The 72,089-nt window shown below is 33.6% G+C and overlaps 2 protein-coding genes across 3 annotated transcripts; both read left to right on the top strand.

Annotated features, from left to right (window-relative positions):
* Positions 1–19,150: 19,150 nt before the first annotated feature.
* Positions 19,151–26,130, top strand: LOC108343111 (probable sucrose-phosphate synthase 3). Its single transcript, XM_017581179.2, has 12 exons — positions 19,151–19,963; positions 20,478–20,710; positions 21,257–21,320; positions 21,420–22,112; positions 22,368–22,502; positions 22,568–22,699; positions 22,782–22,958; positions 23,033–23,086; positions 23,187–23,249; positions 23,426–24,334; positions 24,642–24,769; positions 25,703–26,130. Exons 1-12 carry the CDS (start codon positions 19,685–19,687, stop codon positions 25,983–25,985), a joined length of 3,150 nt encoding a protein of 1,049 aa, XP_017436668.1. The 5' UTR covers positions 19,151–19,684; the 3' UTR covers positions 25,986–26,130.
* Positions 26,131–31,549: 5,419 nt separating this feature from the next.
* LOC108342952 (callose synthase 7) lies at positions 31,550–61,544 on the top strand. Of its 2 annotated transcripts, none has more exons than XM_017580896.2 (43): positions 31,550–32,173; positions 34,488–34,588; positions 34,885–34,997; positions 35,080–35,167; positions 35,262–35,372; positions 35,483–35,644; positions 36,454–36,540; positions 36,677–36,768; positions 37,120–37,243; positions 38,528–38,662; positions 38,765–38,841; positions 38,951–39,041; positions 40,332–40,460; positions 40,588–40,705; positions 40,848–41,179; positions 41,322–41,374; positions 41,982–42,042; positions 43,942–44,026; positions 44,120–44,169; positions 44,282–44,368; positions 44,659–44,763; positions 44,872–44,966; positions 45,054–45,135; positions 45,231–45,394; positions 45,490–45,613; positions 45,717–45,811; positions 45,914–46,010; positions 46,101–46,252; positions 47,782–47,891; positions 47,976–48,086; positions 48,177–48,245; positions 48,340–48,526; positions 48,619–48,730; positions 56,686–56,808; positions 56,902–57,020; positions 57,127–57,210; positions 57,531–57,643; positions 57,765–57,994; positions 59,090–59,887; positions 59,982–60,032; positions 60,288–60,473; positions 60,887–61,146; positions 61,248–61,544. In XM_017580896.2, exons 1-42 carry the CDS (start codon positions 31,963–31,965, stop codon positions 61,124–61,126), a joined length of 5,754 nt encoding a protein of 1,917 aa, XP_017436385.1. In that variant the 5' UTR covers positions 31,550–31,962; the 3' UTR covers positions 61,127–61,146; positions 61,248–61,544. The 2 variants fall into 2 exon arrangements, with proteins under 2 accessions (XP_017436385.1, XP_017436384.1); XM_017580895.2 differs by having other exon boundaries at positions 31,551–32,173; positions 60,887–61,141.
* Positions 61,545–72,089: the final 10,545 nt, after the last annotated feature.

The raw sequence follows: 72,089 nt of genomic DNA, 5'->3' as shown, positions 1-72,089 counted from the left end.
CCTTTAAAAAATGTGTCAATTACGTCCTCACTTAATAAAATTTGCATCAATGAAATCCCTTCCGTTAAATCTGTACAAATGGCATTAATTATTTTTCTCTTTCTTTAATTAACGTCGTTTGTACGGATTTAACGGAAGCGATTTCATTGATACAAATTTTATTAAGTGAGGACGTAATTCACGCATTTTTTAAAGGATGGACTAATTTGACATTTTCAAGCGAAACTGGGACAAAATAGGGTATTAAACCTATTTTATTATAATGGATTGAATGTATGCATCTGAACATGATATGAGTATTATGGGGAGATTTTGTAATGGTATAGTATGAGTTGAGGAATATGAGCATGATATGAGTCTCGTGGAGAGATTCTGTAATGACATGGTATTAGTGTATATGTTGATGTTCAGGGTCCTAGTGTTGGAGGTTATCCTGATACTCTAATAATCATCTAGATCTTAAGGAGTCCTTTTGGTGGCCTTGAATGAAGAAGGAAGTACGTAGTTTGTAGCGGCTTGTTTAACTTGTCAGAAGGAAAAAGTGGAACACCAGAGACCTGGAGGAATGCTACAACAATTAGACATACCAGAGTGGAAATGGGATAGCATTGTTATGGATTTTGTTACCCATTTACCACAAACAATGAGAGGTAATGATGCCATCTGGGTCATCATTGATCAATTGACAAAAAGTGCTAACTTCTTAGCAATGAATCTGAGAATGTCAATGACTAAGCTGACACAATTGTACATAAAAGAAATAGTGAGATTGCATAGTGTATCTTCTAGCATTGTGTTAGATAGAGACCCAAGATTTACTTCTAGATTCTGGCAAACCCTACAAGAAGCTTTGGGCAGCAAATTACGAATGAGTTTTGCGTATCATCCTCAAACTGATGGACAATCTGAAAGAACTATCCAGTCATTAGAAGACCTATTGAGAACTTGTGTATTAGATCATCTGGGTAGTTGGGATGAAATACTTCCTCTTGTGGAATTTACCTATAACAATAGTTTCCAAGCAAGCATACGTATGGCACCTTACGAGGCTTTGTATGGCAGACGATGTCGAACTCCGTTATGCTGGTATCAGGATGGTGAATCCATTTTAATAGGACCTAAGCTAATACAACAAAACACTAACAAAGTAAAATTGATACAGGAAAGAATGAAGGCTTCTCAGAGTAGACAAAAGTCATATGCAGATCAAAGGAGGAGGCCGTTAGAGTTTGCGGTTGGGAATCATGTCTTCCTACGAGTTACTTCAACCACGGGTGTGGGAAGAGCCCTTTGCTTGAGTAAACTTTCTCCTATGTTCATTGGTCCATACCAAATTTTTAGACGAATTGGGCTAGTCGCTTACGAGATTGCGTTACACCCTCAGTTGGCCAATCTCCATTCAGTTTTTCATGTTTCCCAACTAAGAAAGTATGTACCTGATCCTTCTCACATTTTAGAAATAGAGGAGATTAAAATTCGAGAGGATCTCTCAGTGGAAGTACAACCTGCTTGTATAAGATACACTAAAACAAAGGAACTTAGAGGAAAGATTATCAATTTAGTCATGGTGGTTTGGGATAAGAGAACAAGTGACTCTACATGGGAACTAGAAGAAGAAATGAAGCAATTATACCCTCAACTATTTTCTTGAAGTGTAGAATTTTTTAGGTCAAAAATTTTTGTTGTTGGGGAGAATGTAAGACGTATGAAAAATATTTACCTTAATAGTAACAATTTTATTACTAGTAGTAATAAATTTCTGTGAATGGAAAATATAATTAATAAGCTTATATAAACAAAACGTGATAAGTTAAACAAAAATATATAGTAGCTCAGATGGTAAACACCTTGTAACACTTGAGACATGGGTTCAAATCTAGTAAAATACATTTATCCAAAAATACATTTTTATAAAATAAATTAATTAATTAAAAAAGTAATAAAATAAAATAATAAATAAATAAATAAAGGGAATTGGAAATAAGAAGTGGGCAAGAGACTTTAAGTTTTCCGGGAACAACCTCTGATCAAGAAACTGTAAATAAGAAATTTGTTAAAAACTAATTAAGGAACATTTTGGCTAAGGAAAGACTTGGTACTTAAGTTGTCCATTTTAACACACCTCTCCTTCCTGGAAGTATACTCAATAGGTTTTTAACTTAAATCTTATTGAACAGATTAAGTACTATTAAACTATTATGCAATATACTCAATTGATATAAAACATGTGATGGATTCATCTTTTTGGAAGGATAAGAAGATGTCTAACCGGCTATGCCAGATTCTACTTCTTAGTTCCCTAGAACATTTATATTAAGGTTATATTTGTGATGGTAGGATAGAGGAATCTTAAAAAACCGAAGTTGGTACATCCCTAATCATAGAGCAGCCCTGGTCAAATCCAGTAAGTTGTGACTAGTCATATGTATTGGCGTATATGGTGAGTTTGATTCGTTAAACATTTGATTCTTCTTCGGTGACCATTTATAGTGATAATTTATTATTGTTAATTTATTTTGTGATATATTTATTTGGTATGATTTTTGTGATGATTGTATTTTATTATATTGGATTGAAATTATGCATCTGAACATGATATGAGTATTATGGGGAGATTTTGTAATGGTATAGTATGAGTTGAGGAATATGAGCATGATATGAGTCTCGTGGAGAGATTCTACAATGACATGGTATTAGTGTATATTGTAACATCCCAAAAATTCACACTTTAATAATTCAAAATTTAAATATTGTAATAATACATTTACAGTAACACCCCGTAATCTCACACTTAAATCTATACCTATGTTTTAAGCTTAGATTTAACTGCAATTATAACATTGAATCCTTCAAATTTGTTCTTCCATCTCTTTCTTCATTTGCACAAGATCACGCGACTATCATTCATCTGCTCCCGTATAACGAATTATACGATCATCGCATAGATAAGATTTTCCGACACAAACAAACAAGTAAGGGTGAGCTAACATGCAACACAACAATTATAAAACATGCATAATTGCTTTGATATAAACATAATATAAAATTTATGTCAGACATCCTCATATACCATCATATCACAATTCCTACTAGACACTCGCCCCACAATCCCCAATAAACACCACAATACCCAATAGACACTCATCCGGATGATACGTTGATGAGCGGTCACGGGAGGTTATGCACTTGTGATGACTTCTACTTTTTCTTACAAATACACTTCCAAAATACTTCATACCATTCACAAGGTTAGTCCCCTCACTATGTTCAAAAGCGACACATAGACCAGGACCTCCTGCTCCTCTCACCACATAATTCATCCTTCTCTACTTGAGACTGGACGATTATTAGAGTATCAGGATAACCTCCAACTACGGGACCCTCAACATCAACATATACACAAATACCATAACATTACAGAATCTCTCCATGAGACTCATACTATGATCATATTCCTCAACTCACATTATACCATTACAAAATCTCCCCATAATACCCTTATCATGTTTAGATGCATAAATTCAAGTAAAAAGAAATCATCACAGTAATTTTAACATATCTCATGCATTCACATACTTCCACGTAAATCATATCATACTATGCATAGCACACTTAATTCAACACCAAAACAACAACAACTGAAATTGGAACCGAACACTAAGAGCTTTGACCGAACGTTAAAGACCGAACGCTATTAGCCAAACATTATTTGGACGATTGCTATGAGGCTGAACACTAGGTCGAACTCTAAAACACCGGACGCTATTAGCCGAACATTATTAGGTCGAACATTGTTTGGACGAACGCCAAAAATCGAGCACCATAGATTAAACGCCATTCGGCCGAACGCTAAAACCGAACTCCATATTCAAATCGGATACTGTCTGGACGAACGTTCAGAGATCAATCATCACCAAAGACCGAACGCTGCCTATGGACACCAAACGTTATTAAACCGAACCCCAAAGGGCGAACGCCCAAAGATCAAGCCTAGTCGTAACACTACCTTTGACGAGTACTTCCTAAGGATTAACATCATCGAGATCGGTCGTTCCTACGAACGATCACTATGGGACAGAACACTATAGGGACGAACGCTAGGGTCGAAACTCATTTAACCGAATATTAAAAGAACAAACGTTAGAGTCTTGGCCAAACACCTAGATCATTTTGCCGCTCCCCTATAGTGTTGGCTGAACGTCTGGAGCATTGGCCGAATGATTACAACTTAACCGAATCGTATGAAATCAAAACCTGACCGAACGGTACTAAACTCATTCCGACCGTGCGGTACTAAATCAAATCCTGAGGGTACTAGTTTTATTCGAACGCTACAATTTCTAATACACCAGAAACGTTCAAGATTTAAACTTAATAATATCCAATTAAGACTGCACGCTCCAATCATTAATACACCAAAACCGAACGCTTGACCGAACGGTTACTAATACACCAGAACCGAACGCTAAAGATCCAAACTTAATAGTATCAACTTAAGGCCGAACGTTCAAGATTAAACTTACGAATATCAATGTAAAACCGAACACTCACTACGAAGGATCACTGTAGAATAACATCATCAATAGGTACTGGATCAACACCTATTCGAACGGTACTAAAATCAATACTTAACCAATCAGCAGAAACTAACTACCGAACGCTCATTTAATCGTTAATACCCCAAAATCGATCGTTCGAGATCCAAAACTTAAGAATAAGCAACTTAAGACCGAACGCTCATTAATCCACCAAAACCGAACTTTCAAGATTCAAACCTAAGAATCCATATTAAGGACGAACGACTGCAATCACTAATACCCAATACCGAACGCTCAAGATTACTTCTTGTAAATACCAATTTAGGGACGAACGCTCAAGGTTGAAACCTAAAATACCAAATTGATAACGAACGCTCACAATCTGTACAATGAGAATACTAAACTAAGTACGAACTCCTAACATCTCTAATTCACTGGATAATATTTTGACGAACGTCTAATATTTTACTAACTCAAGGACGAACGCTAACGCTCGTTATATGAGAATACAAAATCGAACGCTCATATTATTTTGGCCGACCACTAATTGGTCGAGCAAATTGGACGAGCGTCCAATTTTGACTCACCAAAATGGGACGAACGTCCAATTTTGACTCACCAAAATTGGACATACGCGCGTTCTGCAGAATCGCACCAGATTCCAGAAACCCCATTGTTTCACCCCTTTTTCCCAGATTTGCAACAATATAGTTCTACAATCACTCATACGGATTCATAGCAAAGAAGGATACTCTAAACACAAAATTATTCATCAAACAATCATAATATGGTCTCAAACATATTATTCCTACAATCTATAGAAACAAATCTAGCTCCCCTTACCTGGTTTTCTCCAAGCACACTATCCTACAGCCAAGAACTCTACCCCGATCGGAACGACGAAAACGTTCGGTTGAAATGAAGCCCTCTACTCCGCGGAGGCCATGGTAGCATCATAATTGAATTCCTATGCTTCAAGGTGCTGGAATTCTAGAGAGAAGCGAGAGAATTTTGGAGATGAAGTTTTAGAGAGAGAGAAAGAATGGGTTCCTTCCTTGTGAGCTGCTCTCCCTGGTGCCAAATCAAGAGACCCTCTCCTTTGCTCCCCTCCCGTAATAATTGCACTTCCAATAATACAAGAAGTGGGTGTCCCTACCACTTAAAAAATGAGGTCCTTACATATATGTTGATGTTGAGGGTCCTGTTGTTGGAGGTTATCCTGATACTCTAATAATCATCCTTCGTGGTCTATGTGCCGATTTTGGACATAGTGTTGAGGACTAACCTTGTGGATGGTATGGAGTATTTTGAAAGTGTATTTGTAAGGAGGAGTACAGGTCAACACAAGTGCATAACCTTCCGTGACCGCTCATCAATGTATCATCCGGATGAATGTCTATTGGGGATTGTGGTACGAGGGGATGAGTGTATGTGGTATGATAGGATGAATGTCTATTGGGGATTGTGGTACGAGGGGATGAGTGTATGTGGTATGATAAGATGGTTGTCTATTACGGATTGTGGTATGATGGGATGAGTGTTTATGGTGCGATTGTTGTATGATGGTATGAGGGTGTCTGACATAATTATTATATGATGTTTGTTGAGTGTATCAAAGTTATTATGCATGTTTTATAAATGATTTGTTGCATGTTAGCTCACCCTACTTGTTTGTGTTTGTGTTTGTACGATGATTGTATAATTCGTTATACGGAAGCAGATGAAGGAATGTTGTCCAATTCAGTGTCAATGAAGAAAGAGATAGAAGAATAAATTAGAAGAGTTCGAGTTATATTTATGACTTTGTAGTTGAAATCTGAGTTTAATATATATATATATATATATATATATATATATATATATCATGTATGAAATCATTTATATTCATTGTGAATGGTGGTGTAATATTATAATATATTAATTATGAATTATCAAGTATGAGATTATGAGATGTTACATTAAATGTAATGCTACAATATATCAATTATGAATTATCAAGTGTGAGATTATGGAATGTTAGAGCTATTGGAATCAAATCTAAGTATGAACAAAATAATTAATTGTTGTTGAACTTTTTTCACTTGTGATTTTCCAATTTATGAGTGAATTTCATTTTCTATGAGTTGTAAATGATTTAGTTCGATTAGATGAATGTGTTTAAACATGTTTTGTTCTTTGATTTTTGTGTTTTACTGAAAAATCTGAAAAACAACAACATAGGTAGTTAATTCATTTCAAAGAATTTTGTATCATCAATTAAAAAAAACACAAAATCATGAAATGGTAGGTAAAATTGTTAGTTATCGTTCTTCATGTACGTAATCTAGGTTTTCAAATTGTGATTTTCGTGTACACTCAATCATTTCACCTCGTTCCAGTTCCTATGTTTAATTGAGGTTAAGACAAAATATTTAACATCTCCGATCCATCCTTTACATCAACACTAGAAAAAAAAATATCTAACCACGTCTTACACTTCTCACATGCATTTTCATTATTTCTACATAATTTATTGATTTTGTTTTGTTTTTGTTTGAATTTCGATTTTTACAGTTTCCATTCACTTTTATATTAATATTCTAGTTATACTAGATGTTTAGTTCATGTTCTATTCATTTGTAGCATTTTATAGATTTTTAGGTGTAGTTTCTAGTTTTAGATATATGCATTGCATATATAGTAGTTTTAAGATTTTAATTTTATAAAGCAGTCCAAGTGGTTTACGAGTATTTGCATCTTCATATTATCTTTTCCCAGGATTGATACCAAAGGTTTATACTATATTTGAAGGAAAATTTTCATTTTGAATGAACATAATGCGGTTAATTTGAGTTTATAAAAAAGAAAGAGATGAGAGAATTTTTTTTGACATATTTATCAAGTCGTCTCAATTAAATTGGGATTATCTTTTCATTCACCATTTGATCATATATTAAAATTTTGAGAGCAAATTTATGGCATATTAGATTCTTTATTTTGACTCTTGAAATTATCAATTAAAAATATGTAGTCAGAGAAATTTGTCCTACACTATTACTTTATTTTAGGTTTTACAATAGATGTAATTATTTACTACATTTCTTAAACTATAAACTATGAATATATTTATGTTGTTTTAATAACTAGATTATCATCTATTTATACATTCCCAAAAGTTATTAATATTAGTTGTTTATTAATCATAAAAACTTCAAATGATAAGATGAACATAAAACAACTCTAACCAACGAACTATTGTATACCTCTAAAGCTGCATATCTAAACAATAAATTTAAGCATTTTATTTATCGCATCGTATTCCTTTAGTCAATAATCTTTAACATAATACAACAATTTAAATATAACTTTTATTATTTACATCACGATAAATTCTAATGAAAGTTCGAACTTCAAAAGCAAATTAAACATGAGACTTAAGAATAACAAAACAGAGTTTTAAAAACAAATCCCGTCCTTCTTAAATCTTGATGGGACTTCTATTTTTTTTTTATAACTTTCTGAGACGTGTTTTAATGATAAAATCGAAATGAAATTTTGAATTGAACAATACGACGAATGTAATAATTAACATTACAGTATATTATTTAAACTGATCGGAATACGTGACTAATTTATTCTATGTATCGATCAAATTAACAACACATAAACTCATGCCAATGAACTAAACTAGCCTTGAAAAAAATGAAGGAACAAACGAATTTTTGAATATGATCTAATGAACATGGTAGGAACTCAAAGGTGGCAACCACAGCAAAGGTAGAAAACACAAAGCGTGGAAACAATCACAACCCCTTCCACGACAGAGACAATCTTGTAAACGATGTTGTCGACGATGGTGGTGTGTATGTGGAGTCGTTTTCCTCGAAACGACGACGACAACCTTCGTGGGCACAACTCCTTGCTCAGCTTCTTAAACGACCAGCTTGTACCCTTCTTCTCCATCAAATGATTGTAAGTATCAACCAAAAGGGTCTGAAATTTTCTTTGGTTTGGTCGTTTTTGTTTAGTGTGTGTTTGTGGAGAGAGGGTGTGTGAAGTGCCTTTTATATGCGTAGAAAACAAAGAAATATGATGTTAGTGTCTTGGACGATGCTTCAACGACAAGGGTTTTGGCTGGCACTGCCCATGTTTTGCTGGCCAAAGATTACACGTAAAATTGCACTTTCCTTCTGGACTGGTCCTCTTTCAGATTCTTCAATCATACTATTATATATGTTATTGATGTTGTTGCTTGCAATTGTGTGACTTAAAATTTTGACACAAATATAAGAAAAATTGGTTTGTTTGTATGTTAATTATTTAATAACTTCAATTTTTTATTAAATTTTACTAATAATAAACTCACAAGGTTGGTCCTGACGAAACATTTTTTGTATCATGCTATTGATACATAGTATATATATATATATATATATATATATATATATATATATATATATATATATATATATATAAATTAATTAATTTCTGTTAGGTATCTAAGTAACTATTTTTTTGTTGAAATCTCTCTTTCTAGATTTTTGCTTTGGAAGCTTTATTTTTTAATTCAATATTAACTAAATGAATGACTTGTTAGTAAATCTAGAAGTGGTTTTTGACTACTTGTTGTTTTATTGTATATGTTAAAATATGTTGAATAGTTTTAATAAGGATAATGGTTAAGAAAATTGATTGATTTTTAACTGAAAAATTTATTAATGTATGTTAGCTATTATGCTAATGCATTTCTATAACATCATTTATAATATATATATATATATATATATATATATATATATATATATATATTCTTATCATCAATTTTTTAGTTAATATTTTAACTGTGTTACTATAAATAGTTAAACTGAGTCCAATTTAAAGTTTTTTCGTCTTAATTAGTAAAACAATTTTAATGTTTTAATAAATATGTTGTTTTCATATATTATAAATAAAAATATTTATATAATTTATTTAAGACAAATAATTAAGGGGAAAAATTACGTTCATCGAAAACCAAAACCATTAGTTAATTTGAATTTTTATATAAGATTAAACTTTAATGTGTTTTAAATGGGATTAATTGAGAAGTTGTTTATAACAAATTTTAATTAAAAAACAGTATAACAAATAAATACTGTGTAAAATTAATATATTTTTATTAAAACTGTTATTAAGACGCCACTCATGATTTCTAATGGATTATTGATTCTTCAATCACTACTTTACTACACCAACAGTTAACTAGACGCCAACAAGATCTTTAAAATTAAAGTACAAAGAAAGTCAAAACCATTTAAATTTCTGTGTCGTTTATAATTATGGGCAAAAAATATATAAAACCAATTAAATATAGTTAATTAACACGGTAAGTGTTTGGAAATAAATTCTATATTTTTAAATATTATAATTTTAGAAAACGTTATAAAAATTAACGATTTTGTAAGTAAATTACTAAAACACATGTTTAAATAATTAGGAAAATAAAAATTGGTTACAAATATAAATCTGCATGGTTAGTTAATTCCTCAGATGAAACACAAGATTGGGGATATTTAGGGATATCAAGTCAAAGAATAGGTTAGGGATATCAAGTAAAATGGATTACAAAGTTAAAGTTGAAGTTGAATTAATTTTTATTTTTCACATTAATAATTACTTTAATATCTTTCATGTAGTATGTAATTAATTCCATATATATTATTGTAAAATAAAAATAATAAATGTAATAATTATTTTATTAACATATAAACCAATTATGTTTCTTATAATGTTTAGAATTTAAAATGGATGAGTATTTAGTTTTTATAAGAAGTATGTGTTAGATTTATGAGGAAAGTTTACAAGATAGATACAATATCAATAAAATTTAAATTTAATTACATAATATATTGATATTATTTTTAATCAAAAAATATAATATAATGGATGAATGAGTTTTTATTTTTATTTTAAATTTTACTTTCGTGTCTCTATTTAGTCAAGAGTTAAACTCACTTTGAATAAAATTTAAAAGTATAAGTATTTGTAAGAAATATTCCTGAACATGCAGCTGTTATAAGGTACCTTTATTTCTAAGTGACATATGAAGATGCCATGAATTTTCCTTTATATGTGTTCTTTCTTTTTTAGAGTCTGAGTTCACATGAAAGAACCGTGTTTGCTAGTTTTCTTTTTCAGATTCTTTTCACTTTCGTTTTCATTATCATCAAGTGTTGCGCAAGAGCTGGACTTCATTCACTCATTCTTCTTCAATAAACAACCAAAAGGAGGGATATGGCTATATATTCCCTTCAAATTCTCCACCCAACTTTTACCACTACATCATAAAAAAAACCTCTTGTTCAATGAATATTTTACACACAAACCGATTTTTATAAATTTTTCAAGAAAAAAGAAAAAAACATATTAGAAAAAGAAGTTTTATTTTCTTCATATCACTAGTGCAATAAGGGCATATCGCCTCGGTCATTTTCACTTATAGACACCGGTTCTAGAACCGGTGTATATTCAAACGAGGTAAAAAGAATGGATTTTTTGACTCGGTTCTGAACCGAATCAAAAGGTTTCAGATTCTGACTCGGTTCACAGACAACCGAGGCACTAAAGTTTTTTAATTTTTTTATTCTCAACCGAGATCAGTGTTGTTACGTTTGTTTGTTCTTTGTATGGTTAAACTTCTTCCTCTTTTCTCCTCTTTTCTGCAATTTTTTTCATCCATGTCTTTGGACAAAATTATTTGACAATAAACTCAGATGTCTAAGAAGGAGAACAGGAAACAGAGAGAGCAGACGGGAGATCCAAACCAAAATCAGATATCCAAACCAAAATTAGATATCCAAACCAAAAACAAAAAATCAGAGATCCATTATCCACCTGCAAAGAAACAGAACCAAAAACCAAAAATCAAAAAGCAAAAAACGCAGTTCCGCCATTGCAGCCGCCGTGGGCTCTCGCCGCACCGTCGCGAGCTCCCTCGCCGTGCCGTCGAGATCTCTCTCGCCTCGCCGCGCCTTCGAGATCTCTCTCGCCTCGCCGCGCCGTCGAGATCTCTCTCGCCTCGTTGCGCAGTCGGAGCTCTCGCCTCGCCGCACCGTCGCGAGCCGTCTTGCCTGGCCGCACCGTCGCGAGATCTGTCCTCGTCGCACCGTCTCGTCTCGTCACCGTCACCGCCTCGTCTCGTCAGATCTCGTATCGTCTCGCCTCGCCGCACTGTCGCCGCACCGTCGCCGCACTGTCGCCGCACTGGAGAATGGGAGGGGTTGCAAGAGAGGAGGGAGAGGAGGGAGGGGTTGCAAGAGAGGAGGGAGGGGATGAGGGAAAGTGAAACGGTGAAATGAAAAATGGGAAATGAAACATTAAGGGTCTCTGCCACACTGAAAACTGAAAAGGTGCAACACGTTACGCCTCGGGTCTTTTATTAACCGAGGCCGTAACTGGAAAACGTGCAGGTCCTTGTGCCTCGGTCTTATATCAACCGAAGCAGTATCAGATCTTTATGCCTCGGTCCTTCATTAACCAGTGTCGTAAATGTTTTATGCCTCGGTTGTTTGTATACCCGAAGCATATAACTTCATTTTAATTTCCAAACTGCCACCGCGTCTTTAATGCTTCGGTTTCTACAAAACCGGGGCATATATCACGAGTTAAAAATGGATTTTTTTACTAGTGTATATATATATATTGATAAAAAAAATTATTCTAAATTTTATATATTTCATTATAAGTTGTTAAATAGACATATTACAAAACCCTAAATATGTCAAGAAATCAACAAGTTTAAGTCTACCTACTGTAAAAAACTGAATAATAAATATAGATAACATAAAAGACTGCAACATGCATTATAAAACATTATTGTGCTGTATAGTGTAGCATCCAAATTATTAGACTACAAGTAACTGATTCAATTTATTATATTAAATGAATTATTATTATGCTAACAATCATTTCCTTAAATTGATATATGCTTATTTCAATTTAAAGTTTCACATCAGTAATTCTCTAAACTTTTAAGAATGATTATCTTTTAAAAATTAATATATCAACATTCTGGCATGAACTAGTTCAATACTTTTTTTATTATAAAAATATTTTAAGAAATAAAATTTTACATCAATATATTTGTTTTTTATGTAAGACTGATATTGTTTACAATGTTAAGTTTTTTGTCAAAAAAAAATTGTACTGGCCTTTATTGTCACAAAATTTAATTTTAAGCATATAAGTATGTGATATATAACAACAAATACACACATGTATATATTACCATATATAACACATCATGGATTATTCCATTGTGAATGTTGAAATAGTGTCAATAAAATGTGAAAAATTTCAATCTCATCCTTAATATACAGTTTAACTGTCACAAAACACCTTTCAAAATACATATCAGTATTAAACATATCTCATAGACTAACACATGTCCTAGGCCAAACCAATTTATGTACCCATATATTTCCTTCCTTTAACTTCTTTCAACTTGATATTTTAATCTACATAACCAACTCATCAGCGAAATCGTGATATCTTTTACTTAATAAGTTAACATGCTTAATACTCTACATCATCAATAATTTTCACAAATTTATAACAATTCTAATTCTTATATAGAGAGAGAAATACAATATTTAAATAAACTTTTTTTCACTTGAATAAATTCACTTTCCAAAACTAGAAATTAATATTTTTGTCTTAAATGTCTTAATTGATTTTTTTTCAAGTGTTATACTCCTTTACCATCTACTCCTTAATTGTTTTCATAATATTTTATAGATTTCTTTCAACAAGTTTTGGAGCTTCCTTCATTACTTTGATCGCACTTGAATATCTTGATACTTGTGCGTGATCCTCTATGATTCTAAATTTATGTATATTGTCACAAAATCTCACTTGAACAATCATCATGTCACTTAATTAATATGTTTTTTAAACAAATTTACAAAGTTTTCAAACTCATAATTTTGACTATTGAAAAAATCTAAAGTTAAAAAAAATAGAAAAAATAATTTAAAAAATAAAAAGAACAAAGAAATATTATTTAAAATTATAATCTTTAAACTCAACATAAACATTACTATAACTTTTTTTAATGAAGTATATGTACTAAAATAAATATGGGTATTAATTTCCATCAAATGTTCATCTCTTCTTTCATCTACTTTTTGTTATTCTTCTCTTTTTCTTTCTTTAGTGTTGAAACTTAAACAAACACTTGAACACTTAATAATTTTATATATTTTTTAATTTGGTTTGGGAAAAACATTATTAGTGTGGTTACATCAAATAGTAGCTTAGTAGAATATAGATTTCCCAAATTGGCATCTAAATAATAACTTAAATCATAATAATTTATCTTAATCAGTATAATTATCATGGAACAACTAGCTAATTAACAAAAAAGGTCATATATCATATAGTATAAAATAATAATAATAATAATATAATAATAATAATAATAATAATAATAATAATATAATAAAGGGTTAGCATAAAAAAATATGTGTAGTGTCAACTTTTTTTGTTTTTGGTAAGAGATAATAAAGAGAAAGTCTTATAAAATCTTAGGCCACTAGAAAAACTTAACTAAATTCAGAAGAAAGTTAACTTATCATTTTAAAGATTTCAATATTTTTATTATTGAAAAGAACATTTAAGTTTATTAAAGTTTTAATTTATTCTTAGTTATTAAGAAGATAAAAATAAAAATTTAAATTATTTATATGTATAAATAAAACAAAAAAAAAAAGTGGGTGTTCCCCGTATCACTAAGTTTTGGATTTTAAAATAATTTTTTTAAGAATAATCTTTGTGTATGTAATTGGTGTGAGAAAAGAGAGAGATCTGAGATGACCCTCAGCTTCAAAAAAATTTTTCTGGCAAATCATCTCTTTAGAACCATTTTTGGAGAAGGACAAGAACATGAGGGAAGGAGAAAACCTCATATCTTAAAAGCCAAACATAAATGAAAGAGAATATTGATATTTATCCATACCCTACAAAATTTTATAAGCCTCAAAATGAGCAATAAAATTCCAAATGAATGATGAGTCTGCCTATTCTTATAGAGATGAGTCATCTTTGGCTTTAGCCGATGGAAAAGTGTGTTGTGGATATCTCATGAATATGACTAATTTAACAACATTAAGGCAAATATAATGAATATTTCTGGTTCAAAAACACAACCTAGTTAAAAGGGTTCAAAACTTTTAAGGAAAATATGACAAGAGATAATGTTTGGTTGATGGTGGTGTTCACAACTTTAACTTGTAGGAAAGGTCCATGTGTCACAAACAATGACATCAAGTCCCCACAAAGAGATCAACATAAGGACATTTAATCATTCAATTCACCTTTATATGCTTGATGGTGAGTTCTGTAATTAATATAAATATATATAATGATAAATGTGTAATAAACTAATACTCTATATAGTAGAATTTTCACTAACTCCTGGTTAAGTCTCCAAATTATTTTAACAATTGATTAATTACTATACGCAGTTTAATAATTATGTATATAAAATAGATTATAGATTATATTAGAAGGGTTTAATCACCATTCCGGACGATGAAATTATATATGTTTTTTAGCTAAAATAAAATTTATTTCATTCTGAGTTTTTTTAAAATATTTAAAAATAAAAGAAATTATATAGAAGAAGAAAGATAATTGGTGGTCTTCTTTCTTTCTTTTTTTTCTCTACATTTTTTAATTACAATGTGGAAACAAATTTTAGAAATTTGCGTTCTGTCTCATTAGATTTTGAATAAAGGCTTAAAGTGAATAATTCACTTTAATTAGATCGATATAAATTTTTTATTTTCTTCTCATTAAATACTTGCCGTTTTCTCATAAACAATTCTTGTTTTTTGACGATTAACTATCTGTTTGTGTATATGTGTATAAAACAAAATAAAAGTATAATTTAAAAGAAATAGGCTTTATTCTATATTATATCGAGAATTTTGAGTTTAGAATAATTTATCTCCATTTTTTTATCGGCAAAATTTATCCCCAAACGTTTAATCCAAGATAATTGTTCATCTTTTTAATTATACATATTCTCTTTATTGTGAACAAGTTGCATAGGATTGTATTTGATAGTTATTGAATAGTATGTTATTAATTAATAAACCCAACATCATCACTTACTAACATAGATTATGATATTGTCTTACGATTCGAAATTAAGTATAATTTTAACCAACCAATTTAAGGAATAATTTCAATTTGTATACTTTAATATTAGTAAATAAGATCCGTTACTTGTTAGGAACTATCTAAAATAAAATTCTTAGGAAGTATTACAAAAATTATAACCAACTTATTTCAATGAAAAAAAACATAATTTTCATAAGTTTTCTCGTTTATTTCACTAATTTTCTTAATATATATATATATATATGTATATATATATATTCAAAATATTATTATTTTTTATTAATTCTAATAATACTTACAATGAAATTTATACTAAATTATCAATGTCGTGCATGTGTTTTTCAGATAATTCAATTTGGTTTCTCAATAATTGAAATTTTGAATTAATCTCTTAATTTCAAATTTAGTATAACGTTATCATTTCTGCCAACATCATTTGAATTTATATTAACAAAGGTGTCCTACACCTAACTACATGTTATTGTCTTATTGTGTCACTAAAAAAAAGTTGACATTTTACACAATTGAATGAAGAATAACATTGTATTAATTAAAATTAAAAAATTGTATTCATTTCTAATACAAAACTATAAATTAAACTAAATAAAAGGCATGTCAATACTTAGTAAAAAAAATGGCATATCAAATTAGTAATTTATGCTTAAATTTACAATATAAATTTTCATATAACAAAAAAATTGGTATTGAAGAAACGTTTAATTGAAGTGTTTATTCCAATACACTATTACAAGTGAACTTTCTTACAATCAAATAAATGAATGTGACTAAACCTTTAAACACGTCAAAGTCAAACATTTTATATGTTGTTGATAATGATTACGTAGGTCCAACATGAAAACTTTATTTCTCATACAAAAGATCCTCATGTAATGATTGGAAGTATGATACATTATTCATGTGATAAAAAAATAAATTGTTAAAATTAAACTTAATACATTAAGATACACAAGTCTCACTCCAACTATAAATTCTTTTAATTTTTCTTATATATATAAACATCTTCTACATAGAACAATTTTGTTAGACCGTAATATATCTTCGAGAAAACTTTTTTTTTATATTGATTCATAAGTAAATATAATAAGAAAAGTTCTTCTACATAGAATTCGTCTTATTATATTTTCTTTTTCTTTTTTTTTTCTATCCAACGGCTAGAAAACTCTTATGAGGAAAGGAACAAAGATACTTCTCAAATATTCTGTACGTTTGCTACTTGCACATGGCAACAAGAAAGAACCTCCTCAGCAGAATATGGTCCATTCCCATTTTTTCATTTTTCTTCACTCTTCATGTACATGAATTTAAATAAGAGAAAAAAAAAACCCTTTTTATCTATTTTCGTTTTCTTTTTCAAATAAAACACTAATTTTATGTTGTTCTTTTTCTAGTATTTTCTCCATTTACATTTTTTTTGCTATTGACAAACCGCGATCACTGAATATTAGGGTAGATGACTTAAACATGCTTCTTAAATAAAGATGATTTCGATATATTTAGAGAAATAAACACCGTTTTTTCTTTCTCAATATAAAATAATATTTACTGACCTCCCTCTCTATGTAATATAATAGGAAAAGATAGAACTCATAAATGTTCTTTTAAAGACATAGATTGTTATCTCAAATTTTAAAAACGTACGAGGATGACCAATTTTCTTCGTATTGTTAGATTAAAATTAATGTACTTAATATATATATATATATATATATATATATATATATATATATGTATGTATGTATGTATTAAAGGCATATATAATAAATTATATTATTATTACTTCTACATAATACATGAATTCTTAATTACATGAATACCCAGGATTCTCTTTTTGGTCCACTTTTTTTTTAATTTTACCATTTTAATAAATATTTTTTAAATTAAAATAACTATTTTATCAATTTTACTTTTGCAAGTAATTTTTTCTTTAAATTTAACTTTTTCAATACTGGTATTTAAACTTAATTATTTTTAAATTATAAAAATACTTACAAATAAAAAATATTTATAATAAAATTGTCAAAAATATTTTAATTTTATGATTATAATAATAATAATATTTTTATCATGTTTTACTATCGTAAGAAAAATGTGAAAACACATATCCACCTATCTCATGTGTTTTCACTATTGTATTAATAAAACTGTTACGGTTTTAAAACGGTTATACTTATTGTTTTTCAAAAAATTATATTAAATATGTTCAAAAAAATAAATATATTATTCATTAGAAACACTCTTAATACATATATATCAATTTAATTACTTGTGTCATGGTGATTCTTTCTTTTTTACGCAAAAATAGTCTTATATAATAATTTACTTTCATTTTTCACCACTTAGTGTGTCTTATATGCCGAACCATATTATTATTAATCTCTCTTTTGTCATAATTAGTTTAATATTTCTACTTGAAGAAGTACAATATCATCTTTTATACCTATAAAGGACTATAACACACTCAAAAGCGACAATACACCCATTAAAAGGTCCCCATATATCGTATACATTTCATGATCATTATCAATAATTATAAATATAGGGTTATCAATTTCATTAATATGTCAATATTATGGTCAATATTAATATCATCTCCCTATTAGGCCACTTAAATAAAGAAAAACTTTCTCGTTTGCATAATATTATATTGTTTGAGTATATCAATTCTAAAGGAAAAAAAATCTGTGTGACATCCTTCTTATTTTATTTCCTCTCACAGCTTAATTATTCATCTATAAATAATAGTGAATTAATTAAGCATTTTCCTCACTTAAACTCTCACTCAATATTTGAATAACATGTTATAAATTTGAGCACGGACCAATCTCGTAGCTTCTAAAATTCTACATATACTTTCATCACTTATCAAGACTTTAATAACAACCTCTTCATTGATAAAATTGCTTCAATTTGTTTTACTCAAACTTCAAAATTATGATTTAAAATATATCCTTTATTGCTTTGACTTCCATGCTATAACACACAATATTAAATCATTTTAATATAATATTCTTAAAACAACACATTGCCCATGAGATAAGGAAATATTTTTCTTATAAGTTACTTTCCACCTTGTACTTAAATATTTAATTATCATGCCGAAAGTATTATCCATTACTATACTTAAACATAATTATTTGTTTTTATAAATAAAATAATTAATTTTCATTTGTACCACAAAAGAATTACTGTAACGAGAAAGCATAACAAACCTCTTCATAGATAGATAATAGATGACTAAAGACTAATGCATAATATTCTTAAAAAAAAGTTATACAAAAAGATATAATATGTTTAAATAATTCCTATTAATAACAATCATATTGATACATGAGACCCAATTTCTCTCTCTATTTTTTCTTCTCACTCTACACGTGTGCATGTCTCTGGCCCACCATTCCCTGCCACGTGGCTCCCTCACCTTTGCCATCTCCTTCTCCTCCACCCCTTCCTAACTTCTCACCATCTCTTCCCATCCAACCCTTCTCGTGATTCTCCCAACACAACCAAAGACTCTATCTTTGAACCCTTCTTCACCAATCACAACAACACACCCTTTTTCTCGTTCTACCTCATGCAACACCTCAACACACACAGAAACACACTTTTCTCTCTCAGCATCCAAATGAATGAATGACACAAACTCTCACATGACAACAACAGAAAAACACAACACCAACTCACCCCTTTAGGCCTTAACGTAGCAGACGACACATTTCTCATGTTTTTCACTTCTCATGCTTACTTAATATCCAAGAAACCATGTTGGACTTATAAGCACTGTACATATGTCATATATTCTTGTTTCAAGTTCCTTTCTCAGATTATTTTCTTCAAGCCACTTTCTTTTTCCTTCCTATACACATCTTCTTTAGGAGATAATTCGGTTGACACAATCTATACGTTGTTAGAAATATCAAAAAACCCCGGTTTTTGTTTTCTTGGTTTCTCATCATTTTCTTGAGAAAAACAGCGGGAAAGCGGTGATGGCGGGGAATGAATGGATTAATGGGTATTTGGAGGCCATACTTTCAACTGGGGCACCGACCATTGAGGAGCAAAAGCCTGCACCTGTGACTCTGAGAGATGGGGGGCATTTCAACCCCACCAAGTACTTTGTGGAAGAGGTGGTGACAAGTGTTGATGAATCTGATCTGTATCGGACTTGGATCAAGGTGGTTGCCACCAGGAACACCAGGGAGAGGAGTTCAAGGTTGGAGAACATGTGCTGGCGCATTTGGCACCTCACTCGCAAGAAAAAACAGGTTCTTCTTTAAGTTAGTTTGGTTTGAATGAAAAATAATTCATTTGAATTTGGATATATGAATTGTAAGGTTTATGTGATTTCGAAGAAGTATCATGAAAGAATAATCTATTGGTGAATCCAATGATGTGTTTTGCTTTTTGGGTTCCAATTTTGATGGCATGATCAATCAATGCGAATATCAAATTAAGAAATACGGTACCATTTTGCATGAAAATTTGTGTTTTTCTTGACTGATATTTGTGCACACTGCATTAAAGTGACATTTCCTATTTGTTTGGAAATACAAAACAATTTATTTATCTATGCTGTGCCCCACTAGCAATGATTGTTACTTTGTTTTCAGTTCAAGACAGAGAAGGGAGTTTTCTAACTAGGATAGTGTGAACTGTTTGTTTTAAGTGTTCAATTCACTATGCTTGGTCCTTCACCTAACATAGTTGAGGGAACTATCATGTACTATAGAGTTACTGTATGCAAGATCATAATAAGCAACACTAGTGTGCTTTGTGTAGTTGGAATGGGAGGAATCCCAGAGGGTGGCACACCGAAGATGGGAGAGAGAACAAGGTCGCAGAGAAGCAACAGAGGACATGTCTGAAGACTTGTCAGAAGGAGAAAAAGGCGATGCTATTGGAGAGATGATGCAAAGTGAGACTCCAAAGGAAAAATTTCAGCGTCAGATTTCCAACTTGGAAGTATGGTCCGATGACAAGAAGGAAAAGAAGCTCTATCTTGTCCTCTTAAGGTATACCAACAATTAACATTTGTGCTAACAAATAGACAATTTCTCAGTCATCTGAGTTACTCATTGATTGATCATACTGGAAGACAGATTCATATTTATTTCCATTATCAGTCATCGGGAAGATAGTTTACCTTTGCTTCAGATGCTTTGTGCTGCTTAATTCAGATGATAACAATGATAAGAGTTAAGCCAATGAGTCATTTCTGAAGTTCCTCCAGCTGTCATAAAACAATCATTATGGCCTTTTTTCCTGCACTTAATTTTTTTTCCTGGTTCTGCATAATGGAAAATGTTGTTGGGGACGATCAGAGGATCAATATCATTTGACAAATACAAAGGGGTAGGGGGTGTATTGGAATGGCATTGCCAAGCATTTACTATCAAGAATTTAGAGAGAAACCACATGCTTTCTATGAAGTTTAAGTATCTGTTTTGAAGATAGTCTCATTTTTCTAAACACTGCGGTTGAGAAATGTTTCAAGAAATTAACTCTAGAAGCATGTGTAAATACAATGGTTGCTATAACCTTATTCTTTTATTCCACAGCTTGCACGGACTGGTTCGAGGAGAAAACATGGAACTCGGTCGAGATTCTGATACTGGTGGACAGGTTCTTCACATTCTTACAGACCTAAATCTCAAACCTACTATGAATATCTTTGTCACTCCCTTTAAATTGTGATTAATGCTAGAAACAATGTATTTGCAGATTAAATATGTGGTAGAACTTGCTCGTGCACTTGCAAAAATGCCTGGAGTATATAGAGTTGATCTGTTTACACGCCAAATCTCATCCCCTGAAATTGACTGGAGCTATGGAGAGCCTACAGAAATGTTAACTGTGGGTGGAGATGATGATGATAACATTGGGGAGAGCAGTGGTGCATATATCATACGAATACCCTTTGGTCCACGCGATAAGTACCTCCAGAAAGAACTTCTTTGGCCTTACATTCAAGAATTTGTTGATGGAGCATTAGCTCACATTCTCAACATGTCAAAAGTGTTGGGTGAACAAGTTGGTGGGGGACAACCTGTGTGGCCATATGTAATTCATGGACATTATGCTGATGCTGGAGACAGTGCTGCAATTCTTTCAGGTGCCTTGAATGTACCAATGGTGCTGACAGGCCATTCACTCGGAAGAAACAAGCTTGAACAACTTCTTAAGCAGGGACGCCAATCAAAAGAAGATATCAATTCAACATACAAGATGATGAGGAGGATTGAGGCAGAAGAACTTTCTCTGGATGCAGCAGAACTTGTTATCACTAGTACAAAACAAGAAATTGAGGAGCAGTGGGGACTTTATGATGGATTTGATGTCAAGCTTGAGAAAGTACTGCGAGCTCGCGCTAGGCGTGGTGTGAACTGTCATGGTCGATTCATGCCCAGGATGGCGGTAATTTGCTTACTGATATAACCTTTGGTGTTGTTTGGGACAAACTTCTTCATAATTACTTACAAAATCAAATGTAAGATAAAAGTCTGTTCTAATTAATCTCACTCAGAAATTTTGAAGAAATCTCTTCACTGGATGGATATGTCGGTTTTGTTGTATTTCTGTAAGCTAATTGCATCACCTAAGTAGACTACTACTGTTTCTAATAACATGGTGAATTGCTTGCTATTTACTAATGGTTTAAACTTTCTGCAGGTTATCCCTCCTGGAATGGACTTTAGCAATGTTATGAGCCAAGAAGATGGCCCTGAAGCTGATGGAGAGATTTTTCAGCTTACTGCAAGTGTTGAAGGGTCTTCACCAAAAGCAATGCCATCAATTTGGTCAGAAGTGAGTAACTGATAATCCGGATCTGCCTTCAATATTACTGGCTTTCTACTTACAGTTTAGTGCAGGTGATGCGTTTCTTCAGGAATCCTCACAAGCCAGTGATCTTGGCCTTATCAAGGCCAGATCCAAAGAAGAACTTAACCACTCTTTTAAAAGCCTATGGAGAAAGCCGTCCCTTAAGAGAACTTGCTAACCTTGTAAGTTGACTTAATCGATCTGTCCTCTCAGAGTTAACTATTGTTAAGTACTTGGAGAAGACTAATTGTGTTCACAAAACAGGTTCTCATAATGGGAAATAGGGATGACATAGATGAGATGTCTTCTGGGAATGCCAGTGTGCTCACAACAGTGTTGAAAATGATTGATAAGTATGACTTATATGGGCGAGTGGCATACCCTAAACATCACAAGCAATCTGATGTTCCGGAGATATACCGATTTGCCGCAAAAACAAAGGTATAATGAAGTCAGTAGATTTTCACTTGAATTTGAACAATTCTGAACAGCTAATGATTTATATTTTTTATCAGGGTGTTTTCATCAATCCTGCTTTAGTGGAACCTTTTGGTCTTACTTTAATTGAGGTAGAGTTTAACTAATTAGCTAATTTGGACTTTTTGTGGTACAATGTTCCCTTTTTCTTTTCTTTTTTTTTTATCTCTAAACATGATCAAACTCATGCAGGCAGCAGCACATGGGCTTCCAATGGTGGCCACTAAAAACGGGGGACCAGTGGACATTCATAGGGTAAAATAAATTTTATCTTAGTTAACTGGTCCATGCAAGAACCACCATCCTACATGTTTCAATGTGGTGAACTAGTATCTCAGATTGAATTGAAAAACATAAAATTCACATTCAAATGAAAAAATCTCTTGTCCAAATCTTGCAGCCACTTATTATGTCTCATTTTGATGTGTTAGGCCCTGAACAATGGTTTACTTGTGGATCCTCATGATCAGCAAGCAATTGCTGATGCATTGATCAAGCTGTTGTCAGATAAAAACCTGTGGCATGAGTGCAGGAAAAATGGTTGGAAGAACATACACCTTTTCTCGTGGCCTGAACACTGCCGAACTTATCTGACAAGGGTGGCTGCCTGCAGGATGAGGCATCCACAATGGCAAACTAACACTCCTGGGAATGATATAAATGCTGAAGAGTCTTTCAATGACTCACTTAAGGATGTGCAGGACATGTCCCTTAGACTCTCTATTGATGCTGACTTAGCAGGTTTAGGATCCGGATCAGACACGCAAGACCAAGTTAAGTGTCTCCTAAGCAAGATGAAAAGGCCAGATTCTGGTGGTTTAAATGACACTAACAAGTTGCCTGAAAATGTAACTGGGAAATATCCTCTTCTGTGGAGAAGACGTAGGTTGATCGTTATAGCACTAGATATCTATGATGACAAAGGAGCTCCTGATCAGACAATGATCCAGATAGTGCAGAGGATCATTAAAGCTGCTCAACTAGACCCTCAAAATGCAAGAGTTTCTGGATTTGCTCTGTCAACAGCCATGCCAATGCTAGAAACAGTAGAGTTCCTCAAATCGGGCAACATGCAAGCAAATGATTTTGATGTTTTGATTTGCAGTAGTGGTAGTGAAGTTTACTATCCCGGTACTTACACGGAAGATGGAAAGCTTTTGCCTGATCCAGATTATGAAGCGCATATTGACTATCGTTGGGGTTGTGAAGGTCTAAGGAAAACCATTTGGAATCTTATGAGTACTGCTGAAGGTGAAAAAAAACCTTCAAGTCCCATTGAGGAAGATTTGAAAGCTAGCAATGCTCATTGCATATCATACAAAGTAAAGGATCTCACTAAGGTACATGAAATTCACCTGTGTTTGTTTGCATTGAGCCTGTTTGGTGAAAACTTTTCCATAAGTACTTCAAGAGAGAATAATAAGAAGAAAAATGAATCAGTTTTTGAAGCATCAGTGGGAAATAACTTCTACTAGCTAATTTATGCATAAGTTAATTTTACTTTGTATATAAACTAATTTTACTTCTGTCTTATTTACTTTCTCTTTGAAGTGGCTTTAGAGAAGTTCATTCAAACTTACTTGCAGTGACAGTGGTTAAGGAAACTGGTTTTATTGATTGAAGTGATCCTTGTACTGTCTTTGTCAGGCAAAGAGAGTTGATGACTTGAGACAAAAGCTTCGGATGCGAGGCCTACGTTGTCATCCTATGTACTGCAGGGGTTCATCTAGTGTGCAGGTTATTCCACTCCTTGCATCAAGAGCACAGGCACTCAGGTAATAATAGTATCTCATAAAAAGCAGTAAAGTCAATTCTGTAATAACTCTTCACTCAACACTTTCAGATTGAAGAGTCTCATTCTAGCATACATGCTAAGAGAGTTTGTAGGAATCTATTTTTAATACTTTGGAGCGAGGTACTGTTAGAAAACTTCGAAAATGAGGCTGTAGGGGATTCAATTCTTTGTTTAATACAGCATTTTGTATGCTGTTCTCTCAAAGCCATTGAAACTATGTGTAACAACAATTTTTGTCCTTCTCTATTATAGGAAATGAATTGCCTACATTAAAACTAGGGTTTAAATATGTTTTTAATATCTGAATTTTAAGACAAAATTGGAATTCATCCCTGGTAGAAATTTTGATACGATTTGGTCCTCAAACTTTATAAATTAATAGATATAGTTTTTTTAACTCAATTATGTTACTTTTTTTACTTGTCAAACCCCTATTCTACTTGACATTGAAGTGAAAATATGTCGAATGGTGTAAATAACTCAAACGGTAGTCTCTGTTTGATAAAAAAAAATTTAATGTAATTGGATTAAAAAGATTATATCCATTCAATTTTAAAATTTGGAGACCAAATTTGGAACCAAGAATGTATCAATGTTTTAGACAGTGACGAATTTCAATTACATGTCAAAATTTAGGGACTAAACCTATTTAACCCTTAAAACTACATACAACATCCAAGCAGATTTTGTATTGGAAATCAATTTCATACTTCTTAATTTGATTTCTAAGACAATATTTTATAAAGATGGCACAGTACAAAATAAACTGGATTTATGTACTTTTTAAGGTTCAATCTTATTTCTACAGTTTCCCATCTTTCAGAGAAACTTGGATTATGAAGTGTTAGTGTGCATGATTTACTCAGATAGCTATGTTTTATACAATTGCTAAAACAAGATGCTACTTTCTTAGGTATCTCTTTGTCCGTTGGGGACTGAATGTTGCAAACATGTTTGTCTTTCTTGGAGAAACTGGTGACACGGATTATGAGGAGTTGATTTCTGGAACTCACAAGACCATTATCATGAAGGGTGTTGTGTCTAATGGTTCAGAAGCAATACTTAGAGGTCCAGGAAGCTACCAAAGAGAGGACGTTGTACCAAATGAGAGTCCTCTTGTGGCATGCATTAGTGAAACAACTGAGGACAAGATTGCCAATACTTTGAAGGAACTATCAAAATCTGGGATAATGTGAAGTGTTAAACTACTAGGTGCCATTTTCTTTTTCAAATAGTGTTAATCTGATTACCTTTACAGTGCACAAATTGAAAAATGATGTAACTGTGTGCTATTCTTAAGCATAGAATCTGGAAAAAAGTTATATATGGCTTATTTTGTCACAATGCTTTATGATATCAGGACTTGTATAGAAATTTCACTTTAGGGTACAGGGTAATCATGAAACCTTGTTTCTCTTTTTTTCATTAAAGCAATGGGAATTTTTCAGGGTTTAGTGTAATTGAAGAAATTCCGCTGAATAAGAGAAGCATATGAACCTTTAAGAGGAAGCAAATTAATCAGAATAATATTTTCTCATGATAACTGCTGAAATAACTACAAACAAAGTCTTGGAAACCCAGTAACTAATTTGATCTTAAGTAAGGAATAAACAGTTACATCAACCAAAAGGATGCAACTTGTTTGAGAAGGATTCAAATAGGTGTAAATTTAGGTTATGATAAGTTAAGTTTTAAATATCTATATATACATTTTTCTTATTTGAGTTATTTTTGTTATTCTATTGTTCATAATTAATAACTTTATTATAGAAATGATATTATTGTTTTTACCGGGGGAAGGTGAGAACTTTATTTCTCTTTACATTTTTTTATAAATAAAAAGAAAAATAAAAATGAAGTGAAAAAGGAAAGATAAGAGAGAAAGTCTGATTCATTCTACAAGAAGTCAGAAGATAAACAAAAATTTAAGTAAGAAGATAGTACTTTATTAATAAAAGAGAAAGGTATAAGTGCATTGCAGGGTAATAAAATAGGGATATTTTTGTTAAAATTAAAAATGAAGTACTTGCAAGAACTAGAAATAAAAGGTAATGCATAAAAAAAAAAAATGTAAGACATGATAAAAATGAAAGAAATTAGAGTGAAGAGAGAAAGGGAGAGGGAGAAAGAGAAATGAGAACATAATAACACTTAACTATTTATTATAATGTTTGAGTGTTATACATTACAAAACAGTTGTCTTAATTCAAAGTCATATTAAGCTAAATAAGCCAATATGCCTTCGCTCCATGGAGTTGTCTGAATTATGGCAAAGAGTCAATACAATTGTTATACACATCTTGATTATCACTAGAGCGATGAGATGTTACATGAGCACTACCCCCGGATAGCATAAGGGATTTTTTTTTTTGAGTTTTTCTTTTTAATTTTTATTTTCTAATTAAATATAAAAGTAATGATTCATATTAATAAGAATTAAATATAATATTAGTGAATATTAAAGATTAATTCTTAAGAATTAATGAAATTTAGAGATCATAAATTTATTTTCATGAAAAATATTTTTTTTGAAAGAATATGAAAAATGGATTGATGTTTTTTACTCTCTCTATAAATAATGTTAAGAAATTTTATAATAAATATTACACGTGATTATAAAATATTATATAATTTGAAATTAGAAAGAACAAATCAATTTATGGATTACTTAATTTAATTTATCAATTTTCTATCTTATTCTTATGAAATCATATCAAAATATTTAAGGAGACAAATTAATTCTTAATTGGTGTCTCCTCTCAAACTAATGGAGTTGGTCAATCAATATCAATTTACTAACAAGAAACTGATCATGCGAGTGAGGAACAACCTTGGTAAGAATATATATCTACTACTTCAAGTTGAGTAGTGACACGAGGGAGTGAAATAACATTATCATAATAAGCTTCTCGAAAAGAGTGACAATATACTTCAATATGCTTGGTGAACTCATGAAATATTGGATTTGCAACAATTTGAATGACACTTGTATTGTCAACATAGATAAGCATTGGTCTATGTTGAGGAAACCCAAGTTCAGCCAAAAGACCACGAAGCCAAATTATTTTAGAACAAGCAATAGACATGGCACGATACTCAAATTCAGTAGAGGATTTAGATATGTTTGGTTGCTTCTTACTTTTCCATGAGATTAATGAAAAACCTCGAAACAACTCTAACTAATGACTGATCGGATAGTGTCAGGACAACCAATCCAATCGCCATCACTATATGCAATTAATTTAGGAGGTGTGTCAATGAAAAAAAATAAGGCTCGTTGGGAGGTACCTTTCCAATAACAAATTATGCGACGAACTGTTGCCAAGTGGAGATGGCAAGGAAGTGCATGAATTGACTTAGATCATATGAAGAACGATTAAGCTTGAACACACTTGTAAATGAAGAGAAGATACCCTAAGGAAGAAACGTGTAAATATCTTCAATCAACTCACCATGAAGAAACGCATTCTTCACATCCATTTGATGAAGCAACCAACCCTTAATAGTGGCTATAGAATGGACAGTTTTGGTAGTTGTAATTTTGGCAATAGGTGCACATGTCTCATCATAGTCAATTCCATATTCTTATTTCTTTCCTAATGCAACTAGTCTTGCCTTGTAATGATTGAGAGAACCATCAAATTTTAGTTTCACATAATACACTCATTTGCAGCCTATGGGTTTGATATCATGAAGACAAGAAACAATATCCCATGTAAAGTTCTCTTGTAGATCCTGAAGTTCATCATTCATTGCCTTTACCCAACATATATCTTTAACAATATCCCATGTAAAGTTCTCTTGTAGATCCTAAAGTTCATCATTCATTGCCTTTACCCAACATATACCTTTAACAATTTGTGAGTAACAAGTAGAAATAAATGGGCCAAAAAGAGAAATTGTTAGAGAATTATGAGAAGAAGCATACTTGTCTAGCGACATATACCTTTAACAATTGTTGAGTAACAAGTAGAAATAAATGGGCCAGAAAGCGAAATTGTTAGAGAATTATGAGAAGAAACATACCTGTCTAGCGAATACCTATTAGGAGCTCGAGATATTCGACCAAATCGTTGTGATATAATTGGTACAAACACAGGTGATGGTTCAAAGTTAAAAGGGGATGTAGAAACTTATTGACAATGTTGTCCTATATATGTGATGCCAGGTTGGAAACATTTTATAGATTGGGATAATGTAGAAAAAATGGGAAGAATAACTACATCATTTGAAGTAGGATAAAGGCAAGGAAATATAAATTGATTATCAAAAAATCACATTCTGGAAATGCGAAAATGTTGATTAAAAGCATCATAACACAAAATACCATTATGAAAGGGACAATACCCAAAAAAAGCACATTGGATTGATTGTGCCCCAAGGTTATACCTTTCAAGCAAATGTAAATGAACAAAACATACACACCTAAAAGTATGTAAAATATTATAATTATGGTGGGTTTTAAAAATACGAAGGAAAGAAAAGTAAAAAACAATAATTATGGAATGAAGGCAATTAAAAAACACAATAGTGGATTAAGCCTCCATCCAAAATTTGGATAGAATAGAAGCTTGAAGAAGTAATGTGCGGGTCACATCAAGCAAGTGACGATTTTTGAATTCAACAATTTCATTTTGTTGAGTATCAGGACAAGAATGTTGAGATACAATACCATTTTGTTGAAGGTATTCTTGAAACCCATTAGACATGTATTCACCGCTAGAATCAGAGCACAAAATTTGAATTTTGTTTGGAATTGAGTCTTCGCATATGCCATAAATTTCTTAAACATGGAAAAGACTTCAGACTTAAAGGGAAGAAAATATATCCAAGTAAAACGATTATAATCACCAATAAATGTGATAAAATATTTATAACAAGCATGAGAAACAACATGATACATACCCAAACATCACTATGAATTACTTCGAAGCAAGACGAAGCATAATGAGCACTGGTTGGAAAAGGAAGCGTTTTATGTTTAGCCAATTTGCAAACAACACAAGAAAGAGGTGTACCAAGAAGAACATATTTATTTATGAACAAACCAGTTTTAAATAAGTGAGACAAAATAGTAGAACTTAGATCACCCAATTTTCTATATTAAACCTCATAGAGATTGATAAGATTATTAGAGCTGTGTGTCTAAGGAAAGCTCTCTTGTTAGTGAAAAGGAATTTATGTCATTTGAGAATACAGAAATTATATTAGAAAGTTATCAAGTTATAAAGTTGCTTAAGTTAAATCTTGTTGTACCAGGGAGAGCCGGACACTATACGGAACGATGCCCGCGTGGATGGCCGTTCGCCCGTTGCAATGCCCACATCACCCAAAGGGCCAACGACCGTTCGCCCGTTTCGTTAACCAGATAGAACCTCTGTTTGTAAGAGAAACTTTGAAGAACTCACATGGAATTCTATCACCACGAGACAGCCCCGCACTCTTTACACTCACAGTGTTCTCCAAGAAAATGCTGAGAGACGAACGTCTGGTACCAGGGAGTGCCGGACGCCATACAGAACTGAGAGACGAAACGTCTGGTACCACGTAGAGGGCCGTCCGCCCAATTTAGTGCCCGAGTCATCCATAGGGCCAACGACCATCCGTCTTCCCCGGTATCGAAGGCTTGGAAGATTATCTCGTAAATGTGAAGGATCGAATAGGTAAGGCGGACGCCTGTATCACTTGGGCGGACGCCCATATCTCACTGACCGGCCAAATCACTAATCATGGTGGCTTAGGTAAATTAACCTGGTTTAGAGGTAAGTACAAATTAGAAGCTATTGGGCTATGTTGGGCCGTGATTAACTTTTCACTAATCTCAAGCCCATAGCGAAAACTATAAATACAGGTTCACGGTGAGTGGTAGATAGGTTACATTGAATGCACATTTATTACTATCCTCTGAGAAAAGCCATTGCTCTGAAACTGACTTTGGCATCGGAGAATCTTTTGTAGGTCTTTTGGCATCGGAGAATCTTTTGTAGGTCTCCACCCCTCCGGATCAAGAGGAGAGTCAAGGCCCGAGAAGAAGATCCGCCACCGAGACAAGACCACAGGAGAATTTGGAGGTTTGGAACAGCACAGCCCTACACATCCGAAATACTTGTGAATAGGAGAAACTCGCGTTTAGTGTGTAGTCTTATATTGTAAGACTATACTAATATATCATACACATTGTATTCTAAATATTCATAAGATGTTTTATTTTAAAAATATTATGCTATTATAATTAAATGTTACAAATTCAATTTTAAATAAAAAATAGTTTTAGTTTCTAAACATTAAATTTGAAAAATTTAAATGTATTTACAAAATTATTTTAATCTCTAAACAATAAATTTAAAAGGCTAATATATTTTGATTTTAATTTTTTTTCGAATTATATGAATAATTGGGAGATTAAGTATTTAAACTAATTGCTTTTCTATATTTTTTTTCATTTTAAAAGTACAAAAATAAATTAATCCATCAAAGCATATAAATATTGGGGAAACTTAGTACAAACAAAGATGCTGTGACGATTCTAGGATTGCAGAGGAACAGAGTGCGCACACATACAGTGACACTATAGACTTTCCTCTCACAGACCACTTTTCTTTTTGTTACATGTTTTCCGTAAAAAAACATAATGATTGATAGCAACTCCAAACTCCAAGGTCCTCCTTAGCTTAGTTTCCTTGGCATGTAAGGATTAACAATTCGTCAAATCACAGTTTCAAAGACTCACTTTTCTCACAAAAGAACAAACCAAACAAAAAAAAAAAAAACAATGAAATTGCAATCTGATGTGTGAAGTGTGAGCTTTCCTCTCTGGTTTGTTCCTTTGTTTATTTATCACCAAAAGAAAAAGCACTAAGCAAAAAAGAGTAGCAGCTGCATCACCCTCTGTTCCCTTTATCTTTATTTTGATAATTATTTATTTATTGTTTCCCTCCTTTTCCCTTGCTACCAGAGCAATCCCAAAACCTCTCTCTCAATCAAAGTATCAATCTTTTTGGTTCCTTCTTGTACCCCAGTACAAAAGATGGCAACTTTACCTTCCCTCACTCTTCAATCAAACCCCAATACCTGTGGTGCTTTCGGGGTAGTGAAGGAGAGAAAGAAGAAGAAAATTGAGGAAGAAATCTTGAACCTTGTTGCATTGGCTGTAGTGGTGTTGGAGGCAGGACCATGGCCAGCACCAGTGGCACAAAGGGTCCTTTTGAGATTGGCAGGCAGCCATCAAAGAGGATGGTGAGGGCTCCTACCAGAAATGTGGACTTGGGAAATGAGGAGGGTGTGGTGGACAGTGAGATTGTGCCTTCTTCACTTGCTGTGCTTGTGCCTATTCTCAGAGCAGCCCTTGAGATTGAGGAGGAAAATCCCAGAGTTGCCTATCTTTGTGAGTATTTCTTCATTGGGTTGTTTTCATGATTTATTTTCTTTTTAAAATTTTGCCTGATGTGTGCAAACAGTGAGGTGTGGTGTTGTAAGTAGGTGTTTAAGGACGGGGAATGTTTACCAGGGATGGTTGGTGTTTTGTGTTTGAAAGTAGAAGTATATAAGGCTGTGTGGATTTCCTTGGATCGTTTGGGCAATATGTCTTTTTCTTTTCTTCATTTCTTAGAATGAAAGAATAATTTTTATCATGGAAGAGAAGAGTGCAAAAGTTAATAGGGCTGGGGTATTATAATCATTATTAGGGAAATATGTACGGCTTATAATAAGGGATATTCTCCATTTTAGCCATTATTAGGTTTCCCTATATAGTTTGAGTGATTATAAATAAAGTGTTTACATGTGTGTTTATGAGGGGTGAGAAAAAAAGAGAGCAGAAAATTTACCAGTTCATTCTGAGAGGCCACATCCAACATTCACCTCACATTAAATTATCAGCATAAGGAATTGTATATAAATAAGAAAGTAAGTGGCATATTGTGTCCATGTTAAATCACATCACTGGATTTCCAACAGAGCTTTAGTGCTTATCATGTTGAGTACTGTTATCCAAATGAAATACAAATTTTGGGATGAGCATCGGTTGGACTTTGAAACAGTGTTCTGTTAAGAAGATCTTGATATACAAGCCTAAATTAAAACAATATGATCATGTATAAGGGAACTAACCACCGTTCCAAGTATAGAAGTGGTTGGTAACTGAGATGTTACCACTGCACTGAATATAAGAAAGCAAGAGACCATTACAAAGAAATGAAAATGAGTTAAGAGGATCACTGGTTACCACTAATTATGTTTTCCAAAATCTAAAACATTCCGGTCCCTCTACTTTTCTATTCTTCTCTCAACTCTATATATCATAAAGGTTATGCAAAGTGGTGGAGATCCCACATGCTTTTGAAATGAAAGGATGTTTGGCTTGAATGCATTGTTCCGGACTGACCCCTGAAGAATGTAGTAGTAACTAGTGATGGGATTTTATGAAAGACTGGGAAATAAATCCTCTTAGGGAAAAGGAAATGAACAATTAAAATGGCCAAATAATCACTCAATGAAAATAAGTTAGTGAACAAAAGAAAGTAATCTGTTGGCACTTCAAATGTTCATGAAATTGACGTAAAACAATATTGATTTTCAATTAAGCAATAATTATCAAGTTAAAACAGTGTTCATTTTCATTAATTGATTGATTGAAACCCTTACAATGGATGCTTATATCTTTAGCATTGCATTTCACCACTGAGGTTGTCCTTATGACTGAAGACCTGTCAAACACATACTAATATTTCTCCCTTTTACAATTGCACTATATTATTTATAATTTTTTGAAGAAAAAGTTTATTATTGTATGTTTAGCTCAACTTATTTTGAAGAAAAAATTTCTTGTTTTTACAGCTTTCTGAGTGTTCTTGAAAAATAAATGATTATTTTCTCAAAATAAAATAAACCAAGCATGCATAGCCACTAGAGCAATTTTTGTGAACACCAACGTCTAGTAATTCTTCTGCTTGTCGTATCTCATGACATGCAGTATTTAATGAAGAAAAAAAAAGTTAAAGTTGTCTTTACACTGTTTATGTTACTATCAGCATTTCTGATTTGTAATACCATTGATTTAGAGAAATATTTCCTGTAAAAATGTGCAGATAGATCTTCTGCTAAACTGACATCCTTTCTTTTCCTTTTTGCTTCTTGAATTGATAAATACTCTGTAAAAAGATTTCATATATGTTTGCTTCAAACCATGTTCTGGATTTTATATGCTATAAAAGATTTTGTTTATGAAAAATGGTGACTGCCGGTGTCACTTATTTGAAATTGTTTTAGTTCATCCTCAAAAGAACATGTGGTTACTCAGATAGATTTCAAAGTCTTCGGGCAGAAACTAAACTCTTTCTATCTAGTCTCCATGAGGGAGATTCACTTCAGCTATGATCCGAAATCCTTTTTTCTATGGCCAATTTTGACAAACCTAAATTTTTGAACTGTTTAACATAATCCAAACAGAATTCAGAAGAGGAAGAATATAAAAAATAAATTTTAGTAAAAAATATACAAAAAATCCCTTATTAGTTACTGCAGAGTGCCACATTGAAGCCTGATTCTGCTTTCTGAACTCTTACTTTGATGGTGAACACAAATTCAAAGTTAACACCTAAAAGAAAAATAAAATAAAGCGTTCCTTCAGTATATCAAAGGTATTTTTACCTTCTATTCAGAGAAGAGTATATGGTACTGATGTCTGCTTGTTAAATTAGGTCGCTTCCATGCATTTGAGAAGGCCCACACAATGGATCCAACATCAAGTGGGCGTGGTGTTCGTCAGTTCAAGACTTACCTATTGCACAAACTTGAAAAGGTACACTGGCTATTTTTATTTTCTTACAGATCTTATAGTTATAGAAGGTTCTCTTTTGTTTCCTCTGGTGTCTATATGCTGGTAATGACGGGTGTCCTGTTGAGTTATATTTTCTGTATTACTCTCAGCCTGATAGGGTTTTCTCTTTTTCATTTCAATATCAGGAAAAACATTATACAATGATTATATTGGTTGATCCTTTTCAAATAAGAACTGAAGTCATTTCTTAATATATACCTGGAAAATGAGAATCAAGTAGTTGATGTATACACATTTTTTAAAATTCCTGGTTGCAGGAAGGGGAGCTTACAGAAAGACTTAGTAAAAGAAGTGATTCCAGGGAGCTGCAGAACTACTACCAACATTTCTATGAGAAGAAAATCCGAGAAGGAGAATTTAGCCAAAGACCGTGAGGCTTGATCTAAATCTTGTGGTTTCAAGTTTTGTGAATTGTAATGTGATGTTTTTTTGTTCTGATGTTTCTCTTGAAGTGAGGAGATGGCCAAGAATGTTCAGATTGCCACTGTATTGTATGAAGTGCTGAAGACTATGTTAGCTCCACAAAGTATTGAGGAGAAGGTTTGTTTTGCTTGATTTGGCTACCATGACTAAAATTTTAGAATTCTAGTAAGAATAGCTCAGACCTGGACTAAGGATGTTGTTTTATTGCCAGACAAGAAGGTATGCTGAGGATGTTGAGCATAAGAGGGGACAATATGAACACTATAACATCCTTCCATTATATGCTGTCGGTGTAAAGCCAGCAATCATGGAACTTCCCGAGGTTTGTGTGTCTGGGATATATGCATTGTTTCTTTTACTTCTGCTAATAATATAATTTCTCTGAAATTTTAAAGTTTTAATCTGCTTTTCTTTTTTTCTTGAAAATTAAAGATCAAAGCAGCAATTTCTGCTTTAGGTAAAGTGGACAATCTTCCAATGCCTGTAATTCCTGCAAGACCTGATGTATCTAATGATGATTCTACAATGCCTACCGAGAGGCTTAAAAAAGTGAATGATATACTTGATTGGATTGCCTCAGTGTTTGGGTTTCAGGTAATGGATGTTCTCTCTCTCCCTCGTCCTTCTATTTCCTAATTTCATTTTGATTGGAAATTGTCCGTCTTACAAATGTGGGAGAATAAGGAGCTACATTTATTATTACCATAGGATTAGGGTTCTTGGTTTAAGTTGGTGGTGGATGAAGAGATCTAGATTGGACTGATGATTGGGTTCTAGAAGTTGTATTCGTATAAGACCTGGAATCAACTTTTTACTTTTTACTATTTGATTAAAGGATTGAATGTTTTTTTCTATGTTCTTCTAAGCATAATTAAGAAAACTAATGATTTCTGTTTCTCCCGAAAGGTGTTTCCAAATATGCCCTCAGTTAAACTTGTGTTAACATATATTAAGGACTAGAAATAGAAATGTTTCATAGGTATGAACCATAGTTTCAACTTAGGTTGGAATTTGAGAAGGGTTCTCAAAATATATTTTTCATTGTTCTCTGGTAGTGAAAATATGTCTGAGCAATTCTTAGAGCCTAAGCATTTGAGTGTTTGTCTGTTTGTGGCTGAAGCTAATGCCAGTGCTTTTTAACGGAAATATTCTACTTGAACCTTTTATGACATTAGTTTTTTTCACTACAAACATGGAAAATGAACAATTTGATGAACTTTTATTAATAAATTATAAAGAGATTGAAGAGCTCAATTTAGCCGATCCTTCCTTATTTCATTTTGAATCTATCCTTGGTATGAAAGTTATGCTTCTCAATTTTTATTGCAATTAGCCAATGACAAATACAGGTAGGTATATTTGTCATGATCTGATATTGTTTCCTTCTCTTTTGGGATGTGAAGAAAGGAAATGTGGCAAATCAAAGGGAGCACCTTATATTACTACTTGCCAACTTGAATATAAGGGACAGGGTTGAATCATCTTCTCAGGTGAACTATTATTTCCCACATAAAACTTTTGTTTTCCTATCTTTTTTGTATTTAATGGGCAGGGTGATGCTTAATTTCAGAGTTATAACTACATTCCCAATTCTCATTGTAAAAGCTAACACAAAGCTTCCTGCAGCTTCATGTCGAAACTGTAGAAAAGTTGATGGGAACAATTTTCAAAAATTATGAGTCATGGTGTCATTATGTGCGTTGTGAATCCAATCTTAGGTAATTGAATCTTTTACTTTGGGATAATAAAACCAATAGATTTGTACCCTAACAGTATGTTTGGAATGAGCAGTTGGAAAGGGAAAGGAAGGTTAAGTTTTCAATTTAAATTAACATTTTTTGAACGTTTTTTTAAATGAAAGAAAAAAACATGAAGTATTATCAAGTGACCTTTCAATCATCTCTTATTTGTTTTATGTAAATGTTTTATAGCTATCAATTGAAAACCGTAAACTAGCCCTCCTTTCCCTTTCTCTCCAAACCTTTTCAAAAGATACTCTAAATTGTGCTTTTTACCGTTTTATATAATAAGTGCTATTGATTCATTTTTTGTTAATTTTTTAACACTAGGTTTCTAGAAGATTATGACTTGCAACAGATAGAGCTGATATATATTGCCCTTTATCTTCTAATATGGGGAGAAGCTTCCAATATCCGCTTTATGCCTGAATGTATTTGCTATATTTTCCATCATGTAAGTTCTCTATGACCTAGCATTCATTCTTCTGCTGTGCCTGCACTGTGAGTCCATCATCTTAATCTCATTCTCTAATTAATCATAACAAGCTTATGCTTCATTATGTTAGCAAAATGTTTTTGTTACCTATTTTAAATTATCATTTACCATCATTTCATCTCCATCAATAACATAACAAGTGTTATAGCTTCCATCTGTAACCATACTTCTTATTGAAATTACGTAGAAGATATTTCATGAATAAAAAGAACATTGTAGATTCTATTTTCAGATTAATGAATTAATATCATTCTAATTATTTGCAAAAAGTCATTCTAATTAGACAAAACCTTATTGCGTACACTAACAAGATTCACTTTCTTATCCATAAATTAATGTTCTAGCTGAATGCCTTTCAAAAGAAAAAATATTTCTTCAGGTTATCACTTCTCTCATGAAGCTCTGATCATACAAATTTTAAAAAAATACTATCATGTGAAACTTCTGTCGGGATTAATCCAAGTGTGAGTCAAAGTTTCACATTGGGTAGAAAAGACAAAGTTAAACACTATATAAGATGAAAGACTCATGAATCCATTGCTTTAAGGTTTTGAATTAAAAGTGGTGTCAATCTCTTATATGTGTGGGTTAAATTCATGTCATATACATATATATAATATCTCCCATTGAATACCCACCTCTATGAAATAACCCATCAATGGCATAAGAGCTGATGGTTCGAACAACACCATAACCACAAGGGTACGAGTAGGTCACCATACACCTGGGGAAAATATACCATATCAAATGGGACTCACCTTTGAGGAGAGATTCTTGGGATTAATCCAAGTGTGAGTCAAAGTTCAACATTGAGTAGAAAAGACAAAGTTAAACACTCTATAAGATGAAAGACCCGGAATTAACTCTATATACATGATTTGGGAAGCTAAGCAACATTTTCAAACAGAAAAGTGTTTATATCCTAGTACTCAAGCATAAATAAATAATAGCGTATCTATTATTAATATTCAACATTCAAACAACTTACACAGAAAAAGCCATATCAATATCAGACCTATTATGAGCGTGCCTCAAATTTTACCTAATGACAGACCTAGTTCCAGCATCATTCTGTCTATTCTAGTAGTAGGATAGGAACTCTACTACCTTATAGCACTGATCCTGACCCTATAGTTTCACAAATTTTTAATTTCAATTTCATGTTTTAACCGAGCAACATAGCAAACATGGGCTAGATGGTTTGGTGTTATGTTAATAATTCTCGCTTTTTTCCTGTCAAAGATGTGCCATAGTGTCTATAGAATATTAGACATGAATCCCTCTCGTGTGACTGGAAGCACTGAGCTAGTAGAAGGACGTGATGATGAATATTTTCTGAGGGAAGTTATTAGTCCTATATATCAAGTTTTAATGAAGGTCAGTATGATGTGCAGTGCGTTTTCAAATGATATCTGGAACTTGTTTTGCTGTGTGTGTTCAAATGTTGCCTGAAACTTGTTTCTGTATTTGTTGAAAAAGGAAGCAAAGAGAAACAACAAAGGCAAGGCAAGTCACTCCAACTGGAGAAACTATGATGATCTTAATGAATATTTTTGGTAAACATTTCATTAGACTTTTACTTATCAACTATTTAACACTCTTGAAACAGTGATATTTTTGTACGCATTTGGATAACACGAAGCTCAAATTTTTGTCCTTTTCTAGGTCCAAAAGATGTTTCGATGATCTAAAATGGCCATGGGATCCCAAAGCAGATTTCTTTAGGCATTCAGACGAGACACTCACAAGACATCGGGTCTGTCTATCTTCTCTTTCTCTCTTCTTTACATTCTGCATATGTTTGCTGTTTTCCAATTGTCAAATTCTCTCATATGTATTGGATGTAGTTATAATAAAAGAATATTTATCTGAGTATATCGTTTACTTCATATTCTATTTATTTGAATAATTTATCATCTTATGTTAAGTGTCATATTATTATATTCTATGCCAATGAGCCTAATAATATCCTATTTTGCCCCTTTAGCCCTTGTTCACTTGAATGGATTTGAAGGAGAGTGATTGAATGGATTTGAAGGTAAATTTTTTGTGGTTTATTTGAGTGGATTTTGGAGGTAAGTGAGAGTGTATTTGGAAGTAAATTTTTTTAATCTATCACATCAATCAAATTCTACACTAATTCTACACTATCTCTCCTAAAAGCTAAGTTGCTAGGTGGAGGCATTTTCATATTTTATATTTCCTACAGTACTTTGTGCAGAAAATCCAAGTGGAGGAATCTTATAATTGTGGGTTTAAACATAACTCAACCTTGCAAAATTAATTAGTGAAACAAGAGAGTTGTCTCATTTAGTTATATACATTATTTTGACATTATCTCTAATTAATGTAAGACTTGAGTTTGTCCCAACATAGCCTCTTTTGATAAAGCATTAAAGGTTTATGAAAGGAAAAAGAGAAAATTGCGGGAAAGGTTGTTGGCTGTTAGGGAAGTTTTGTATAGGAGAGGGGTTAATATAAATAGGGGATATAGTTTGTATACGAGGTTAGTTTTTTTGACTTGTATGGTTTAGACTGGATCATTGTTCCAGAGGAGGGAGAGAGGCTTCCTTTTGTAATTCTTGATTTGTTGATTCATTCTTACAGCAATAATATACATTCTTTTGCTGTCTTTTGTGTGTGTTCGTGTGAGAAGAGTGTGTTGATATACTTCTTGATCAAAGAAGTCTATCACTCTCGTGCTTAGCATTATTGAATTTGGTGTGTAAATAATATTATAGTTGATATTGGATCTAGGATATGTCTTAATAAAATATTGCTCAGGCTGAAATGGTTTTTCATGTTTAGCTATTTATTTGTATGTTGATTTTTTGTACTTATTCTACTTTTTTCTCCTTGCACTTAGCGTGTTTAATATATGTATATATATATATAAATATATAAATGTAGCCTACTTGTATTTTCCTTGCCCACTAATAAAATTGTTGCATTAATTATACACAAGTTTATGTAAATACTACCTAGTTAGATGAACTTGCATTTCTTTTGAAAGAGACTTTAATTGATGTACAAATTTCAATGACAGCGCCGTAGCCAAAGCAACACTGGAGTTGGTAAGAGGAAGCCCAAAACAAATTTTGTTGAAGTTCGTACATTTTTGCATCTGTATAGGAGTTTTGATCGAATGTGGATATTCTTTATATTGGCTTTACAGGTAATTGTAGTGCTTGGACCTGTGGAATGTCCTTTATGTTGACTCTAACTAAATGTCTAGAGCTATGGTTACGTGTGTAAACTTCACCATGCAAAATTTGTTTCAAATATGGAAGTATTTGTTTCAGGCAATGATTATCATAGGATGGAGTTCCTTGGGACTTGTTGGGGTGTTTATGGATGATGATGTCTTCAGAAATGTTACGACTATATTCATTACATACGCTTTTCTCAATTTTCTTCAAGGTACTTGATTCCTGTGTTAGTACTATTACTATTTTGTTGTGTCACGACTTTATTAATGTAGAATGACTATATTCTTTATGTTGTTTTAGGAGCACTTACTGGCATCATTTATTAACTTTTTTCTCATAACTTTTATTTGCAGTAACTCTTGATATCATTTTGACATGGAATGCATTGAAGAACATGAAATTTACTCAGTTGCTTCGATATTTTTTGAAATTTGTGATAGCAGCTGTTTGGGTTGTTGTTTTGCCAGTCTGTTATTCCAGTTCACTACTGAATCCATCAGGGCTTATAAAATTTGTCACTAGTTGGGCTGGGGATTGGGGGAATCAGTCCCTCTATACCTATGTTGTTGTATTATATATGTTTCCAAACATAGTGGCTACAATACTCTTTTTCCTTCCTCCTCTGCGGAGAAAATTGGAGCGCTCAAACATGCGAATCCTCACCTTTGTGATGTGGTGGGCTCAGGTCCGCAATACATTCATTTATTTGTTTATTTTATTGTGGAAATACCTAATGGATGCTTCATGTATTAATTTTTGCATTTCTTTCTATTTTCTAATTGAGATATGGTTTTGGTGTGCTTTGTCTAACATTGACCATGCTGCAGCCAAAGTTGTACGTAGGAAGAGGCATGCATGAGAACATGTTCTCACTGCTGAAGTGAGTGAGAATTTATTATCATTTTCCTTTTTGAATCCAGTTCTTTCTGTGGGATGGAGGGGGATGATTTCAAGGTTGAAACCTTCGTTTTCCTCCAACCAAATGTTTTCTTTTTAGTTGGCTTCGTTTGTGCTCCTCAAATCTTTTCTTTTGAAATATGATATTTATAAAGGACTGTACTATTCTAATTGTATTTTGTTATGTTAAACACGATTTGATTTATTAAATGCTTTGTAAGATACTTGTACTTATTATACAGGGAACCCTTTTTTCAATGAAAGTTATATTCTTCTTTTCCTTAAAGCTTTTTCAAGAAGCTAAGAACAAAGAATTTTTACCCCGAAAATATTCAAACATGCACTTACTCTCCTAGTTAAAGACGTACTGATGAATATATCTGTAAACTTCCTTTTAGTGTTTTCATCATATGTTTTAAAAGACTATTTTGGCTCACATAGAGACATCAAATCAATTTTTTTATTTTCTCTTAAAATTTGTTCAAACTAATAATTGGGTATTTAATTCAATCATAGGTACAAATTTGATGCTTCTATTATTAAGTATATTTTCATATTTTTTGGCTTTAAAATATAATTTATTATGGCAGGTACACCCTCTTTTGGATCATGCTGCTGATTAGCAAGCTAGCATTCAGCTACTATGTGGAGGTATTATTTATGTAATTGATTTTTTATTTAAATTTCTTCTAATTTCCATGGCTTGTTGACAATAAAACACATGTAAGTGATAGAAAACATGCCTTGAACTCCAAAAAGAATGATTAAAATCTTGAATTACAAGCTTGCTTTCTCTGTCAAAAATATCCTTTCAAATTGCACTGAAACAAGGTATAATTAGTTTTTGGTTCCTAAGCCTTGTATGACTTTTACTCCCAATAAATTATTTTTTTGAAGTTTCGGTACTTGTTATTTTATTTTGGTCCCTATAAAATATCTATTTTTTTCATTTTGGTCCCTGTAATATTTTGTTCGTTTTGAATTAGTCTCTTTCAAAATATTTGAGGGGCCAAAAGCTAATAATCTACATATAACAAGAACTAAATCATAAAAATAGATATTTACAAGGAGTAAAATAAAATAACAAGGACAAAAATAAAAAAAATTTACAGGGACCTGATGTTAAGCAAAGGTCTTATAGATAAAAAGTTAGAATACAATTATACTTCAAAAGTAAAATGCATATTTAACCCTTCATGTTTTTTTTTTGGAGTTTGTTCGAATATCTACATAATATTTTAGAGGACAAGTATAATGAGTAATAGATTACTATAAATAGGGTTAGGAGTTTGGTAATTGATTCCTACCATAAATAGGGCTGTTAGTGCATTGTCTTTGGCATCACGTAAAAAATATACGATATTTATGTTATGGGACTCTATTGTCTCGTTTTCTCCTTCCTTACCTAAACAATATGATTTAAACCGTATTGGGTGCAGCAAACTCATATTGTGTTATTAAGAAATATTTGTTTAAAATTATATATCAATGTTTAAGTTCTATTTTTGTAAAATTCTGCATAGATACTATCACAGTCTCATATATACTTCAAATAGACAAACTTAATGCTAACAATTTTGAGCTTTAATATTATGTGCTAACTAGAAGCAATGCCAAAACACAAAATATAAGTTGGGACAATTCTCACTTTATAAGACAGTTTTGTAGGGTTAAGTAAGATCTAAACCACTTACTAAAATGGTACCAGAGCATTTTTGCTCTTCGGCAGTTGCCATACCCTCTGACTAAAATGTCATATCATACATTTGACTCATATCATTCATATGTCCCAACTTGTGGGAGAATGTTAAAAAATATGATTTGATTACATTATATAGGGAAATATCTGACTTGTGTATACACAACACACACCTACCGGCAATCCTTTCCAGATGGTTTCAGAACCTATCATAGATCCGTTAAAAAGCCACTCACCATGTTATATATGTAGCTAACCCTGTAGTAGTAGATGTGAGGGGTGTATTGGGAAAGACCCAAGTCAACTAGAGATAGTGGCAAAATATAGTATATAAGTGGAGGTAATCCTTATTTTAATAGATGGTCTTTTAGGATTGAGCTAGGCTTAAATCATTTACCAAATCATGTAACTATGTTAATCAGGAAACCTTCTCATTACATGGATGATAATAGCACATGGTGTCAACATCTTGTTAGAATTCTAAGTGAGTTTAAGTCTCACATTGAATAAAAATGAGAAAGTAGAGCATTATATAAAGGTAAAATACATTAACCCATTGTCTTAAGGTTTTTGATACAAAGTGGTGTCAATCCCTTATATGATTGGGTTTAAGTCTCATTGATATTGTATCTCCCCAGTGGACCTCCTCCTTTATAGATCCAACATACAAAACTTTATAAGGATAATGAAATCAATTCCCAGTAAATGCTTTATCAAATTTTTGCCATGTTTCATGTATTTTCTTTATTCGTCTTTATATCCATGTCATGATTGTACGAAACTAATCAAATATATTAAACTGTAATTCATTAAATTTGTTTCTCTTTCATACTGAATTTAACTTTTTGCAGATATTGCCCCTTATTGGACCCACAAAATTAATCATGGGGATGTCCATTGATAACTACAAGTGGCATGAGTTCTTTCCAGAAAATGGTAAACATTTTTTGTCCTTTTCACATCTAGCTATCTTTGCTACTTGTTCTGTGAGCATAGCTAGCTTCAACTAACATTCTCTAACTGCTACAGAGACTCACAATATTTGTATTGTCATTGCAATATGGGCTCCAATTATTCTGGTAAGTATAGTAGGAAAGGAATTTTGGGCTAACGAACTTCAATTTATTCCAATACTCTCCCTTCACATTGGTACATTAATTCATTCCATCGTAATATTTTATTAATATATAGGTTTATTTTATGGATACTCAAATATGGTATGCTATTTATGCCACTCTGTTTGGTGGCATTGTTGGAGCTTTCAGCCATTTGGGAGAGGTTAGTGTGTTGCAAAATTTTATAATTTTTCAACATATTAAAGACAAACAATAATAGGATGGTGACGGAAAACCAATATAAATATCATGTTATATATTTAAGAAAAATAAAGAAATCAAGAAAAATAGCATATACACAATTTATAATCATTATATTTTAATATATAATGTATCCTATGTTTTAAATTTTGTCATTTTATTTATTGTATCTTATTTTAGCTAGCACTTGTACCCATACCATACAACATAGTTTGTTTTTTGTAATTTTCTCCTAATGTTTTACATCTTTAGATAAGGACGCTTGGAATGCTACGGTCTAGATTTCAGTCTGTTCCAGTAGCTTTTAGTCAGCGCTTTTGGACAGGAAGAGATAGAAAGACTAAACAGGAGGAATCGGTAAGCAGTTCATGTTTCAAAATTTAGTATTTATGTACAATAAAATTATATAACTACATAAAAGTTGAATAAATATCTGGTGTCTTATGAATGAATTTTCGGTGCCAGGATGAGACCTATGAACGGAACAATATTGCATACTTCTCTCAGGTTTGGAATGAGTTTATAATTTCTATGAGAGAGGAAGACCTCATCAGTAATAGGTTCAAACTACTGGCCTGATACTTCTTGCATTGCATGCCTGGTCCTGAATTTCAAGCTTGTGATTATATTTTTAACTCATTGTCCAGGGATAGAGATTTGCTTCTTGTTCCATACAGTGCAAGTTATGTTTCTGTAATTCAGTGGCCTCCATTCTTGCTTGCTAGTAAGGTGTGTCATATGAGTGGTTACCTATGGCCAGAAGTTTATTATGATTGAATGAACGTGTCTTTTTGCTTCATTTCTAAAAATTTTCAATTTGATAGATTCCTATTGCTGTTGACATGGCAAAAGATTATAAGAAGCAGACTGATGATGATTTGTTCAGAAAGATAAAGAATGATGGGTATATGTATTCAGCAGTTGTTGAATGCTATGAGACTCTCAAGGACATCATATTGAACCTTCTGCTTGAACAAGAAGATAGGCTGTAAGAGAGAAATACTTGTATATCCTCTGTTCACCCATGTAATTTTTTTCTTATTGGAATCCTCATGAGTATTGGGTTTCTTCCATCTGAGACAGGGTTGTGACCAGTATATGTGGTAAAGTAGAACAGTGTATACTTGAGGAAACATTTGTCAAGGAATTCAATATGAGTGGCTTACCTTCACTCAGTGAGAAGTTAGAGAAGTTCTTAACCCTACTGGTAGGTTTTCCCACTCATCGTACCTTTTTTTCTCAGTACATTTCAGTTCCTTCTCGTAAGACTTATTCAGGTCTTAAAAATATTATTTTTCACCTATTGGCAGCGATCTGAAGATGGAAAACTTGGATCCCAAATAGTCAATGTCCTGCAAGATATTGTAGAAATTATCATACAAGATGTCATGTTTGATGGCCAGTCGTATGTTTGAAACAGTGACTAGAACTTTGGTTTATGTTTTTTTTTCTTAAACCCTATATTAAGTACTTTTTTATGATATTGGTTTGGTTCTGCCTTCTCCAGGTTTCTGCAAACACCTCAGCAATATCATTTAGAGAGAGGGCAGAGGTTTGTCAACATTGACACATCATTTACACACAATAAAGTAGTGATGGAGAAGGTAGTCTTGACAATTATAATATAGTGAACCCATTACATTATTCTTTTTTTAATGTACAATTGCTTACCAGTTTCTGTTTTCTCTCTGTAGGTTATCAGGCTTCATTTGCTTTTAACAGTCAAGGAATCAGCCATAAATGTTCCCCAAAATATAGAAGCCCGCCGCCGTATTACATTCTTTGCAAACTCCTTATTTATGAATATGCCAAAAGCTCCCAAAGTTCGGGACATGTTGTCCTTCAGGTCAGTCATTGTGATAGACTAATACATTGAAAGGAAAGGGAAAAAATAGAATGAATATTGATTAAATTGAAGGAAAAATTCGTAAAATGGTTTTACATGACCCACCAATTCAAACAAGAGTGCTCATTGATATACTCTATTTTGTGTTGAAATTTATTGGATGAATGAGGGCAACAAAGATCAAATATTCTAAGAAGTGAATTTTAAACCTAATTCAGTTTTACAATATCAGCTTGTAAGGTGAGATTTGTACTTATTTATATAAATTTGTCTTACCTTTAGTAGTCAATGTGAGATTTCCAACACATAACCCTCACATCAAGGCATATATATCTTCAACATGAGATTTGATATTAATGGGTGATTCAATAATGGTCCTATATTGGGTGGTATGATAGGTCCAAGAAGTAATAAATCTCGCTAGGATAAACTTCAAATAACTTTAATACTGTTGGAAGTCCCACATCGACTAGAGATAAGGCCAATTCATAGTTTATAAGTGGGTGCAAACCTCATCCTACAAGCCGATTTTGTGGGGTTGAGTTAGGCTTAAAGTCCACTTTTAACATGGTATCTAGAGCTTAGGATTAGTTCCAGCCAACTCCAAGTTCTCCGGCACACATCACCGCCGCTGTCTCCGCCGTCGCCATAGTCGTCACAGCCAGAGTTCTAGAATTGACCGACGACCACACCATCAGAATCGTTCCGGCCGAGCGACCACCGTGGTGTAAACCTCACCTTACAAGCCAGTTTTGTGAAGTTGAGTTAGGCTTAAAGTCCACTTCTAACAAATACCATTTTAAGAAGTGAATTTTAATCTTGACTCAACCTTACAAAACTGACTTGTAAGATGAGATTTGTGCCCACTCTTGAATGCTTGGTCATGCAAACTTTTATACCATGTCAAACAATAACTTGCATAAAAGCTTAAGTTGTTGGGCTGAGGCTTATGAACAATTTTATATCAAACAAATAAATTTTGATATGGACGGATGGGTTTTCCTTTATGCACAATGCATACTAAACCCATTTTTTGATTGGCTCAAAAGAGAAGAATGATTTATATACTCATTAGATTTCCTTTTTCATCATGATTTTCACTTTATTGTTTCTTTTTAAATCAAGATAAAAATTCTATTGCATCTCTATACAGGCTATAGTCCTCATTAGGTTAGCACTATATGTTGACACCACATTTCTTGTGGCTGCATCCATGTATCTACATGTTGACTTTACTCGATATATGGATCATTGTTTACTTTTGCTGAGAGAATTATTGGGAGAAGTTTGTGCTTAAACTTAATCACAAGCTCTGTTAGTTATTGGTTTTTACCAATAATTAGAGTGTACTAAGGTGGCAAATTCACTAATATCTGGCCAAACTATCTGCAACTGAACATTCTAACGTAAAACATAAATACACTTCACAGCATATTCAAATGACGCTAAACTTTTACTATTAGTGTTAATATCCTAACAATTTTCCCAATTACTACTGTTATATATAACTTAGCTGAATATTGCTTCAGTGTTCTGACACCCTATTTCAAAGAAGATGTTCTATATTCTGATGAAGAACTCAATAAGGAAAATGAAGATGGGATATCAATTTTGTTCTACCTAACCAAGATATATCCTGGTGAGTACCTTTTTATGCTTACTTATATTTCTGTCCCTCTTGTATATATGCACTCATTTATTGACTGAAACTGATGTACTGTAGATGAATGGGCCAATTTCCATGAACGACTAAAAAGTGACGATATTGAAGAAGACAAGGAGGAGTTAATGCGCCAGTGGGCATCTTACAGAGGGCAGACACTCTATCGAACAGGTCTTGATTGTAATGAACAGTACTGTCAATACTATATTTGAATATTCATTCCAATTTAAATGTTATTTTTCAACTTCTTGTTTTTGTTAGTGAGAGGAATGATGTACTATTGGCAAGCTTTGATCCTTCAGTGTTTCACAGAATCTGCAGGAGACAATGGTTATTTCTCTATTTGCATACTGTATTCAAGTTAAAATTGAGATATGCATAAGGCTTTCATTTATAAATGAAATATATGTCTTTTCCCTTGCAGCTCTCTCTGAAGGTTTCCGGACAATGTATTTCTTGGACACAAATAAGAAGCTTCGCGAAGATGCACAAGCTATGGCTGATTTAAAGTTCACCTATGTTGTTTCTTGTCAAGTGTATGGTTCTCAGAAGAAGTCCAAAAATACTAGAGACAGAAGCTGCTATAATAACATTCTCAATCTGATGTTAATGTGAGTCAATACAACCAGCGCTGAACTTTATTAGTTCTTGTATTTGTAAAACAGCAATGAGATTGAATGGAAAAATGGAACATTCCATGCAGGTATCCAGCCCTTCGGGTTGCGTACATAGATGAAACAGAAGAGACAAAGGATGGAAAATCTCAGAAAGTTTATTACTCTGTTCTTGTCAAGGGAGGGGACAAGTATGATGAGGTATAGACAAAACATCCTTGCTTTATGCTTTGTTTCTGAGTTTTTGTTTTTTTTTTTCAAAATTTAATGGAATTTAATTTCTAGTGTCTGCCAGTGTAATTTTTTTATGCTCAACCAATAAAAAATTATGCTTGGTAGATACTGAAATTATGATAAAAATGATACAAAAGATGTTCAGAGAACAAGCTGATTACAATGAAAATTGCAGGAAAATATCATAAGCTAAACTGAAAAGAAAAATATAAAAGAAGCTGTGCTTTTCTGCCCTGTGACCCTAGCCACTACCAAAACTACCTCCTCTGCACACCTAATATGTCCTTTACTATAACTTTCCGTACCATCCTCTATACTATCCTGCTGTCAGGTGTCTTTAATGATGTTATTGTATCCGTGTATCAGCTAGTGTAGTCCACACATAGTTTCCGTAGTTGGTGATCCTAATCTCTGTAACTATATCTCAGTTAGTTACAACAGTTTCTCATGTTACAACTGTTTTGTTAACTGTTACATCGGTGCTGGGTCAGCACAATAGCGCTACCTTACAAATAACTCTTCTCAGATTGTCTATTATTATGTACTTTGCTGAATATTTCAAAATTAATAAAATCTTTCTTTCTCTTTTATATTTCACTGAATATTAGATTGTAATATATTGGAGGCCCATTGTGTTGAGTTGAGGCTCATTAATATGGCTTTTAAGTTAATTGTTGTAAAAGTAAACAAATTTACCGTACATGACAATTTGTGATTGGATTGTACTGCAAAAACACCTTACACTGTCAGCGCTAGATTTTTTTATTTTATTTAAAATTTACTCCAGATAGCATCATGTGTCTCTAGAGTACGGATGCAGTAAAAACCAAGATAAAAAGAAAAAAGAATTATATCAAACCCATGTAAAAGCAGGCAGACCAAAAAAACGGTTTGTGAAATAAAAAAATACAGCCTAATACAATCGAGCATCCAATCATACCAAATAAAATCATATCTGGATTCTATTCCTAAATTTCAACCAAGGTTCAGCTTTCACATGAGCTGACCCAAATAGCCCCTTACTAATTTAAAAGACTCCTAATATTCTAAACTAAACACTGCCATTGTTTCTTTGTCTTAGGCGGCCTTCCAGGTTTTTTTTTTCCTAGGTTATTTATATTTAGATAGAACGGATTGAAATGCTGGCTCAAAATCACTAGTGGGGGTGACACAATTTACTCAACAGACCTTGTGTTATGTATCCGAGTGGGAAGCGTAACTAGAACAATCTCTCACACACTCTCACAGGCAAAGAACAATAAAATATGAATGAATAAACCTCTTTTATTGATAAAAATAACTGAATCAAGTAGAAAACAAACAATAAATGAGAGCATAACCTCTATCAATTATTTCTAATAATTGGAAGCATAACCTCCGTCAACTATTCTGGAGCATAACCTCCTTTACAAAACTCACAAAATCCAAAAGCATACCCTTAACCCTAGACTCTAACTTTATTTATACTAATTATTTCCTGCCCTGTCTCTTACTAAATATTTCCCTAGAATATATCTGCATTTAATATAAATATCTCGATATTTAATATAAATATCCCCGTATATTATCCTAGCATATATCATTAATTATAAATATCTTATATTGAATATTTCCCTAGGATATATATTTATTTACTCTAATTAATTTATACTGAAAATTCTCTCCTATTGTGGCTCCTTTTACTGTAATTAGCTCTCGCCCCCTAACCACCACGCAGTTAAGATGGTGATTCTTCAACCGTTCGGCTCAGGTCCTTCCCTGCTTCCCACCGTTCGGCCCAGTCGCTCCCTGCCTCCCACCGTTCGGCCTAGTCACTCCCCGTTTTCCACCGTTCGGCCTGATCGCTCCCCTTTGTCCACCGGTCGGTCTGACCGTTTCCCCTTGTCCACGTTCGGCCTTACCTCTCCATGCCTTCACTTAAGATTGAAACTGTAAAATAATTCTAGAGGGCTTGATTGATCCCTCTCACAATCTTCTATTTATAAGAATAAATTGATACACAAGTACATGATAAATAGGGTAACCCTTGACACACTATAATGATGATAAAATAGGATAAATATCCTAACACTCCCCCTCAAGCTGGAGCATACAAATTGTATGTACCAAGCTTGAAACAAATAAACTCAATCCGAGGACCCCTTAATGACTTGGTCAATACATCTGCGAGTTGATCGTTTGACCCAATAAACTCAGTACATATTTCTTTGGTCAACAACTTTTCACGAACAAAATGACAATCAATTTCTATATGTTTAGTCCTCTCGTGAAACACTGGATTTGATGCAATGTGGAGAGCAGCTTGATTGTCGCAATACATCTTCATAGTATGGATGTCACAAAATTTAACCTCTTGAAGGAATTGTTTCACCCATATAAGTTCACATGTTAGTGATGCCATTGCCCTATACTCGGCTTCCGCGGTTGATCGAGCTACTACATTCTGTTTCTTATTTTTCCATGAAATAATGTTTCCTCCCAGAAAAACACAATATCCTGTTGTAGACCGTCTATCAATAGGTGAACCTGCCCAATCTGCATCACAATACCCAGAGACATGAATGCTTCCTTTATCTTCATATAACAATCCTTGCCCGGAAGCCTTCTTTACATACCTTAGAATGTGAATGAGAGCATTCCAATGGTCAATACATGGAGCCTGCATGAACTGACTAACCACTCCAACTGCAAAGGATAGATCTGGCCTTGTAATAGTGAGATAAATCAGTTTGCCAACCAGCCTCCTATACCTCTCTGGATCGGAGAATAATTCACCTTCCTCTGTCCTTAATTTCTGGTTTGGATCCATGGGACTGTCTACCGGTCTACAATCAATCATGTCTGTTTCTTGTAATATATCAAGAGCATACTTCCTTTGGGAGATTACAACTCCATCTTTTGATTGCGCTACTTCAATGCCTAAGAAATATTTGAGACTTCCAAGATCCTTGGTTTGAAAATGTCTACACAAGTACTCTTTTAGTTGAGATATTCCAACAGCATCATTTCCTGTAATGACAATATCATCAACATATACTATTAAGTAAACACATTTCCCGAGAGAAGAATGACAATAAAAAACTGAATGGTCTGCTTCACTGCGTTTTAGCCCAAATTTTTGAACAATGGAGCTAAACTTTCCAAACCAAGCACGTGGGGATTGCTTGAGGCCATATAGAGATCGATGCAATTTGCATACCATACCAGACTCCCCCTGAGCAACAAACCCTGGAGGTTGCTCCATATAAACTTCTTCCTCAAGATCACCATGTAGGAAGGCATTCTTGATATCCAATTGATGAAGTGGCCAGTGACGAATGGCTGCCATGGCAAAGAAGAGACGAATAGTAGTCATCTTGGCTACAGGAGAGAAAGTGTCACAATAATCAAGACCATAAACCTGAGTGTAACCTTTTGCAACAAGCCGAGCTTTGAGCCGATCAATTTCACCATCAGGGCCAACTTTAACTGCATACACCCATCGACAACCAACCGCCTTTTTTCCTGGGGGAAGGGGCACCAGCTCCCAAGTATTACTGTGGTCAAGAGCCTGCATTTCTGCAATCATAGCTTGTCGCCAGCCAGGATGATCAAGTGCTTCTTTCACATTCTTGGGTATAACAACAGAGGACACTGAGGATAAAAGAGAAAAATAGGAGGGCGACAATCGATGATAGCTTAGAAAATTATAAATGGGATGAGGGTTCCGAGTGGAACGAGTACCTTTTCTGAGGGCAATAGGCCATGCTGAATCATTTGCACCAGGAGGCGTGGGAGGAGGTGACGAGGGAGAAGAATCTGAAGTAGGAGATTCACCATTGTCTTGGGGAGGTGGACTATCCATTGGGGCCCTGTGTGGGATGATCTCAGTATGTGGAGAAACAGGTGTAGAAGGATTGTGATCATGACTGGGAATGACAGAGACAGTGGAGCTATTTGACTCAACCATTGGAATAGGAAGGACCTGCTGGAGGATAGAAACATCCTGAACAGATGGAGAGAAGTAAGGAGTCTGTTCAAAGAATGTGACATTGGCAGACATGTAATACTTCTTAGTTTCAGGAGAGTAACACCGATATCCTTTTTGAAGTCGAGAATAGCCTAAGAAGACACATTTGAGAGCGCGAGCGGAGAGTTTGTCTAGACCTGGAGACATGTCATGAACAAAACATACTCAGCCAAACACTCGGGGAGATGTATGAAAGAGAGGATCATTAGGAAACAAAATGGAGAAAGGGACTTTATTATCAAGAGAGGAGGAGGGCATCCTATTAATAAGATAACATGCAGTTAAGATGGCATCCCCCCAGTGATGGACAGGAATATGGGCACCAAGCAAAAGGGTACGAGCAGTTTCAACCAAGTGTCTATTTTTTCGTTCTGCTATACCATTTTGCTGTGGTGTATGAGGACAAGTAGACTGATGTAAGATACATGGGAACTCAAGATGGCAGAAAAGGAGGATGAAAAATACTCTTTGGCATTATCACTTCTTAATATTTTGATTACTTGACCAAATTGATTCTTGATTTCATTCAAAAAGGATGTAAAGATAGCTAACAATTCAGAACGATTTTTCATAAGATAAACCCAAGTACATCTTGAATATTCATCAATAAAGGTAACAAAATATCTAAAACCAAAGGAGGAGATACGACTAGGTCCCCATATATCAGAATGGATGATGGAAAAACTAGAATTACATATTGATTGAGACCTTTTAGGAAAGGAAGATCTAACATGTTTTCCTAATTGACATGACTCACATTCTAAGGTTTGGAGACCACTAAGTTCAGGACACATCTTTTTTAATTTGCACAAATGAGGATGGCCAAGTCGATCATGTAGCACTTTAGGATTAGGAGCAGCAACACAAGACACCCTTGGACGAGATCCAAAATGGTATAATCCGCCAGCTTCATATCCTTCTCCAATCTGTCTCCCCGAACCACGCTCCTGTATAACAAAAGATTTATGATCAAAGGTTATTGAACAATTTAACATTTTAGTCAACTGGCTTAAGGAAATTAAATTAAAAGGACAATTAGGGACAAAAAAGACTGAGTTGAGATTGAGGGAGGGAGACAAAGAAACATGACCGACTCCTTTGGAAGAAGTTTTAGATCCATTTGCAAGGGTTATGAAATGAGGTTTTTCTCGAAAGGAAATAGATGAGAACAAAGAGGTATTACCAGAAATGTGATCAGAAGCACCTGAGTCAATTACCCATGAATTTTGACATTCCATAGATTGAGAAACGCAGACTGTTGATGTATTGGGAGATTGAGATGGTTGTGCCAAGCTGTTAGATTTTAACCTTAAATACTCTTGATATTCATCCTCAGAAAACATAGAAGTGGAGGTTTCAGTTTTCGAAGTGGAAGTTTCAGTCTTCGAAATATTGGCGGTTTTGGAAGGGAAACCATGTAAGGAGTAGCAATTCTCTTGAGTATGACCCATCCTTTTACAATATGTGCATTGAGTACGTCCCCGACCTCCTCGTCCTCCTCCTCTAGTGCCACGTCCTCCTCTTCCTCGTGTGGCAACCATGACAGATGGTTCCACTAGTTCATGCGCTTCTTGAGTTTGAGATACCGGGACACGCAGAAGGCGAGTGGTCAATGTTTCCATAGAGGGGACCTCATGACTAGTTAGAAGTTGATCTCTGAGATGATCAAAATCGGGATGTAGGGCACGAAGGATCAACACCATGTAGAATTTGTCTAATTTCTTTTTTATATCCTCTAATGGATCTACTTCCAAAAACATCCTAAGTTCTTCGACAGCAGCTTGGGCTTCAGCCATGAAGGACACCATATCATGGTCTGCCATTTTAAGAGATGCAAGTTTATTCGTAGTGTCATAGAGACGTTGAATATCGTTGGCATAAATGCTTTGGGCTTTCTTCCAAAAGGAGTGACAAGTTTTGAAAGCCCTCAAAGATACAAAAAGTTTGGGTTCCACTAATTGCCATAACAGGGCACACAACTGGAAATCTGCTTGTTTCCACTGATCAGCTTTTTCAGTAGGCACATGGCTTCCATCTCGCTCAAGGTGGTCATAATGCCCTTGGCCAAGGAACCACATTTCAATGGCAGCAGACCATGATAGATAATTTTTTCCATTTAGCTTCTCGGAGGTCATTGATGGACTTCCAGAGAAGGAAAGAGTACTGCCAGACGCCATTTCTGAAGAAGACAAATAGTACTAACGAAGAACAAGAAAACCCTAAGGGTTTAGACGAAGGAAACTGTGACAGTGATGGACGACGGTGGCCGGCAACGGCGGGCGGTGGCCGGCAGTGACGGTGGTCGGCGACGGTGGCCGGCGACGGACGACGGTGGCCGACGGTTGACGGTGGCTGGCGGCGGGCAGCGGCGGGCGACAAAGAACTGTGGCGCCGGACAGATATATATTACGAGACAGAAACCAGAGCGGGATCGACCCGCTCTGATACCAACTTAAGATTGAAACTGTAAAATAATTCTAGAGGGCTTGATTGATCCCTCTCACAATCTTCTATTTATAAGAATAAATTGATACACAAGTACATGATAAATAGGGTAACCCTTGACACACTATAATGATGATAAAATAGGATAAATATCCTAACACCTTCCACCGTTCGGCCTTTACAGTCAATACCGTTCGGCCTCACTTCCCTCTTACCATTCTTCTCCTTCTCATTACCTCCCACCTTATACCCTAACAACCACCGTTCGGTCTTTGTGGTCAATACCGTTCGGCCTTTACGGTCAATAACGTTCGGCCTTTACGGTCAATACCGTTCGGCCTTTATAGTCAATACCATTCGGCCTCACTTCCCTCCTACCTTTCTTCTCCTTCTCATTACCTCCCACCTTATACCCTAACAGCTTCTTAGGATAAGATTTGATATTACATTAGAAAGTGGACTTTAAGTCTAACTTAATCTCACAGTGAACCAAAAATTAATTTATAGCCAAAAGTTAATTTATAAAAGTTATAGCTTATGGTCTAGTGCAATTCTTTCTAGTGCAATTCTTTCTACTTGACCATAAGCTATAACTTTTGGCTAAGTGTATAGCACTCAATCTAACAATAGAAAGACAATTGATGCCCTTTGCATGTGCCAACCACATGCTGATGTGTTTTTTTAGTTTGATTGGTAGATTAGAGAATCCTGAACTGGTTGGAGGCTGCTATAAAATTAATCAAATTGTGTTGAATGTGATTATTCATTTCTGGCCATGGGAAAAGCTGCTGTAACTCTCCTGGTTTAATCTCTTCCAAGCTTTGGAATCTGGATTTTAGAATTATATGAAAATATCTAAAAATATCTTATCATATCGTAAGATTTTCCTGTATTTTCTTATCTTAATATTATTATTTCTCCTAATTATAACTTATGGTCATAATTAGTATAAATATAGGTTAGTGCTCTTGTAATATGTCTAAGTTAGATCAGTTTTTTCATTCTTCTCTATTTCTCTTCTGTCCTATATACATAAAACCACATATTTTAAAAGTTTTAATTCAAACATATGGAGAATGAAGTGAATGACAGAAAGTAGACAGAAATTCAACAAAAAAGGAATACCTTATGTTGTTTTTATCCACAGTAAATAACCAGTTCTTTAACAATGGAGAAACCAATATGGAGTAGATACTTTAGAGCTGAAGCAAATGGAAATATGTGCTTACAGCTACACTAATTCTAGAATAAAATACGATTAGGGTGACAAACTGAATCATGCTATGCGCTATTATTTGCATGGTATAAAGGATAACCTAAAGTGGTTTTCGATTGTGCGTAACTGTTGTGCCTAAATATATGATGAAATAGTTTGACATTGTGCACTGGTTGCTCATTCATGTTAAGTTGGTTTTCTGATTTGAACAGCCTTAAATTTAGTTCAAATTATCCTCTATTGCATTATTAGGAAATATATCGCATCAAGCTACCTGGTCCTCCAACAGAAATTGGTGAAGGGAAACCTGAAAACCAAAATCATGCCATTATATTTACTCGAGGAGAAGCGTTGCAGACCATAGACATGAATCAGGTAACTTTTCCCTGGACTTCAATTTAATACAAACTATGTTTCATTTTTTGTATAACTCAATGCTCCTCTTAATTCATTGTTTCTTCTGTTAAGGATAACTACTATGAAGAAGCTTTCAAAATGAGAAATGTATTGGAAGAATTCCGAAAAAGACGTAGTGGGAGACGGAAACCTACCATATTGGGTATAAGGGAGCATATATTTACTGGAAGGTTTGCCTTGAATTAATGTTTTTATGATCAAGAAAATTTATACTTTTATATCATCAAACTTGAATCGGCACAAGTTATCTATCCTTATGTCTTTCTTATTCTGCAGTGTTTCTTCACTTGCTTGGTTTATGTCAAACCAGGAGACAAGCTTTGTAACCATTGGCCAAAGAATTTTGGCAAATCCATTAAGGTTAGTCCCAATTTTTTTGTCCTGTTATACTGACTGCAAGTATGATAATCCACAGGGTTTTTCATATTGTTTTCACACCTTTTACCTTATTTTCTATTTTGTTGCTTCCGCTTAGTTAATGTACAAGAAAAGGGTTCACTTTATTATTTATGGACTTTCCCACCTAAAATTCCTTTAGGCTTCAAACATGAATTGAGCACAGACAGGTCACTACTCTGTGCTGCAAATGAACTTCATGCAAGAATAGGACAGTCTTGCTTTGTATGAACTAACCTTTTTTCTTTACTTCAGTTAAGTAACCCACATTTCTGAATTTGTAGGGTCCGGTTTCATTATGGTCATCCTGATATATTTGACCGAATATTCCACATAACAAGAGGTGGCATAAGCAAAGCATCAAAAGTTATAAACTTAAGCGAAGATATATTTGCAGGTATTAATAACAAATGATATCCTACCAATCAAATTTTCTTCTGATTGCATTTTCAATTGAAATCCATATTGGTAATTTTTGTGGGTAAGAATTTTTGACTAATTATGCTTGACATTCACAGGGTTCAATTCAACACTACGTCAAGGATTTATCACACATCATGAATACATTCAAGTTGGTAAGGGTCGTGATGTGGGCATGAATCAGATATCACTCTTTGAGGCTAAGGTTGCAAATGGAAATGGAGAACAATCACTTAGTCGGGATGTTTACAGACTTGGACGACGATTTGACTTCTACAGAATGTTGTCATTCTACTTCACAACAGTTGGTTTCTACTTCAGTAGCATGGTAACTAATCAAATCACATTTTGGGGATCTTATCTTGATAGTTTAAGATATATCTATAGTAATCTATCTGCAATTTTTCGTGTAATGAGTGATTTCTTAAGGCTTAATTAAAGCACTTGGTGTCTAGACAGTGTACAACATAAAACAAGTGTAGACATTTCTTAGTAAGTATTTAATATGTATGGTTCATGTTAAGAACTGGACTTTAAACCTAACTCAAGACCACAAAACTAGTTTGTAAAGTGAGGTTTGCACCCACTTACATACTAGGGACTTCCAACACCCCTCTCATGCCGAGGCATTTGCATCTCGTGCGTGGGACTAGACATTAATGGGTGGTCCGATAGTGGGTGAAACAATGTGTCTAACAAATATCTCTAGGATAGACTCTAAAACTAACTCTGATACCATGTTAAGAAGTGGACTTTAAGCCTAACTCAACCTCACAAAACTAGCTTGTAAGATGAGGTTTGCACCCACTTATATACTCTAAATTGGACTTATCTCTAGTCGATATGGGACTTTCAACACAGTTCATTTAGTTTAGAGAAACCTTATGTTGGCCATATATAGTCTTAAAAAATTGGTGACTAGATATTAGAGTTGCCTTGCTCTAATGTTTAGTCTTTCAAATATTTATTATGTTTAGTCTTCCACATGAACTTATGTGGTAAAATTTTAGATCTTTGTGGAAATAATTGGGTGACACAATATATAGAGGACTACTACGGTGACAATTTAAATCATTGAAAGATTGATTTGGTAACCAACACTTTTGAAGGACATATCAGCATGAACTTTGAAGGAAAAACTGAAGGTTTTTTTTTTGGTTTAATTCAGATTCATTTGAGATTGTGTTGACTTTTTGAAAGTGGAAGACACAAAATGCTATATATCAAAGAAATATACAACAATCAACTTAATTTTTAAGTTGGCATGTTTTATTGACTGTGTAGTGAAATATTGCAAAACTAGCACGTACAATGCAATTACAGATATTACCAGACAACTAAATACAGAAGCACATGACTCTATTTTTTATTTTTAAAATAGACTTATGCTAACGCCTGTATTTGGACGTTGTGAAATTTTCAGATTACTGTGTTGACTGTGTATGTGTTCTTATATGGACGTTTATATATGGTTTTGAGTGGTGTTGAGAGAGAAATTCTTAAAAGTCCAAACATACATCAGAGCAAAGCCCTTGAAGAGGCTTTGGCAACTCAGTCTGTTGTTCAGTTGGGCTTACTGCTTGTGCTGCCCATGGTTATGGAAATTGGGTTGGAGAAGGGATTTCGGACTGCCTTGGGTGATTTTATCATCATGCAGCTGCAGCTAGCCTCTGTGTTCTTTACTTTCCAGCTTGGAACAAAAGCTCACTATTATGGAAGGACACTCTTACATGGGGGCTCTAAATATAGACCAACTGGTCGTGGGTTTGTCGTCTTCCATGCAAAGTTTGCCGATAACTACAGGATGTACTCACGAAGTCATTTTGTGAAGGGCCTTGAGATACTCATACTATTGATTGTTTACGAAGTCTATGGGGAGTCATATCGCAGCTCACATCTTTATTTGTTCATCACAATCTCAATGTGGTTTCTGGCCACTTCCTGGTTGTTTGCTCCTTTCTTGTTTAATCCTTCTGGCTTTGATTGGCAAAAAACAGTGGATGATTGGACAGATTGGAAGCGGTGGATGGGAAATCGTGGTGGCATTGGTATTTCAGCTGATAAAAGCTGGGAATCTTGGTGGGATGAAGAAAATGAACATATGAAACACTCAAATATCAGGGGGAAAATACTAGAGATAATTCTTGCATTTCGTTTCTTCATGTACCAATATGGTATTGTCTACCACATGGATATTACTCATCATCACAAGGAGTTGCTGGTATAGTAACTCTTTATGTGCATTCTCCAATCCTATTAACAGTAGCAAGTTTTATTGGCACCATATTACTTCAACCTTTGGTTTTTCGCTGCAGGTATTTGGACTTTCTTGGGCAGTTCTAATAATAATACTTATTGTATTGAAGGTATGTACAAATTCTAACTGGGGATCAAGAGTGATTTCCTAAAAGACTATTATTACTTCAATTTAAGCCTATTCATTTGCTTGATACAAAATACTATTAACTAAAGTGAATTTTCGCTTTTAAATTTTAGCCTTTAAACATTTATTTTCATAAAATAAAGGTTGCTTTTAGATCAATTTAGTCACTTGCAGTTAAAATTAGTTCACATTTCTGCAGTACTAATTATTTGTCTTCTGCTGTCTGTATATATACCAGATGGTATCAATGGGAAGACGGAGATTTGGCACCGACTTTCAGCTCATGTTTCGTATTCTGAAGGCCCTTCTCTTCCTTGGCTTTTTGTCAGTCATGACTGTATTATTTGTGGTGTGTGGACTCACCATACCAGATTTGTTTGCTGCCATTATTGCCTTCATGCCCTCTGGATGGGCAATTATTCTGGTAAGTTAAAACTTCTGCACGTTAGAGAAGCATTAATTCAGAACAACTTTTTGTCTTTTTCTCAAATTGACCCTATTTGAATAAAGTTTTCAATAAGCACTTAAGTGAGAAGAAAGTAAGGAAAGAATGAATTAAATTTACATGAAAAGAAACTCTCGTTTAACTTTCCAAAATACATAAGTTGATTTTAGCTTGTGAGAAACTAAATTCATTTTACCTTTCATATTTTCTTTTCCCATAAGTACTTATGAAAACATTTGTCCAAATAAAACCATTATTTAACATGTCTGAGTCAGATTGATGAAATATTGCTATATATTTTACTTGCACTCCATCCTAGACAATTTTTCTGAGGAAGAGTTTCATTCATCAAATAAAACTGATGTTCCCTTCTTTTTCTTTTGTCATTCAAGATTGCACAAGCGTGCAAGGTGTGCTTGAAAGGAGCTAAACTATGGGACTCAGTGAAAGAGCTATCCAGAGCTTATGAATATGTAATGGGATTAATAATATTCTTGCCAACAGCTATTTTATCATGGTTCCCATTTGTGTCAGAGTTTCAAACCCGGTTGCTATTTAATCAAGCATTTAGTAGAGGGCTCCAAATTTCAATGATTCTTGCTGGAAAGAAGGACACTTATAAATCTGATTGACGTATTACTGAATCGGTAAGGTAATCTTGCATGCATCAAAGATTTTTTTGTACCATGCATGAAAGAAATTGATACTTGTTTACTTAACTCACTGGTTTTCTGTGTTTTCACTTATTGGCAGGAATTTGAAGTTTTTCAGATTGGAGAGAAATTGATCTCCAAAATACTAGAATTTTTGGGAGTTCATAGGATTCCCTTTCCCTTTTCTTACTATATTTTACTGACAGAATAGGAATGACAGATGACAAAAGCAGGACTTTGACATTTTGAAATTGCAAAATTGTATCAGCAATGTATATGTATGAGCTAAAAGAAGAGAGCTTTATTTATTTGTTACATACAATATAAAGAGGATTCAGAGGTCAACATCATTGTTACTCATTACAGTATAATTTAATTACAAATATTTAAGTATTAAGTTTCAGGTAGTTTACATTCAGATGGGATTTTCAAAGGGATAAGAATGTTGTATCTTAAATCAAGCTTGCTATATTTTCTCTTTACTTGTGCGTCTTGATTGTTTCATTCAGTATTTGGAACTAAAGAATCATTGCGAAAAGATAGCAAACTTTTACTCGTAGAAGACTGATAAGAATCAGCAATGAAATCAACACAAAAGACAAAAGGAATACGAGTTATATTATGAAATTTGGTCTAATAAACTTATTCAGGACCAAATTTGTTATTGTATTAAGAAATATCATAGAGACAAAGAACACCCAAAATTCTAGTCCATTCCATAGCCCACTGTCCTCCCCTCCTTGTTCCCTACTCCCTCCACTATAAGCATTTTTCCTTTGTAACTAACTTCCTGTGACGCATATTCCATGCTGCTAGCTGTGCAGTTTCTGTTATTTCTCTCCTCCCGAGTTTTGATTCGTTGCATCACGCTTTTATCTATTTCTATACACGTATTTGACTATGGGCCTTTTCTGTTGGGTCGTATCATCCCTTTCCCCATCAAGACACGTCTTGTCCTCAAGGTAGAATCCTAGAAAGTGCTCCTGTAATTCAACCAAAGGTTCCCGTGAAATTTCACATTCTGGTAACTGGTGCCATTTAATTAGAACCTCCCTGATTCCTTGTTGATTTTGACGAATTGTTAAGGCTTCTGCAGGTTGCACGTTAAGCTCCAAATCCTCTATTAAACACTTGGGCAGAGGTTGAGTTTGGACATCATTGCTTACTAAATTCTTGAGTAAGGACACGTGAAAAACGGGATGGATCAAACTCTTTGGAAGTGCTAATTTATAGGCGACCTTGCTAATTTTTTGGACAATTTCATATGGCCCATAATATCGGGGATTAAGTTTCTGATTGACTCTTCTTGCTAAACTCCTCAACTTATATGATTGAATCTTCAGAAATACCCGGTCACCCACATTATATTCCATATCTCGCCTATGTTTATTAACCTGCTGCTTCATGCGGTTCTTGCCTTAGCTAATTGTCCTTTTAACTCTTTTAACATTGCATCTCTATCTGCTATTATTTTACTTACTTCTTCCATTGCTATCAATCTTACGTCCCTCTAATTATTGGTGGTGGGTCCCTGCCATAAAGAGCTTTGAAAGGATTTGTATGGGTAGATTCATGATAATTAGTGTTGTAGAAAAATTCAGCCCAGCTTAGCCACTTAGCCATTGTCTTGGTTTGGTACCAGTTAAACACCTCAGATAAGTCTCAACACACTTATTGACAACCTTAGTTTGGCCATCCGTTTGTGGATGGTAAGTCGAACTGAATTGAAGCTTGATTCCAGCAAGTTTGAATAATTCAGTCCAGAAGGAATTAGTGAAGACTATGTCTCAATCAATCATGCTGGAGGAAGGAAACCCATGTAATCGCACCACTTCTTTAAGGAATATTTCTGTGATATCCTTGGCAGTGTAAGGATGAGACATGGCTATAAAGTGGGCGTACTTTGTTAATCTATCTACCACCCTCAAAATGGTATCTTTCCCTCTTGCTTTTGGGAGTCCCCCTATAAAGTCTATTGACACGTCAGACCATGTTACGACCTAAGGTAGGGGTAATAATAAGGGTTAGAAAGTATATGAGCAGAGAGAATATTTAGTATAAGTTAATTAGAGTAAATAAATATAATATAAGTTAATTAGAGTAAATAAATATAGTATAAATTAATTAGAGTAAATAAATATATATTTAGGGAAATATTCAATATAAGATATTTATAATTAAGGATATGTGCTAAGATAATATACGGAGAGATATTTATATTGAATATAGAGATATTTATATTAAATATAGAGATATTTATATTAAATATAGAGATATTTATATAAATTATTGAATATTAAATATAGGGATATTTATATCAAATGCAGATATATTCTAGAGGAATATTTAATAAGAGATGGGCGGGAAATAATTAATATAAATAAGGTTAGAGTCCAGGGTTAAAGACAGGCTTTTGATTATTGAGTTTTGTGACAAACATTATTGTCTTGGCTAGTTTACTTACTCAGTTACGTAACAGACCACACCTATGTTGGTATAGGTAGAGGCTGCAATAATCCCGAGGGAGTTAAGGCCTGGTATTTATTCCGTTGACAGATTACACACTGCTGCGCATATTCTTGAATTTGTTTCTTCATTCCCTCCCAGTACAACAACCCTGCAATCCTTTTATATGTACGAAAATATCCAAAATGTCCCCCTATTGTTGTATCATGAAACTCCTTAAGAATCAAGGTAATCTTAGAAGACCCTTTGGGTATTATTATTCTTCCTCTATTGTATAATCTACCATGCAAGAGTTTGTATCCTTTATGACCATTCGGGTCTCTTAATAATTCTTGTATAATTCCTATAAACTTCTCATCCGCTTGAACTTCATGATCGACTTCAACCCATTCATAAAATTGGATAGTGGTTAATGCCCATAGCTGCTGCTTGAAAAGTGCATCAGTTGTTGTATTCTCCCTTCCCGGTTTATACTTTATTTCTAAGTCAAACCCCAACAACTTTGAAACCCACTTTTGTTGTTCCTTTTATTGTTCCTTTTATTTTAAAGGAGTTTCTTGAAGTGAGACCTTCTTTGCTCTTTAAAGACAACGATAGATTTTTGTTTTCTAATTCCACTATTGGTTCCTCTGTTTCATATGGACCACCATCTTCCTTTGTTTCATTTGGTTTACCATCTTTTTGACCCTCTACTAATTCAAGTTCGTAATGGCGAAGCTTGCATATATGCTCTCGTCCCCATTTTTCTCCACACTTAAAGCAAAGCTCCTTTCGACTCCTTTCTTGAAATTCCTCTTGGGTCAATCTTCTCCCTTCCAGCAGTTTCTTCTTCCCTAGAGGTTCAGGATTATATTTTCCTCCTTTTTCCCATGGGTATCATCGATTTTCCCCAATATAAATCCCCTGAAACCTTCACAAAGTTACCCTCCTTATCTCGCCAACCTTTCTTCTCTTCCCATCTGAAACCTCCTCTTCTCATCGCCACATTTTTCTCTTCCAATAATAAGGATCGATCCATCAATTCATATATAGAGTCGGTGTCATAGAGTTTGAGTTCAACTCTAATCTCCTCCTTCAACCCGTTAAGGAAAATCCCCTTTAACATGGTACGATTTGCTCCTATCAGTGGTGCCGAAACCATCTCGAATTGCGGACGATATAATTAGCGTGGAATAACAAACAGGATTTTTAATACAAACTTGTGCCTTTTAATTTTTACTCAATTAAACTTACTAAGCAAATAATAATAACAAATAAAGAAAGTAATGTGGAAAATAACAAATAAAGAAAGTAATGTGGAAAGAAATTTGCACAGATGATTTTGGTTTGGATCTTATCAATCCTATATTCACTCGCTTATCTCAAATTATCGCTTATCTCAAATCAAGATAAACAGTTCACTACTCACAAAACAATTATAAATTACATCACAAAGAAACAATTTGTAAAAGTTTAGAAACCACCTCTCTTGTTACTCCAAGAGATGAAAGGCATTTCTCCTGTAACCCACAAGTGATGAACACCTCCTCTGAATCTTCACAAAGGATGAACACCTCCTCCGAATACTTCACGAAGGATGATAGGATTTTAACTTAGCAACAGCAACAACACTGAATCACACCCCCTGTGAAAGTTCTTGCTTTAAGCCAACATGCCAAGTTCTCAAAGCCACAAAGGGTTCAGCAAACCCTAGAACACTTATCACCCCACACTACAGATAAGATTTTTCAAATATAAACCACATCCTATACATAATTCTACTAAATTATAAAAGTTTTAACATAAAAACAAGTCTTCATGAAGATCTTCTTACGAGCACTTGAGACTTGACTTTGAGACATTATCAAAATTTCTGCTCTTTAGCTTTATCCATAACAATGTCCCCATTTTTTATGATGATAAAAAATATTTTAATTTAAATCTTTTTGTAACCTATTGTAACTCATACATAACTTAAAGAAGAGGGATTAATAGACAAAAGATAAATATAATTAACTCTTTAAACATATTTCTCCCCTTTTTTATCATTATTAAAAAGGCATTATGTGTGATATAAAAAAATTTATTCCCCTAAATATAAGAACTCCCCTTGAATATAAGTCATAAACAAATAAATAACAATTATCATAATTTTTATTAAAGGGAAACAGGAGGCATAATTCAAAACATAGAAAATATAATAAATTTAGAAATCATAATAAATAAATAAAAAGAGGATAAAAAAATACTCGTCTTTATTGAATAACTTAAATTAAATTGCATTTTATTCTTTAAGGAAGAAAGAGAAGTAGTTAAAATTATCAAAATTTTCTTTTCAAGTTAAAAACTCCCCCTTAATTTAACAAATCATACTTTACCAAGTTTTGGTGCACACCCAAAAACTTCTTCCTTAATTTTGAAATAACCTGCAAAATAGAAAAAAAAAATATTTTGGTACCCAAAAATACTTATTTGGGCCTTTAAAGTTAGAGACAAATTATTTTATGTTTAATACCCAATTTTGTCCCTATTTTGGTTGGGAAATCTCAATTTAGTCTCTAATTAGAAAAGTAATTGTAATGGATCCTTACTTGTAAATTTGTGAGTCAAGTTAGTCCTTTCCGTTAAATATAAGCAAACAGAGTTAATGGGATGATGATGTGGTAGTAGTTAATGGTTCCGTGTCAAAATGTAATTGTGTGCGTGCTTATGTGTTGGTGAATTAGAGAAGTTTGGGTTTTATTAGAAATTGGGTTTATTTTAATTGGGGATAAATTGGCAACAGTTAGGGTTTTTAAGTATTTTTGTGCAATTGAATAGAAACAAAGTTAGGGCAGCTGTTACAGAAATTGAGTTTTATTAGAAATTGGGGATAAATTGATTTAGGGGTGAATTGTGGCAGATTAGGGCATTTTGTTTTTGTGCGATAGAAGAGAGAGTTGTTATCGCGAGAACCATTAACGTGAAGACAAAGATCGTGTAGACATTGTTCTAGAGGGGATTTGGACGACCATTCGTGGAGATCGTGTTGGTGGGGTAAATTACGAAAAGCAGCATTCGAAGGTGTGTTTATGGTAGGTTTTGTTTTGTGTTTGGTTGCTTTCGGTGTGGTCCCCCCATAATCTTCTTCCTTACTTTTGAAATAACCTGCAAAATAGAAAAAAAATAATATTTTGGTACCCAAAAATACTTATTTGGGCCTTTAAAGTTAGAGACAGATTATTTTATAATTGGAATCCATGCATATATTTCATTTGGAACACCATAATGTTTTATTCTACATTTATTTGATGTATGACCATTTTTCATGCAATAGAAATAAGTAACATCATTTGGGTTCCTATAATTTCTATTTTTATAATTATAATCATAATTATTTTGATTATATTTTGGAACATACTTCATTTAATTTTTATAATTATAGTCATTATAATTATATTTAGGAACATTCAACCGTTTTAACATTTGAATTATTTTTACTACTTTCAGCATGAGTTGTTTCTTGTAATTTATTCATATTCATGCAAGATATACATTCACCATTACTAACAAATTTTCCTTTCTCTAAATAGGAAATTTTATTTTTAAATCTTTATTTTCTTCAAAAATAATTTCAAAGTTTAATTTTAAATTTTTATTTTCTTCAAAAATATTTTCAAAATTTAATTTTAAATTTTTATTTTCTTCAAAAAAATTTCAAAATTTAATTTTAAATTTTTATTTTCTTCACAGATATTTTCAAAATTTAATTTTAATTCTTTGAAATCCTATTTCAATTTCTTATGAGCTTTATCTAATTTTTCACATTTTACTATTAAAGCAGCACAAGTTTCATGCAATTCATCTTCACTATATCATAATCGCTAGATGTACTTACTTGACTTTCAGCAGTGTTGTCATGCGCCATTAAACAAATGTTTTCTTGTTCATGAGAATTGCTCAAGTCAGAAATTGTTTCGTTGTCATCGTCCCATGTGATGTAGGCTTTCTTTTTCTTGAAGAACTTCTTTTCTTTTATTTCTTCACCCTTCTTTTGATTTGGGCAGTCAGCTTTTAAGTGCCCCCTTTCTCTGCAACCATCACATCTATAGTTTGAGGAAGATCCTTGATTTTCTCTCTTTTCATATTTGAATCTTCCTTTGTCTTTTGATTTCATGAACCTGTTGATCCTTTTTATCATGAGTCTCAAATTTTCTTCATCTTTTGAGTCTTCATCTTCTATTTTGTTCTTACTCCTTTCTACCTCAGATTTTAAGGCTAGAGTCCTTTTTTTCTTAGATTTTGCTTCTTCTTCATCTAGTCTTCCAAGGTCAAGTTCATGCTCTCTCAATTTCCCAAATAATGCCGCCATACTCATTGTGTTGAGATTTTGTGACTCAAAAATTGCAGTCACTTTTGGTTGCCACGACTTGTCTAAAGATTTCAATATTTTTATGTTAAGCTCATCATTTTCGAAAGACTTACCTAGTCCAATGAGATGGTTAACGATGTTCGTGAAGCGTTTCTGAACATCTGATATTGTTTCTCCTTGCTTCATCTTGAACATTTTATATTGTTGGATCAAGGTATTCTTTCTCGCTCTCTTTACGTCATTTGTACCTTCGTGGGTTACTCTCAACACTTCTCACATTTCTTGTGCAGTCTTACAAACAGAAATTTTGTAAAACTCATCAACAGTTAAAGCAGATGAAATGATATTACGAGCTTTTACATCATTTTGGCATCTTTTCTTATCTTCAGCAGTCCAATGCACACAGAGCTTTCGTTCCTGCATATTATTAGTAAGAACAAAAGGGTCAAATGCAATAGCTTCCCAAATATCAACATCAATAGACTCAATAAATATTTACATTTTAACCTTCCAGAATGCATAATTTTCACCTGTGAATATTGATGGTCTATTGATAGAAGCACCCTATGCAAAAATTTGATATGATACTGCCATTTGAATAACTATCAAATCAAGCTCTGATGCCAATTGTTAGAGTAGCTGCAGCGGAATGATTAACGTGGAATAACAAACCAAGAGGGTTTTTAATACGAACGTGTGCCTTTTAATTTCTACTCAATTAAACTTACCAAGCAAATAATAATAACAAATAAAGAGAGTAAGGTTGAGAGAAATTTGCACAGATGATTTTATCCTGGTTCGGATCTTACCAATCCTACATGCACTCACTTATCTCAAATCAAGATAAACAGTTCACTACTCACAAAACAATTACAAATTACAATCATAAAGAAACAATTTGTAAAAGTTTAGAAACCACCTCTCTTGTTACCCCAAGAGATGAAAGTCACTTCCACTGTAACCCACAAGGGATGAACACCTCCTCTGAATCTTCACAAAGGATGAATACCTCCTCCGAATGTTTCACGAAGGATGATAGACTTTTAACTCAGCAACAACAACAACAATCAATCACACTCCTTGTGAAAGTTCTTGCTCTATGCCAACACGCCAAGTTCTCAAAGCCACAACATAAAGGTTCAGCAAACCCTATAACACTTATCACAACACATTGCAGATAAGATTTTTCAAAATACACTTATTTCGTACTTTAGAATAAGACTCTCAATCTGATTTATAGAGATCTCACTCAAGAATACCCCCAAAAATCTACTGTCAACTAATTAATGTGTGATAATCAACTATCCAATTATGGTAATTAATTATGCATTTAATTAATGCACAACGGTAAAAAAACTTGCTTAAAAATTCTCATAATTGTTCATTATAATCAATTATGGCAAGTCATAATTAATTACTGATAATCGATTATTATAAATTGATAACCAATTATCTTGAGTATAAAATGAGGTTTTCTGATTCAAAATAAATTTTAACTCAACCTAAGACAAACAATACACACATAAAATCAAATATAAACCACATCCTATACATAAATATACTAAATTATAAAAGCTTTAATATAAAAACAAGTCTTCATTAAGATCTTCCTACAATAAGAGAACTTGAGACTTGACTTTGGGATATCATCAAAATTTTTGTTCTTTAGCTTTATGCTAGCAGATACTCAATCATTGTACGTGTTTGTTTAATGCTTAACAAAGGTTCAAATGGGTTTTGAGCCAATACAGGTTGGAAGCATCAAAGCGTTGTTGTCTTGAAATCCTCCCAACTTTGACCCGTCGTCTGCTCCTCCCACAATTGGTACCAATTCAGGGCTTGGCTTTCCAAAGCTACCATCACCGCATCCAATTTTTCATCCTCCGAAATTGAATTCAATTTAAAGTAACGCTCCACCCGAACAAACCAACCGTATGTGTCATTTCCATTGAACATCAAAATCTCCATCTTCCTTACCCCAAAATCATACACTCGAGGTGGGCTCCCATATCTTCGTGGTGGTTGTGATCTAGACACCGAATAATTACTCCATTCCTTGTCTTCATCCAAAATTCTAGTCTGACTACGTGGTCGATGGGATCGTTGAGAAAACTGAGGTATATCTATTTGCAGTAGGATCTGCTTGATCTCACTAAGTTTTGATTGTTGAGCTTGTAAGCTTTATTCTACATTCTCCATTCTGCCATCCATTATAGATCGTGTGACAACTATTCAAGCTCCTGGGATCAAGAGCTCTGATGCCAGTTGATCAAAATCAACAATGAAGTTAATACAAAAGACAAAAGGAATACAAATTATATTATGAAATTTGGTCTAATCAACGTGATTCAAGACCAATTCTATTATTGTATTAAGAAATATCACATAGACAAAGAAAACCCAAAATTATGGTCCATTCCATAGCCCATTGTCCTCCCCTCCCTCTTCCCTACTCCCTTTCTTATAAGCATTTTTCTTTTGTAACTAACTTCATGCGATGCATATTCCAAGCTGCCAACTGTGTAATTTCTATTATTTCTCTCCTCCCGAATTTTGATTAGTTGCATTGTTAGGTGTTCTTTTAACTCAAGCTGTTATACAGTTTATTCTGTTATTTTCTTTTGCTATAAAACTCTGTTATACCACATACTTAATGTACTTCAATACATACAAGTCTTATTTTTACGTGTTCATCTTCTGTTCTGATATCTCCTATCAGTATTTCATTCTCTACATTCTCTTACAATGGTATTAGAGCCCAGGTTGAAAGAGGACCTAAGGGGTATCCTTTCCGAATACATTTCGGCTGGTTGTGTGTGGTTTAGAACGATCAAGAAAGCAGTTCTTGAGCAGAGAAGATGGGTGGATCATGGCTGACTTTTCTACGACAAACCTTTTTGTACTCACCGACAAGAATTGGAGTAGGTGGAGTACGCAAATGCGCGTGTTGTTTCGCGTTCAAGATGTTAGCAGCGTGGTAGAAGGAGCTAATTCCGTGAATGATTTTCGTGGTTCAGATGATCAGAAGGAGATACTAAGAAAGAAAGACGATAAAGCCTTGCTGATCATTCACCAATGTGTGGATGATATGCATTTTGAGAAGATACAAAATGTGTCTACGGCTAGAGAAGCATGGGAGATATTGGTATGATGTCATTCTGGAGGAGAGAAAATAAGAAAGGTGAAACTCCAGATGCTGCGGAGACAATTCGAACTGGCACAAATGGAGGACAGTGATAAGGTTAGTGATTACTTCACTAGAATCCTGAGTATTACCAATCAGATGAAGAGATGTGGCGAGTCCATTAGTGATTTCATGATAGTAGAGAAGATTATGCGGTCTCTACCTCAACGGTTCGATTACATTGTTGTTGCTATTGAAGAATCAAAAGATACAGAGAAGATGAAGATTGAGGAACTACAAAGTTCCTTAGAGGCACATGAAATGAGATTGGTAGACCGAAATCCAATCAAGAATGATGAGCAAGCACTCAAGGCACTACATGTCAGAAGTGAAGAGAAAAAGAAGTTCAAGAAGTGGAAAGGAAAACCAACAAGAGGAAAATGGAAAAATGAGAACAATGTAAATGAGCAAGATGAAAAAGTTGAATTTTCTGAAGGCAAGAGTGGCTTTGAAAAGAACATGAAGAAGAAACTCAAGAGGATTCTGACTTAGAACCATTGACGCTGATGGTGACAACAACAACTGATAATTCACATTCATTTATCAAATCGTGGTATTTGGACTCGGGGTGCTCAAATCACATGACATGCAACAAGGAGTGGTTGGTCAGATTAGATGAATCAAAGAAGAGTAGGGTCAGATTCGCAGATAACAACACACTCCAGTTAGAAGGAATGGGAAATGTGGTTATACGGAGAAAAGACGGCTCACATGCTATCATAGAAGATGTTCTACTAGTGCTAGCAATGAAATGCAATCTGCTAAGTCTTGGACAACTTGTTGAGAAAGGATTTACAGTTGTTATGGGAGGTCGTGATCAAGTAGAAGTGTTTGACAAAAATAAAGTGCTGATCTTAAGAAGCAAGATCTCTAAAAATCGAACGTTTCAAGTGTGTATGGATGCAGTAGGAAGCTGGCATTGTTTGTCTACTGTAAAGGATGATGAGACCTGGAAATGACAC

The sequence above is a fragment of the Vigna angularis genome, chromosome 6 (assembly GCF_016808095.1).
Source record: "Vigna angularis cultivar LongXiaoDou No.4 chromosome 6, ASM1680809v1, whole genome shotgun sequence".
Lineage (NCBI taxonomy): Eukaryota > Viridiplantae > Streptophyta > Magnoliopsida > Fabales > Fabaceae > Vigna > Vigna angularis.
The sequence above is the reverse complement of the archived record's forward strand: the minus strand, read 5'-3'. Positions and strand labels throughout refer to the sequence as shown.

What these genes read in the sequence shown, in the direction of transcription:
- LOC108343111 (XM_017581179.2), top strand. Translation starts at nt 19,685, where the DNA reads ATGGCGGGGAATGAATGGATTAATGGGTATTTGGAGGCCATACTTTCA. An exon ending in ATTCTGATACTGGTGGACAG is followed by an intron (nt 21,321 to 21,419) that starts GTTCTTCACATT and finishes ATGTATTTGCAG; the next exon opens with ATTAAATATGTGGTAGAACT. An exon ending in AAGTAAAGGATCTCACTAAG is followed by an intron (nt 24,335 to 24,641) that starts GTACATGAAATT and finishes TGTCTTTGTCAG; the next exon opens with GCAAAGAGAGTTGATGACTT.
- LOC108342952 (XM_017580896.2), top strand. Translation starts at nt 31,963, where the DNA reads ATGGCCAGCACCAGTGGCACAAAGGGTCCTTTTGAGATTGGCAGGCAG. An exon ending in GGGTTGAATCATCTTCTCAG is followed by an intron (nt 36,541 to 36,676) that starts GTGAACTATTAT and finishes AGCTTCCTGCAG; the next exon opens with CTTCATGTCGAAACTGTAGA. An exon ending in TATATCAAGTTTTAATGAAG is followed by an intron (nt 38,663 to 38,764) that starts GTCAGTATGATG and finishes TTGTTGAAAAAG; the next exon opens with GAAGCAAAGAGAAACAACAA.